This window comes from Nymphaea colorata, chromosome 3 (assembly GCF_008831285.2).
Source record: "Nymphaea colorata isolate Beijing-Zhang1983 chromosome 3, ASM883128v2, whole genome shotgun sequence".
NCBI lineage: Eukaryota > Viridiplantae > Streptophyta > Magnoliopsida > Nymphaeales > Nymphaeaceae > Nymphaea > Nymphaea colorata.
The window spans coordinates 16,695,002-16,767,090 of record NC_045140.1 but is presented as its reverse complement, the minus strand read 5'-3'; the positions used below and the strand labels follow the sequence as shown (position 1 = coordinate 16,767,090).

The window sequence follows — 72,089 nt, the reverse complement described above, 5'->3', positions numbered from 1 at the left end:
TGGATAACAACGTCGGACGCCGAGAGGTAGAAGCCGTCCGTCGGATGGTAGAACTGGTTATGCTGGACAGGATTTGTGTAGGAGGGGAGGCCAGAGAGGTAGTCGGTGAGCTGGGGAACTTTCTCCAGCCTGATGGACATCGGCGGGACGACGTCCAGGTTGCCTTCCACGGACACATCGGGGCCGTCTTCCGGTTCTCCGGCGGGATGGCGACCGGCCGTTTGGGGGGTTCCCTGGTTTTGGTCCTCCATGGGGCGGGAAGGGGAAGAAGGTCTTCCGTTTCACGGGGCAACGAGGAGTTTGCGGGAGAAGTAAAGCGAAAGGGCACTCTTGAAGACAAGAGGGCAGTTGGTCGTTGCCACGTGTGAGCGTTGGACACGTGGAGGGGCTTGACAGACAGCATGTTGCGTATAGGATAAGAGGACTTCAATGCATTCTCGGGTCGGTTCGGGTTTCGGACTCCGTGAGAGGGCGTTGTTCTGGCTCTTGAATGAGGGAAGAACAGCTTTACCGGTGAAGAGGAGTTACTTGGCATAGATTGCCACAAGAGAAACCTTTCGTGAAGAAATTCAACATCCGCTGGATTCCGATGAATAGCCTAAGAATACATATAAAGATGCAGCCTGAGAATAATTCAAACCTGTCTTGTAGCTTGATTTGATTCTTTCGTCAAAGTTGCCATGAAATAAAACTATTATTAGTATTTTGGCACATGAAATGTTTTCAAAATTTTTAATCAGGATGATTGTCAAGATCTTGTATACACACAACAAGAAGTAATAAAATACCCACGTTTAAGTGACTAGTACATCATCCAACGACAAACCAGATCCGGTATGACATTAAACAGCTTGGTTCTTATACCAAGTAAATGCAACCAAAACTATAACCTGATGCTTGATATGATAAATCTCAACCATCCTTGGAGTTGGCATCAGTTCGTAAGCAAATAAAACAAGTAGAGTAATATCATAATATTTTTGAACCAAAACAGGTGGCATAATATCATGATATATAAACTCTTGAAGATTTCTCAAAATTTAATATGGAAATCTACTACCTATCTCCCCCTTACACGCACGCAGAAAGAAACTGGTCTCTTATAAGGAATGTATCAAAGTGAATTTGTGCATAACTAGATCGCCTTGCCATGTGCCTCACTGCAGGCAGGGCTGCTGGGGCTCAAATCTGATTCTGAATAGGAGAGAATTTGTGGGTGTGGAATTTAACCAAGAAATTAGGAACACTTATATATGGAGGTGAACTTTCTTAACTCAAATATTTGCTCAAAATGAATATTACTGGATGTTGAATGGAGTTCTTCTCAGGACTACTTCTAATGTCATACGTGGGGAAGGAAGTTCCTTAATCTAATTAGGTATGAAGTTCTCCATACGGAAATGGTGGAGGGTGGAGAAGTAAGGGACAAGGATATGGCTTTCGATTTGTTTTTTGCTGCCTCCTGCGGATTCTCTTGAACAGTTGGAAGAGGAAATAAGAAGCAGCGAAAGAGGCCATCTACGTCTGAGTTTCGAGAGCTCCTTATCACTTGCAATTATGAAATATAAGATCAACAGTTTGAAGCAATTGGCGACCTCTAATGAAACTAGACATGGTGAAAGACTCAGAAAAAGTGTGCAGCCTCAATGGAAAGTTGATTTTGGGCTTCTTGAATCTGTCAAGATGACCAGCAAGAGTCTACTAGCTTGTTGAATCGGTTCATGTGGAAGGTTGTTTTTCTAATTCTCCGGTGAGGCTGTACTAGAACTTACAATGGTCGAAAGATCGTCATACCTATGAAAATAGTGTGTTTGAACATTTGAGTTTTGGTCAGGTAGGTAGCCAAACATGATCTCTCTTGCCCTTTCTAATAGTCTAAACCTAATTGTTCTTCATTTAGACTCTAACGTTGATGAAATTTAAGTTTAATTTCCTTTGTAACGAGACTCAACTAATTTTCTTTGAAACTTGGCCTTGTGGTAGGTATCACCTGATGGTCGTATTATGAAAGGTCGAATATTCGAGAACTTGTAGAGCTAGAGAGAATCTGCTTTGAAACCAAATTGTAGCTAGGCAAATGGCAATACCCGTATAATTTTCTTAGAAGGCATTGTTAAGAGATCATCAATTCTTAATGAAATGGATGTAGAGGTGGCTTGCTGAAAACCCCGAGTTTTTACTTGATCTAGAATGTGTGATGTATAGGCTATTCCCAAATGATCTATTCATCTGCTAATAAGCCATTTGTTCCATCTATCACTTTATTTTGAAAGACCTTCTGCCATAAGTGCCTCCATATTCTGATGAGTAGGATTTAACAATGGGTTTGAGTTAGTGATACTAAGACTTCCTTTCCTCGATCTTGATCCATTTAGAAATTCAGGAATTATGATACTAATTGAACCAGACCAAACTAGATTATGAGAGATATCACATATCAGGTACCATATAAATAGGAGTGACAAAACCTGTACGACTTCTTCTATTTCTCGATAAAAGGAAATATGACCAATAGTAGTTCAAATGTATATACAAAGTATTCCTTTTTTTTACACTTCTTATTACTCAATAGTGATCATAAATCTCATGATAAGTGCCCAAAGATTTATATTGAACTTCGATGGGAACCTATTTATTGAAGCAATGACACGTTGATCTAGATGACCAATTCTTACAGTTGAGGTTTTCTTCTCTATCGGTGAAGAAAGGGATCTTCCTTTAGTTTCCCGCATGAGATCTACTTTTACATTTCTCTATGGATGTGCACCCGACCTCAAGCCCTTATCGAGCTAAATATCCTTGTTGGTGGCATTCAGCATCATGCTGTAAATGAATCTTAAAAAGTGTTCACATCATTCAACAATGAATTGGAAAGTGATAACATAAATTCATGTATGGACAATGTCAAATGTACTGTTTGGAGGTGTAATGATATAATTTATTTTCGAATAAAGGGACATGGTTAATCAAATATATCAATCAGATGGAGCACGAAATATGGCGGGAGGGACTTTTTTAAAATTCCAGAAATATTGGTCGGTTAATTTGTATCTAAGGGTATGACAATGTTATTGAATATAGCTAAAAGATATTTATTTGTGATTGGTTCTGATAAAGGCCATCTTGGAGTAGGAGGAGGACCATTGTAACCTCTCATGGAGGAAGAAAAATTGTTACGCTAACCAAGTTTGAGATCACAGAAGAGCTTGAAAAGGCCCAGTTGGAGTTTGAATCAGGCAACCTCCAGTCTATTGTTCTAAACAGCTACCATTCTAAAGAAGTAATGACCCCACCTGCAGAGGAAGAGGTTCTTTAGACTGCTTGGGATTATTTTACAAGATGAAATGATGACTGCAAGTTATTATCAAGAAGTTGGTACAGTGCATAACTACATACCAACATTGATCCTCTTACAGTGGGGATCGATCGGAACCTATCTCAAATTGGATATAAAGTTTTAAAAATCTACGATCGAAGGTTTAACGATCTGCTGGGTGTTGGTGCTACTTTTGGGTGCGTCATTGCGGAGATGATTGAGAGACCAGTAATTAAATTGCGGAGAAGCAATTGCAGCAGCAACTCTTGAAATTCATGTGGCAGCGATTCACCCACAATCTAGAACAGCCGCCCCAATTGGTGGTGACTCATGGTTCCGTCTATGATGAGGAGACGGGGTTGGACTGCCTTTCAGCTTCAGCTTATTGAAGGGCGAGCGACCAGGAAAGGAGGGAAGGAGAAAGGAGAGTGTCGCCGAGGACAAGGTGGCCGCCGTGCTTGCAGGTTTTCAACCATACGCCAAAAGAAAAAGAAACAATTGAAAACAAGATGTCTGTTTGAATCTTTGATTTCTTCTCTTATCTTTACAAAAAATTTCTTTTTTCGATCAAACATGGGCGTACATAATGAGGTTCACTTTGTTTTCCCCTCTCTATTACTAACATTCTGTCAAGGAAGAGAGATGGAGAAAACGTATCCACTCACAATTCAAGCGTTAGCAGCCGCCCTCTGGGTAGACTGATTTTTTGAATATTTTGGGAAGCTTCCATGCAGGAGATTCAGGAAATCTGTAGTGCCCTAAGAGACAAGAAAGGAGTATTAATCCAGTGCAATTTTGGTTGTCTCTGCTAGTTTGATTAAAAGGAGTCAAACTTTTCTAACCTCTTGAAAAGGAAACACACATCCAAACAAAGCTTTTGGATTTACTGAGGACCCTTGAAGGTGGGAGGGTTAAAAAAAACTATTTTACGAAGCATTTATAAAAACCGATCAGCCAAATTCTCCCCTTGTCTCGGACCAGTAATATACATTTAAAGGATCTAAAGGGTGTATTGGGTGGGTGAGGAGATCTGATTTGATTTCTTGACCAGCAGTTTCAGGAATCCTTCTTCTTCGTTAGGTGTGCGCCTTCTTCAACTTTAGAATTCCATGCATTAGATTGATCGATCTATAGTTAACAGTCAGACTTCTCAAATAGAAAGAGGTTCATGACGACCGGAGGAAGCGGATTCGGCTTCCTTGCTCTCACCAACATGCCAATTTTGTTTCTTTTCTGTAGTGCGTTCAGGCAGACTTTTCAAATGTAAGATTATGGCAATCGGTGTTCAGAAATTCGTCCATTTGAAACTTAAAGTTGAATTTGTTAGTTCACAAGGGTTCTTGAAATACTTAATTTCAGATTTTAGCGGTAAACATGCTAACTAAATCAATGATGGATCAGACCGAGAACTATGTAAACGTTATGATATTTAATTAACTACTGTACTAGATTTAATTGCGTCCAATTGTTCATGCATATAGGTTGAAAAGTTATGTTTGCATTTTTGAAAACTTTAATTAGGCAGATGTAAAATTTTTGAAAAATTATTTGTTTGGCCCCTGTACAATTTTTTTGAAGTACTATTTAGAGTCCCAACAAAAAACTTCTGGCTCCACCCACATTTTTTAATTAGAAGGATATGACTTGCTTGAGTCAATGAAGGTGGTCTAAGGTCTGCACGACGACCACGACCATGCCTTGGTCGACTCCAAGAATGAGATGGGTAGGCATATGGTTGAACAGCATTCTAAACAGTAATAAAGCCAAAACGTCATATATTCGAGGCACAAGGTTCATCAGTTTTTTTGTGCTATTACTTCACCATCTTCTTCTTATACCTTTCGATACAAAACTTATGTTATTTCAGCAACAAATTGGTCAATAACTTCTACATTTTTGTCACGAAGTCGAGGTGTGTCATGTTTGAATGCTGATTAATTTCAAAACTTTAGAGACAAGAACCACCCACTACATGAATCAAATGGTAAAATTAAACTCAGTGGTTATGCAGGTGGCCACGTAAAGGATTCCTCATCCCCATCCAAACATGCTGTCAGAGACTAGAACATATATATATATATATATATATATAAATAAATAAAGAGAGAGAGAGAGAGAGAGACTTTTGTGTGAATGTGCTGTTGCAGAGTTGGACTAACACCCACCAAGTCAATGACGACTGGGTCTCGGTCTTCTAGGGGCCCTTAAATGCCCAGTGAAGAGGACCCCGAACGAAGACTGATATTGTATGTCTACTCCTAGTTACTACTCATATCATGTGAGTAGGGTCCTACATAACTAGAAATTGGGAAAATAAGGACAACAAAATCGATGTCACTGCATTCTTACTCGCGGGCAGAGGACGTCACTGGTGGTTTCCACCTCCCATTTACTCGCGTTTTTGAAAGAAATTGTCTCCCATACTACGCGTAAAAGTTCACACAGGCCCACATAAATTGTTTTATTATGTAACAGTTCGGGTTACCATCTATTAGTGCCCCTCAAATACATGCTTTTGTCCCCACTAATATTAGCTAACGGCGTAGACATCTTATTGAAAAGGTCCATTGGAACCCCACAAACGTTCATCCCGACAAATTATATCATTTTCAAAGTGAATTAAATGAAAAAAAACAAAAACCAAAAGGTCTGGCGCAACTCTTGCTTTCAAATTTGTAGAATTTTCCAACTTGGGCTCAACTTTATTGCTAAGTATTTATTATAAGATAAGTATGAAGCCCAGATAGTTCGAAGCCTTGATTATGCATCGTTTTCACATCCACAAACACATTCCAATCATTTTCCCACCGACGTTGAGAGTAACTAGATCTCTCGAATTCCACTTATCCTCCTTTCCAACCACAACGAGCTCCGCCTGATCTTTTTTAGATTTTTTTTTCCAGAAAATTGTATAAAATAATATTTATTATTATTATTACGGAGCCAGGAACCAGATGTCCGGCACATTGAATTTCAGATTTTTCAAGTTAAAATCCTGGGAGACTCGGAAGTCTCCGTTGTGGGACCCAGCAGCGTAAACTAAGGGGCAACGACCTGGCTGTTTCCTGCGACCTTTCCTTCTCCCCATACCGTCCCCTGCTTCCTCTCTCTTGTGCGTCTTACGTTATATATACCGAAGCTCTCCTACTTAGTTCTTCGCACAGAAGATCTACCCGCTCTAGTCACTTTGAAGCAGAGCAGAACTTCAAGAAACCCTTTTACTCAGTTCTCTCCGGCAACAAGGGAAGCCCACCTCCGTCAAATCTTTCGCAGTTCCATCATGAAGGTATAAGATTCTCTCGTTTTCTTCTTCCGAACTTGTTGCTTTTAGTATCGAAGACGAAGATCAAAGAGCAAAGGGGAGATCACGTCCCATGCTGCATTTTGAGATCGTCGAGGAACCTTCCAAGTTACTCCTCCGGGATCAGGTCGTTTCGTTGCTTGATAGGAAGACTGTTCCTAGAACAGAGGAGAATTCTGTTTCTCGACCTACTGCGTCCATCTCGTTTGATGGACTTCTTGTCCTCTAATCCAGGGTACTCAACAATTGACGAATCCAATTGGCCATTCATGTTTGCGTCTATAATCTCTTGTCAAACATTTAGTGGGTCTGTAACTTGATTGCATATCTCGGAACATTATTAGCAGCTAGCTAGAACTCTGATCTATCGAAGATCGCTAGAAGATGCTTTAACTTATCATCGCACATTTAACCCAAAAAAGAAAAAAAAAAAAAAAAAGATGTTCGTTTTTGTTTTCTGATCATTGTTCCCTTTTCTTTTCTGTTCTGCAGCAAAAGTTGGTGCTGAAGGTGGACATGTATGATGAGAAGAGCAGGTCTAAGGCCCTCAAGACTGCTGTTTCTGCTGAAGGTATGTATACGCACACTTTCTTTCAATTCTTCTGTTTCTTACTGTCGTTCGAGTCTCCGTGAACATCCTAAACTCGGTTGGCAAAAAGCGTACTGAGTCTACTTTTTCTTCCACAGAGTCGTTCTGACCCTCAAGTCAATGTTTGAGAAAAAGAACCGGTTTAATATGCTCTTGCTTACAGGTCCCTTGATTGAATTGGCTAATGTGATTGAGTGCAAGCAGATTTCTGATCTTCAGCCTCCAAAATCAATGATTGTCGTTTTTATGATGGAGTCCCCACATTTCATCTAAAAAAGCCTTAAGAAACTTTATCCGATCTTCAAAATTTATTCATATCATATGTGATATGTACATGTACATCAGTTAACAGAGAAAATTTATATGGATTGTAGGTGTGCTGTCGGTAGCTTTGGATGAGAAGGACAAAGGCAAGTTGGTAGTGATAGGCGAGGACATGAATGCATATGAACTGGTGACCTCCCTAAGGAAGAAGAACATCAGGGTGGAGATGGAGAGCTTAGAAGAAGCGAAGAGTGAGAAAAAAGAGGAGAAGAAGCCCGTGGAGCAGTGGCCGTATGTTTACCATCCCAATTTACCACAGCATATCGTGTACCCTCTTCCTGCAGTCAGCAACTACGGCTACAACTCCGACCCTTGCTCTATTATGTAGCAGGCATATACCAGTAACTAGGCTCGTTTTTGTTACAGTTTTGGGTGCCAAGTTTCCATGGCTCCCCTCCTGCAAGCCAGTGTTGTTAAAAGAGATGACAAATTGTTTGCAATGACCGGTTCTTTTTCGAACGCAGAGTCCAATTCAAGGGAGACATGTAGCACCGTCTTGAGGATTTCTGTATATTCATCTTTTGGTTTCCAGCTATCTGGTGTTCTATATAAAAAATATATATCTTAAGTTTGATCGATTTGATAGTTGTATATGGCTCGATATCTTTCTCCTGATTCTCTGAAGTATTCTAGAAAAGGATTATAACACCATTAATGCATGTAGCGTTATTAATATTAGCGTATCGGCCCTCTCTGTCTTACTGGCTACTCACCAAATAATGCTGGGGCTAATTAAGGTTCCTCAGAGTGTAGAACGGCTAAGATGCTGACTGAAATGGTCAAATTACCTAGAATCGACCGCTTCAGCTAAGTCAATTTTTTAACAAGAGATGATAACAACAGGTTCTTAACTTCTCAACAGGCCCATGAGTCAATTTCTGTCAAATTCATGTTCATTTATTGAACATTTACAAGCCATGCAAAAAGAATGATAAATGTATAGTTAATTTTATGAATACACCTAAATTTCTCTTGCTTAATGTTCTATCGTTAAAGAAAAAAGAAAATTCACCCTAGATATAAATAAAGTATCAATTGATTGGAGTGTAGTTAAAGATGATCTATTATTAAATAGGTACAATTCCGATTGGAATATCATGGGGCAGCAGGTCCCCACCTCTATTAAGAAAGCACATAGATATCTAGAAAGGATACGGATATAGCCAGCAGCAATGACTTTTGTTCTCTTCATATCCGTATCCTCTACATGATAAAGATATGGATATGTACAATTGATAAGGCAGGTATAGATAAAAAGGTTAACGCGAATTAATAAGCATGAAAATCTTTTGCATCGAAGGTACTTTAGTTATTTTATCTCATCAATTCAGCATAAGTTAATACTTTAAGAGAACGAGCCCGTCAAGTGGAACTCGTCTAATTAGGCAGGGGGTGTGCAGAATAAGTCGTAAGATAAACAAGTGAAGACCAAGCAAATACTTTAAGCTCGAGAATTTACGAGCTGAGCTCGAGTTATCTTGGGCAAGTTGCTTCGGAAGATTAACATAAAACTTATTTCTGCATATACATTTCACAGAATAACTTTCTTGTAGTAGTTTCTGTTCTTCCTCTGTTTGAAACAAACCCACGTCTAGCTCCTTATAAATTTGATGGCTTCAATTAGTTATTTATTGTATAAAAATCGTGAATGACTAATTCAGGGTCTGGGCATCCAAGAATAATTTATGTTTACTGGACCATGAAAACTGATTGTTTGATTAGCTGGAGTTAGATTTATTTTCTCGGTCCTTAACTTTTTATAAAGCATAAAGTTCAGTTATCTACGAGCTTCGCAACTCCAGTCCCCCTTAAAAATTTCAAATCCAAAAATATTGGCACCTCCCCATCATGGCTCCCTTCCCCACGAAAAATTAATTATTCAGACTTTTAACTTTCATCTCCTTCCTCTGCGCTACCACCAGAATCACTGACGTCACCATCAGTTGTAACATAAAAAGTTGCAGTTACAGAGCTCCTGAATCAACACTTCAGGCGGAATCAACCAAGAAAAAGAAATCAATGACATCATTGCAGACCTGATCAAATGGAAGGATTGCAATTAATGTGCCACCTTGGCAATGTCTCCGATCTTGCTTCCGCGACTTGCCTCCGATGAGCACCAAACAGAGTCCCTCAAGCCAGGGGCAAAAATAGAGAGAAGAAACAAGAAAGGAAAGTGGGAAGAGGCCAGGGGAATAGCAACAAGCAAAGATTAATTGATATCTCACAGCCTCGCCAGCAATTCAGTCGCCAAGCAAGAGAGGCAAGCGGAAGAGGTCTCAGAAGCCCAGAGAGTGGAAGACTATAGTAGATGCAGGTCAGGGAAGGCAGGAACAAGCTGAAGACAAGGCTTACCCTTCCCACCAATACAACAAGCTTACTGGTCCCAGGTGAAGAACTCTCGGACCGCTCCTTCTGGTCATGGCTGCCGAGAATGTGTTGGTTTTTGCATATGCTCGACCGGTGGAGGCGGGTATCCACTAAAGGTTGATGGATGCCGGCCAGAGTAATTAAGGTCGACGACCGGCTCACCCGATTTCTTGGATAAGCAAAGACGGAAATCCAGGGTTCTTTTTTCTTAAGGTGAATTAATTCAGCTATTCACCTGAAACATTGGTGAATCTAGAAAATAGTAATAGTAACAATAATTTCCATGTCGCGAAAATGACGGAAATTTATACAAAAAATTAATTAAAGAAGACATCAAAGAATCCCCACCAAAACAACACCACAATCTTCATGAACAGCAATATCCAGATTTTCTTTGCAACTTTCTCTTTATGATACTGGTTTCACTAGATAAACTTGAGAACAAAAAGGTGCAAGGTTCATGTGAATATCCTCCACAAGCAATAGTCTCATCAGCACCCAAACACCATGCAATACTTAATTCTTGAGTAAGATCCTTTGAGTGACACTGATTTTGCACAGTGAAAGGCATGACAGGTTCATTTCCATCCCTACAGAATACAGTAGCTACCATAGAACGCGTAGCAGTTGAAGGCAATGGCAGTGACAAGCACATAAAGAGATAGAAAGTAACTGAAACTTTGCTGCAAACTTGATAGACCAAGGTCGACTTGTATTGGCCCCGAGAAGGTAATGTCGACCGCGTTTTTACTGGAAGACCAATTGTATGATGCATATACGCAAGGCATACAGAACTGCATGATTGTCTACGTATGCTGGCATTTGTGACATAATGACACCTATTACATCTACAAACGTGAGATTTATTCCCTTGAAATTTTCTTTAAAAAATGGTTATTATAGTAACCATTAGAAACTGGAAATAAGAAACTTTTTATTCAAGTGAAATTATCAATTTGTAGAAACAAATTAAGAAACATTTTCAAATACTTCGTCCACGTTCACGTCTTGGTGACAATTCAAATAGCAGATTCATTCTAAGAAACAAAACTCAGCTATCAAACAAAAAATTGAAAAGCAAAATATTGCCCTTGTGTAAAACAGGACAGGGAAGAATAGAATGATCAAACATGGAAAAATCCAATGAACATAATCAAAACAAGAAAAAAAAAAAGTGCTGCATTGAACATGCTTAGCAAAAATATACAGTATGTTCGATTAATTCACGCTGTGGAGGAATGTCGGACTAGCTAGTCCACAAGGAATATTTGGTTAATTGACGCTGTGGAGGCAAAAGAAATTTTGATGGGCATATTTGATGGGGGAAACTGGGGCTACCAGTTAAATAAGAAACTAGTTACTCTGCCGTCAGAAGCATCAATATGCAGGTATCTACAATCACAAAAGTATACGATGGAAAACATAGAAAAACAAAGAGGAGCAACATCGAAAAACAATAAAGAATAAGAAGAAGGATGTCATAAAGAAGATGCACAGATTCAGCAAAGAACCCATATGACCCAATACTACCAGAACTCAGATGTGTACCAAAAAAAAGGCATGATCATCGACACCACCTGTAATGGTTGACAAATACTTGAGGGGAAAAAAAAAAAGAAAAAGCAAATCCCAAGCACAAAATTATGATCATCCAACATAGCTGGAACCAACGAATTTGAACATTGAAAACAAAGGGCAAGAAGAAAAAACCCTCAAATCCTACCCCAAAACTCACTGAGCAAAGGAATGCTAATCAAAAATCCCAAATCAAAAGAAGAACGGGAGAGAAAGAAAGAAAGGAACACTACCTTCTCTGCGACCGACAGCCACAGGGGAACAACTCGCCACCAACATAACAAAAGAGGCAGAAGCGTGAAGAAGAAACGAGAGAGCGAGAGAGGAAGTGATAAAGACGGGGAGAGAAAGAGAGTGAGCGAGAGGACAAAGAGAGACAGATGCAGCTATCGACGACTTCCGGCGGACAAGCTCTCGTCGGCCTCCGGAGGACCAAATTTCGTCAGCGAAAACAAAAACAGTGGAGCGGGTGGTTTGGACCGCGTGGACGGGAGGGGGAGGGGGAGGGGGAGGGCTCGAAATGTTTCGATTGCCTTTGCCAAAGGTGAAGGTTCTCTGGCATTGAGCGAATCTCATCAGAGGTCTTCTGTCTGGTAGCCCATGGAAAAACTCTACACAGCTTCGTCAAAGGAATCGCGCTAGTTTACTAAGCGCTATAGGCGTTACATTCATCTTCCCCCCCAGACCTGGGCAGCGTGTCCAAAACATTAAGCGGCAATCCCCGTCAAAGCACCAGAGATTATTGAGAAGTTACAACACTTTGACAAAAAAATATCAAACATTCAATGGTTGCGGAATCATCGTCATCGTGCACACACAGATTGGTACGAGTTTGATGGTTCCTGGGTATGAGTTTTCTAGGGGACGTCATCATATGGTCTTTGGGTTTCAAGGTTCCCATCATCAACCTAGTTATCAATGGGTGTGGGTTGATTGAGGAGGGTTCACTATGGGATAAAAAGTTCTGTGGTGGTTGCTTCAGTTGCTAGCTTCAAGTAGATTTTGAGAAATGGGTTCAATAGTTGGCTCTGGACTGAGATTAATTTCTGAGTTGGTCTCTAAAGGTGCGGATAATGCTAGTGGAGTTTGGTGTAATTGGATTTCGGTGAATTGTTTTTGAAAAGCAGCGATGGTGGTGGCGTTGATGCATGCTTTCACTATCAGTGGGAATTTGTGTTGGTGGGTGCTTGTAGGTAGAGTCTCAATTTCTCCAATTTTTCTCAACTTCGGGGATTGTGAACTGAACTAGACAGATCAAGATGAAAGATGCCAAGTTTCTCTTCATTGAAAAAAATACATGCCAACTGACGTAGACTCTTCTAGATTTTTTCTCGAATAACACATAAATCCCTTGTGTCTTACCCATATCCAATGAATATGCAGAATTTTGTCTTTAGCTCAAGCTTGTGGATATTGTAATAGGTTGAAACTGGATAGAGTACATAGACCCAAAATTTTCAATTGAGGGTAATCTGGTTTTTGTTAAAAAAGAAAATATTTCGAAAGGTGGCTTTTGCCCGTCGTATTTTCTTGGCAATCTGTTTCTGGTGAAAGCAGTTGTTCTAAATACATGTCCAAAAACCATATGGCATTTTTCTCATGCCCAACATGGCTAAGCCCGTTTCCACGATGTGCTCATGATTCCTCTCAACCATGCCATGCATTTTGTTCTGGTATTCGAGGACTCGAAAACCGGTGGAAAATGTCGTTGTTGGTCAGAAAAGACTCAAGCTGTTCACTTTTGAACTTGTCCTCCATTGTCGGTTTGGAAGATTTCAATTTGTGCATAAAGCTGATCTTCAGCAACATTTTGAAATTAACTAAAGACATTTCAAACACTTTCGACTGTCACTTGAGAGGAAACAACCAAATGAACTGAGAGTGATCACAAACTAGAAGTTAATAAATAAGGACAACCACAAATTCCACTTGAATCTGCTGTTTCAAACTTGCTTGATTCTGCTGTAAATGAGCGCTTCGAGCACATCTAAACCCTTCTCGTTCATGACCCTTGAATCCCACAAATGCCACTTGAGCATTCTCACTTGCAATGAGTGGTTCTTGGCTTTAAGATTTGAACTCTTTTCACCTGATTTAAAAAGTGATCATATAGACTGGTAAAAATGAGAATGTCAAACTGGTGGTGATTGAGGTGGCAAATCTCTCATAATCGTTGGGAAGACCATTGACAGTAATCTAATCTGGATAAGACCCAAATTTGCCGCAGGATTTCCTGCGGTGGGTAAGAGTTTTTGCGACTCATACACTTCATAAATTTTGGTTTTTGCTGTGTGTCTTGGATCCAGAAGTGGTCTGTGTGCGCAAAGTGCAGTCACAACTAACGAAGAAGGGCGAATTATTCAATTATATATAATAGGTATCTTGCCTCTACACATCTATTTCACCAGAAGTGTTCTTTGGAGGAGTAGTTGCAAGGGGTTTTCTCATAGAGCTGCCCAAGATCTTTATGCACTTACTTGGTCTATGCCTCCATCGAAGTCACAAACATATCTACAATTCAGGACCTGATCCATGGACCAACTAGAGTGAGACACAAAAAAAAATGGCGCATCATCTGGAGAATTTGGTTGTTTACGTTTTGGTGGGTCATTTAGAACTCCAGAAATGATACTATCTATAGAAATGAGGCGGTCTCAGTGGAACGCATGTCTTCCTCCATTTTGTATGACGTTTGGTTAATTTCACATAACCTATGGGAAAATACTGGTACATTCAACAAGCATTAAGAGCTGATTTATAGATGTAATCTTTTTCAAGTTCAACTTTTTGTTGGGCTTATGTTAATGTTATTTTCCTTTCTCTCATAGAGTTGCCCATGATCGGTTCTCTGATCTCCTCTAATATGCAGATAATGTGCTCATCTTGGACACCCCCAACTTTGTGCAAACGCCACATGATTACTTCTTCCTCGAGGCTTTCTCTGTTGCTTCTAAGTTGTGGACAAACCTTGTGCAAAGTGCACCAAAACCTTATGTGTTTTCACAGTGACCACATCACTAGTGATAAGGCTCGCTTTATTTCCTATGCCCGATATGAGTTGCTTAAAGCATTCGGTGCATGTGAGACCTACACCAAAACAAAAGGCTTGGAGTGGGGGTATTCTGGAAATTTTTAAAAAAGAAATGTTTTTTTAATCTTTTTTAACATTTTTTTGTTTTCTAATTTTTGTGTAGATAAAAAGTTCTGTTTTTGTTTTTCTATTAACCGGAGACATTTTGGTTTTGGTCCTAAAGCATAATGGCGCAGAAAAACTTATGCACCAGCCTGCGCATATAACCAGCTCTGCAAATGTTTGGGGTTGCCCCTACAACTTCAACATCTTCGGGTCTTTGCTTGGTGCTTGCCCGCTTGCAGAGAGAGAAGATCAACAAGAAGCTCCAAATGTTGTTTGTCCTTTATCTGGTTAGGAACAACACACAAAACAACACTCTGTTTCACACTCAAGAGAATGTTGGAAGCAACAAGAAAGAAGACAATAATTTACGTAGTTCGAAGCAATAATCTCCTATATCCAAATGTAAAGCGAAGCGATAAGGTTGAGCAAGTCGTTTTACCAAGTGCTTCGAGTAATAACTTATAAAAGTCATCGCCTCTCTCTCTCTCTCTAAGAATCAATTTTCGAGGATTAAAGAGTGACGGCGCTATGACATGGTGTGTCATTTTCTCGACCGAAACATGCACATCTTCGCCTTGTGGATAATCAATCGTCTTCTCTTCTTCTTCGCTCAAAATGTGGGACTTTCCTCTTGCCAGTTTGTACCCGAGAGTCGGTCACCTACTTGTTTTGTTTAGGTTGTGCCATGTTGTGAAGTTGTACATCTAAATCGTAAGGAATGATGCCACTGTTTGGTGTTTGCTGACCAGATGAGAGTGCTTGCTTGCAAACGAGTGGGTGTCCAGATCGTAAGGAATGATGCTCTTTTCACTTTCAGCATAGCTAGTTGACTCGTCGAATTGGCTAAGGAATCACTCGAGTTAGTTTAAATCGCTAGAAAACCTTGCCACGAGTCAAGGTTGGTCCGGCTCACCCTTGACTCAGCTTCACTTTGCCCGACTAACTCGGCCTTGACTCATCTTGACTCGCTTGAATAAGATTATTTTAAAATTCAGTCAAGTCAGTCGACGAATCAATCAACTCACTAACCTTCATCCGGTCCGAATCCAAATAACAGGTTTGCCAACTATGTTTTCAGTGACTGTTAATGAAAAAGTGCTTGCTTGCTAATGTGCGGGTGTCCTGTCGCCATCTTTGGAGGTTGACGATCGTAATCGGTTGTACCAAATTTCTGCCCCCATTAATGCTGGCACTCTCTTTTTACTATGTGCCATTTAATGTTGTACTTATATATATATATATATATATATATATAATAAAGATTTCTTGTCTGGATGTGATAAAGCGTTAAAAAAGGAAAAAGTCTGTCTCCGGATAGCCGGAAAACATGCGTCGCTATTTGGAATTTTATTGTTCGATTCATTTCTCTTGCCTTCACATTGTTTTTCCATCAACCTGGCTTAATGTATTTTTTTTTTAGAACATTGCTTTCGACTTCTGCTCTGCCTGATCTCCATACCCAACCCCATACAAATATAATTTCGTACGTACTCCAACAAAACTAAGGGCGTCTTTGAAGAATCTGATTGCCTGAGTAGAATATAGGTCAGATTTTTTTCACCGTGGTGAACAAAGTCCCACTCCTCAAAGCCATACAGGAGCATCATGATTCATTCATATAATATGTGTCAAACATATCTAGATGAACTAATCAATTATGTTAAATTGAGTGTAGGTGTTGGGTCGTTGACTTGGGATGAAAACAGGACGTGAACACCTTTGCCACAAGGTGCACAAGAAGTCAAGAGTTCTTTGTGCAGCTTGAATCATATATCAGTAAATTACATAGCAAGAAACCTAATTATATTAGCTTCTTGATAGTTAATCCAAATTAGCGTACCAATATAATGAAAGCAAACTTGATCATCTGAAGCCTTTTGCTGAATATTTGTAACTGTGTAACACAGCTATGCAATATACTAGTCAAATGAGAAGAAGGAAAAACAGAAGGTCCAATTGAGAAGAAGTCTAAAGCAAATATCGGTTTCAAGAAAATGAGTTTTTTTTTAAAAAAATGCAATAAATTAAATGTCTGTTTAAAACTAAAAAAACATGTTTTTTTAGAAAAAAATGTGTTCTTAATGCATTTTTTGCGTTTTTTTCACTTTTTTTTTTATTTTTTTCAGTTTTTTAATGTCTTTATTTTTTGTTTGTTACAAATCTACTTATAATGTTTGTGTTATTAGTTTCTCACTTATTTTATTTGTTTATTTTAAATTTTTTAAAATTTTTAAAAACTTACTGTATTTTTTTCTTTTTTAACGTTTTTTACCAGCTCGCCGTACTATACCCAAGAATACCCTTGCCCTTTTTAAAACTTCAAAACATTATTATATAACTATGGTCTAAACCCGTTTTTTGGTGGGCAATTGGCGACCAAGCCCAAATGATGAAACGCACATCAGTAGGCCTTGTTTCGTAAGGAGTGCTCCGTTTCATGCACTCCTCCATCCTCTTGGTCATTGTATTGACAATTTAGGCACTAAAAAGTGGAGAAATATCTTATAAAGGGTGAAAAAATGTGGGGTTCATACGGATGACGCCCCAGACGTAAAGCAAATATCGGTTTCAAACTGCTTTATTTTATTCATGGAGTTCACCGAATTCATTGTATGGCGGTGTAAGCTGACGACCATGGAAATCAAAAAGGAGAGTGGTGTACCAACCAGTACTGGTGCGATCAAACCCAGATTGTGATAGCAATCTGTGTTTAGTTTTTCAAAGACCCGGTTGCAAAAAGCAAGTCTCCATGCAACTGGGCTTCGTGAAAAACCAAATAAAATAGTCCCACAGTTTTTTATCTCTTTCTGGCGGACCCAAGTTGAATATTGATCGCCGTTAAGTACATACATTTTAGGCCAAATAGTATGCGAAGAGAAGGGGTGCGCTCCCTCAAAAATTACGTTGGTCATTTTACTTGCACTCTCGACTGTCTCAATATATAAATAAATGCCCATAAAAATAAGAAGTTGTGTTGATCATTTCAAGAAATTCAACACATTTGTAGGGCCTCTTTGTTCTGCTTTAAAAGGAAGTGGAAACTCCCACCCAACCCTCGTCTCCTTAGGGTATGGAGCTTGCTTTGAGATGTTGCCCTTTCCTGACCATTGCGTCGACCCCCTTATTAGCTTAAAACATTGTACCGTTGCAATGGGCCAATTGGGGTCTTTAAAATGGCCGCCATGCATGCAAAACCATTCAACATTGATTTTATTTGACCTGCACCTTCACCTGCTGCACCTGCTTCCTTTTCTGATAAAATAATAGCCAATATAAGATCTGAATTGGGCCTGAACACCCACCCACCGTGCCATGCAAGCAAAACTTGATGTATATAGAATTGGAGTCAGATCAGATATGCATGCAATCTTATCTATTAATATTCAACCCAATAAAATTGGCAGTGGGTGAGACACCTATCCCGAATCCTGACCCTTCGCATTCGTTATCGTCAAAAACCATTCCCTCATTCCAGGGGGGCGGTCTGGCCGATAATCTAATCTACATGAGTCTTAATTGCTTCTCCATATCTTTTAGATTCCGGTCAAGTTTAAATGGCTTTTTAATTATTTTCATAAAGCAACATTTCAGAATAATGCATCGGCTGCACACCAAATAATCAATGATTGTCAATACAAAACGTGACCGTATTTTTATTGCTCGTGACTCAAGCTAACCTTGGAAGAAAGACATCTTATTCGAATAAACCAGCCTCTCCTTCCCCTTTCCTTCTTCTAGTAATAATGCTAGTATCAAAGTGGGTGGCATATCAATTTCCTGAAAGATACAGTGTTTTGCCCAACAAGTATAGGTCCGTACGGCCATTTCCCATTTTCGTGTTTAATAGATTATGATAAGGTTTTAATAAAATAAGAAAGCAACTTACAGGCTTTCATGGCTTACCCCTGGCCCCGCTTTATTTTTTTTTTTTAAAAAATTTACATGTAAACTTTAAAAAATTTCACTTGTTTTATATAAAAAATTTGAAAACTAATATTTCCACTCTAATCAAAATTACAATCCTTAATTCGACGTGCATCACTAAAAATTTCTAGCGATTAGGTCGACCATCCATTTTCTCTGGTAACGTTTAAAGTTGAGCTAAGCACCCATTGTTGTTTTTGGAACCTATGGTTTCAGGAAACTATCCATATCAAAGTCCAAAACCAAAGATTTCTGGATACTAGCCTCAACAAAATATCTCAATATCTCGATCTCCTTTCTGGAAGAACTGCGTGGTCGCCAAGTTTCGTTCCATGGCGAGCATAAATTAATCCAGCGACCTACGTCATTTCATGAGCGAAAGAAATAAAAGGGCGGTGTTCCACGAGATTTAGTCTTAAATATATTAATTTCCAGAAATGCCGATCGGTCAAAACTTTATAGCTAAGCGTTTACGTCAATAAATTATGACCCGTTTCAACGCTGGCCGCGCAATACGTCCATCGTCCTAATCCAAAACCTGATGATCATCTGGCGTTCATCTAGAAATGACAATCTGTCTCACCAATGACGATAGGCATGGGTCAATGCAGATCTTCTTTTCGGCCCCACAATATAAACTAAGTGTGTGGGTTTCCGAAAATACTTAAAGCTTCCCTACTAAGTTTCCTACAAAACAAAGAAAAAGTTGTCCCCAACTTGTCTCAAATATAGTTTAATCTCAAACTTCACGTAGAGGCAACTCTTACTACAAACCCCAAGCAAAGTAAAGTGCACCTTTTCATGGATAAGAAAATTTAGCCAAAGGTTTGGGACTTGGTTTTCTTTGATTGGTAGGCATCCCTTTTCTTTTAAATAATAAATATAGTCAAGCTGAGTTGGGTATAGTCTTGGATCACAGTTCCGAAACTGATCTAAGATCTCCTTTGTGTAGGATTCACAATGTAAACAAACACCAGATTTTTCGGCTATACATGTCAAAAAATAGATTTGAGACCTCAGTTGAAGGGGAATAGGAGGTGCCCAACCTTAAATCCATGGATCTGAAATTCAAAATCATCTCAAATCACCTTGGATCTCATATATGGGGCTATCGAATGCACGCTAAAAGTCTTTAAGTCTAAACCCTTAATCAAGTAGATGGTGTGATTTCTTTTGTTGCCGTTTCAGAAAAGAAAAAAAAAAAAAAAAAACTGAATACGGAATTTGGTCAAATAATAATCCTCAGTAACACTTCATAAAAGCAACTTATTGGGAAGTCATCATCTCTTTCTCGGCATAGATATATAATAATAAACAATATTTGGGGCCTCGGTTTTCAGAATTGCGTTATTTATTTAAGGGCAAACGATCGATAAAATGCTTCCCTTCCCGAGGCAAATAAGAAAAGCCACAAGAAAACATACCCAAAAAATTAGAAGTATCATAATCAATTCAGCTTAAGCTTATCGCTCAAATGAGACAACAATTATATATCGCTGTTCATGTTGTTGAGATTTGGTGCATATGGTCAAAGTAAAGTCTGCCCGCCGTTGTTCATATATAAAATGCTTTCCTTCTTTTGCCTTTGCTGGCAACCAATGGAGCCCACGAGGTCGCAAGTGGGCAGCAGCTTCCTGGAATCTTCCTTCCCATTCCCAATCTCTCCATACTAGCTATCGTGTAATGCCTCTCCCCTCCTTCTATTGGTCTCCCTATATATATGGACGCCCTCCCACGTAGCAACTCACATCAAGACTTACTAGTCTCTCTTGCTTAAACACAAGTACAACTTCAAGTTCCCAAACTCATCCTTTGGCTTAGAGTGATACTTCTGCAGTTTCTTCATGAAGGTATGAATGATTGCTCGAGTTCTTAAATTTCTTTTTATTCTCCTTCCTTTTCTTCTTCTGAATTTTGTGCATCCAATGTTAAAAAGACAATCTCTCCATATCAAAAAAAATACTCGAATTTGTTCACACATACCCTGTCAGGTGTGTCTTGAAATCTCTGCGTACAAAACTGTTGTTTCTTTCTGATAGAGGCAAAAAGAACTGATTTGCTGATGAGTTGCTATATAGGAGGTGCTTGACTAGCACTTGCCCTCTTCTCTTTGAGATCACTATGCATCTACCCCCTCCATATTTTCCAGTAAACCTCTTCTCTCCTTCCCTACGTCTTCCCATGTAGCTTCAGCATGTGTCTTTTTCGGTGTCTTTTGCTTTTGTCCTCCCACCTTTCATCCTTTTACTGCACGGGATGCGACCCGAATGGATTTCTTACGTGTTATAGAGATCTGAATAGCCGTTTACGACCAAACGAAGCAGTGGCATGGAAGCCGCCAATAAGTTAATAACCATCTTTGCATGATCCTAGAATTGGAGCATATGCTGGTCGTTGATGTCCTATCAGGCATTTTTACCGATTCATGCATCTTCCTAAGTGGAAGCTTATGGCTACTATATTTGTTAATGGCCCTTGAAGTGTTTAGCTTGCACCATTTTAACAAAGAAATTTACAGTTTCTTTTTTTTCTTCACGTGTATGCAGCAAAGGCTTGTGCTCAGCTTTTCTGAAGCATATTACGATGATTACAATAGCAGATCTAAGGCCATGAAGATTGTTGGGGGTGCCAATGGTATGTACAATCTCCCTCCAGTTTCCTTTATTATAGTTCTCTTCGTAGATTCTAGGGTCCAACAACCCGATGCTGCTGCATCGAGTCTAAAGTCGATGTCCAAAGAATGGTTGCAGTCTAAATCCAGCTTTCGTTCTCAAAGCTCTTGCATCGACCTTCTCTCTCTCTCTCTCTTTACACTTCCTTTCATCACAAACCCAATATAATATATATATCTCCAAAAGATTTATGTAATTTGTTTTTTAGTTTTTTCCCTTCTTCTGAACCAACCTTAAGGTCTACGCCTCATCTTGCTGATCCAGTCACATAATATGCTTGATTTGTATGGCTCCTAATTAGTGGTGTTGGTTGCACTGAAGGTGTGACGTTGGTGAAATTAGATGAGAAGGACGAGAGCAAGCTGGTGGTGATAGGTGAGGAGATGGATGCCTATGGGCTGCTCAACATTTTGAAGAAGAAGAATTTCAAAGCCCACATGGAGAGTTTAGAGGAAATAAGACACGAGACAAAAGAGAATCATGAGAAATATAAGAAAAAGGAGCATCATAAGAAAGAGGAGGAAAGGAAACATGAGAAGGATAAGAAGGAGAAGAAGAAGAAGGGGAAGGATAAGAAGAAGCACGGGCACTCGGACTCCGACTCAGACTCAGACTCTGGCTCAAGCTCCAGCTCGGACTCAGAGAAGAAGAAGCGAGGACATAATCATAATCGGTCGAGCTCCAGCTCCAGCTCTGGCTCGGACTCAGATAAGAAGAAGCGAGGACATCATCATAATCGGTCGAGCTCGAGCTCAAGCTCCAGCTCGGACTCGGACTCAGATAAGAAGAAGGGAGAACATCATCGTAATCGGACGACGACGACGTACATTTACCGGCCGGAATATCCGCCGCAAATTTACCCTGCTCCTGCATCCTATGACAACGCCTACAACTACAAGTATCCCGGCGCCAGCCGCTACTCAGAGGGCTACAACCAAGACAATTGCTCCATTATGTAAAATATAAGCTTGTTATTATGCAAGGCACTAGGCTTGCACGTTTCACAGTTATGGGTAATGTTTTTGCTTTTGATAAATGAAACAGTATGTAACTTTTTTCTTTTTGTGTATAATTTTGGATTTTCGCAAGCTGGTCTTAATGTCAATTTCCTTCAGTAGAAGGTCTTATACTAGCCAGGTGTAGAGAGCTTTTACTGGCATAACTTGTATTTTGTTCGTGTTTGTAAACAATTAATACACGTATAGCAAGCACCATTTTATGTTACAAATGCTGAGAAACAAACATCATAGAAGAGTAATGTTGGTCAAGCGAGAAAAGTACATACGCGTAGGTCACTTTTTTGGTCCTTTCTTTTCATCTTGCAACAAATTCACAGATATCATCTCCCTTGCTCCTCTCTTAACCAGATCTAATGCGTATAAAAGCAGTGAAAGAGAGAAATGCATTCAACGAGTACAATTTTGGGATTGGTCTGACCAGTACTTCATTCATCAATATCATTTGCAGTCTGCCTTCTGAATATGATCTTCAAGTTTGAATCAATGTTGTAAATATTGGTTTTCATCTCGTATCAAAAGCTTAAACGGTATGCATTATCGTCAGTATGCATTGGCTCGTCTCAACCTGCATGAAGGGTGAACAGCCTGATCTGTGCGGGGCTGAATGGGACTAATATTATGGGCTAATATTTGAAGGACGGGGCCTTAATTGGCACCTGTCTCGTTGCAAAGTGGTGGTTATTCGATGCTTATCAGCCGGCATGAACGGATAGGCATCAACACAGATAACACTGCCCAAAACATTGAGAAACATTTATACTTTAAGTTTTTGTATACTTTAAGTTATTCTTTTGTGTGTGTATATATATATATACAGAGAGAGAGAGAGAGAGAGAGAGAGAGAGAGAGAGAGAGAAAGCCAATCTAATGACAGACAAAAAGCGTGTGCGCTCTCTAAAATACTTGGCTAACTGGAAAAGGACAGACTATTATTTTCTAGATATGAAAGGAACGTATTGGAATGAGATGTTCTTAGGCATACCTGCTTTTTTGCACTTGAGATATTCGTATTTCCACATGCATAAAGAAAAATTCATATTTGAATCTAAATCCAGATTCACAGTCCGAATCTGGTCAGAATCCAACTCACATATGAACCCAAATTCGGCTTTAAAAAAATTCCAAGCCACGTTATGATGTAGTAATAGCTGACTTTCAAAATATCTTGACAGTGGATATACGTGGGATATTTATTTAAAAATAAGTTCAATCTGATGAGATATTAAATTTTCTTATATTTAATATTTTTGAAAAAGTCCGACCAGATATTGCACCCTAATCAAACTTGTTGACATCGGTACATCCCATGGCTGATTGCCATAGAACGCTGAGAAAACCAAGTGCATCGTGACGAGGCGATCTCAGTGTCTCCTGTGAACGTCTGTCTGTGGTGAGAAGAGAAAGTACATGGGCGGGCCTGTTCCTATCGTGTCCACTTAATTAGTTCCGAGCATATTATATATTATATGGACCTAATTTGACCGTCTGGTGTAAGAACTGTCCCTAAAATTGATGTTACGCTATAGATGAGCTAAAAGTCCTTTTCGCCGCCTCGCTGATATTTTGGAAAACTATGTGAGTTCCTCGTGTAAATTTCAAATTTCTATCTCTGGCAGCAGCCGGTGCCACCCGGGAACCACCGACAGGTGAGTACGAGCAAGGCTTTACTTGGCAGTTGGCACTGGACATTAAAGTAGTCGTATTTCAATCTGGTGTGATGAGAAGGCAGAATTAAATTATGCTGCCTTCGTTTTTAATCATTGATTAAAGAAATTACAAATTCCAAGTGGAGTATAATTCTTGATCATTCATGTGATCTTTTGGTTGGCCTTACACAAGTTGGTGGACGATTGCATATTTAAGACTAATGGACCAAATGTGGCCCAGTTTTCTTGATGTTGCACAAAGGATGTTTAGTAAAAGTCATGGTTCATCAAACTAAGGATTTCTTTGGCTAGATTTGAGAATTCCTCCTAAAAGAGTCTGATCTAAGATAAGAGGGGGAAGGATCCCAAATCTCAAAGACCACACATCGGAGGGCAAGCTGAACCTGTTCAAACGGCCGGAAGTTTAATTCTCGGCCCTAAGAAAGCACCCTTCCCCCTCCTATTTTGATAACCCCAAAAAGAGGATTTCTCTCAAATAACGGAGGAAAAAGTGGGTGGTGAACTGATACAGGCAAAGCGATTAATTTAATTCTTCGCGACATAAACCCAGTTGAACGGGTTTGCCAATTGCCTATATTTCAAATAAAATATAAACATCTTAATATATTTATAAAACTATTCAGATATAAAACACGCTTTGAATCAAGTTGTTTTTATGAAAATGTTGATTTTTTTTAATCATCAAAATGTTTCAGTTTGTTTATTATAAAACACTATTAAAACTTAAAAAATGATCAATTTAATATGTATTTTGTATCAATGCATCATTAATATCATATTGGTAAGGTTAAATTTAAAAAAGAAACACTTTAAATATCATATTTATTTAAATGGTATGTCTTTTGTTCCTGACTTACTGATCTGGTTTTTACCTCTATATATATATATATATATATATATATATATATATATATATATAATGCCCCGCCCACAAAAGGCCTATGCTTATAAAGGGAAAGGTTCGACAGTTTCCATGCAATTTAATCAACAAGTTGTTCATAGGAAGGATAATTTTTTGTCACCGGCGTAGATATGCGAGAGCAAAGTTGAACCGCGTGAATGTTGTTGAGTTCCTTTGGTAAAATGAAATCGGCCAGCAAAAAGATATACGCGGTTTCGAAAGCCGTCATTCATGAAGCGAAGCGGATACGACATTTGTAACGAGAAAGGCTCAGTGTGCAAATGATGCGCGGTTTTCAAATTCCTTTTCATTTCAAAAATCGCCGCACGTCTGAAGTTTCATCCGAAGCAGAGTTTGGTTTTGAGATTTGTAATTTGGGGCGATCGAATGTAGCCCCAGTGGATTGCCTGGATCTAATTAGAACCAAAATCATGTTTAATCATATTTTATCATTTTATTTTTCAAATCAAAAAAGAAAATTGTAGAAAGTTTGAGCAAAACTGGAACAAGAACAGGTAAGTCATAGAAATTGAAATGGGCAAGAATTTGAACTTCAAAAGATTAAGGAAATAAAAGATTAACTTCGAAAGTTGCTTGGCAGCCCTGTAATCCATGAATTTTCAATAGATAAAATCGGCGGATTCAGGGGGAGTCTTCTGGATTGCTCACTAGGTCAGGCTATTCAACCAAAAATTGGGCGACTTTAGAAACCTCTGAACCACCAGCTATTGCTCGATTCCATTGGAATCGGCAGATTCAGGCCATTTTTGGCAAGAAGTTGAGATGCATTTCTTGACAAGGACATAAGGTTCAATTTAAGTGAGACGGTTGATATGTGAACAAATACTAAATGAAGAAAAAATCTGTCTTTTTTGCTTTTGTCTCAATCAAGAGCCGGTTTGAGATTATTTTTATCTGTCTAACACATAAGTTCCTATCAGTCTCTCTCTCTCTGGCTCTCTCGTTTACATGCGTGTGTCTGCTAGCAACCTCAATAATCAATATCTTGTTTCCCAACATATTTGTTTCCTTTCAAATATTTGTTATTGATTTAGGCCATTCGATTCTCTTAGGATCAGACGACCCTTTATATTTTAGAACAAGCAAGGCATGTACACGGTTCTTGTTCTTCTAATGACCAGAGACCCCCCATTTTACATACATTGAAGAAGTTCCAGATAAAAAAAGCAGAAATTTAAACAATTTTTTAAAGTGAAAATTCTGCCAAAAACAGAAAACAGCAGCAACAATTCCTAGACCACTTTGAAAATGATCCTAAAAATAAAAAATTATAGGTTCTCAAAAAAAAATTATTGGCAAAACAAAAGCAAAAATAAACAATCAAATTCAAAAATCAAACACAAACAGTCATTTTTACTTTATCCCCACCTGTCAAATCGCTTCTTCCATGTGCTTTTAGTTCAAGAATTCAAACAAAAAGAAAAGCAATAAAAACAACTAAGAATAGAAAAACACCAAGAAAATAAATAAGTGAACCTATATTTTATTACTAAATTGAACCCTGTTTTCACTAACTACAAGATATATAATCTCACTCCCAAAAAGAAAACAATAAAGTAAGAATGCAAACCTTTCCACCAGTGCCCTACGAGGTAATGAAAAATATTGAAAAATCTAGAAGGAAAATGTCAAAGAAGTTCCATAAAAGCTGGCATCTGATGTCACACAGGCATGCAACATATCAAGAGGAAAAGAGAAACGACACACCCTACCAGATAATGCTCCAGGAAGACCATGCCTCTCAAGGCCCTGAGTTAACTTTCAACAACCTGGGACGCTAGTAATTAATATATCTGGACTTTCCTTTTTTTTTATTTTTTCTGTTCCCATACTTTTTATGTTGATTAACATAAAAACTAACTTTCCAAATTGAATGGCCAGATTCCTATGTTGTTATGTGGGTAAACCATAACAACAACCAAGTACAGCTTGGATGGTGCCTGGGCAACTGTAATACTTTTATAACGTTTAAGCTTAAAAAAGGACAGTCATTTTACCCAAAATCTATTCAGGTAAGTGAGCAAACGTGTGCACATGCTAATAGCATAAAAACAATGAATAAAAGAACATGGAATGGATTGGCTGCCATATCTGCCAGGCTGCAATGCATCTTCAAGTTATTAGATTTGTAGACAAATTATGTAATGAGAAGAGGACAAAAAGAATAATATTGCTTGGAGAAACAGAGGTAAAACAACACCAAGATACCCTAAATGCAAGGAAATCAATAAGCAAAAGTAGTAAGAGATACCACCAACAGGAATAAACATGCCACCTAAATATTCAGATTCCTTCCATCTGCAACAGAAAAAATACATAGGAAGAAATGATAAAATGCTCCCAATTCCATTTCTTTACAACCTCTTGGTTGAGCTTCTTTGGCTAGCAATTTTCCTCAGTATGAAAACACAATGCATATATAAAATGTAAGACATATCCATATGTCACATAAGATACATGATTAATGGCTCATGTTGGCTTCCTATGAATCCTCAACTTAAAAAATGTGATGGTGCTGGTATCTTGAAGGCCTTTAGGAGGCATAAAACCTTTTTCAGGGTTTCCTTGAAATGTTTATATATTCTAGATTTACCTAGATCTAATGGTGCTCTAATATTTATTTTTTTATTGTCAATTGAGGGAAGCCCAGCAATTAACGTTGCCTCAATATCAAACAAGTGGAAATGCAAACTAGCTGAACAATATGTGGACATGATAACAAATAATAGTCACCACCTGAAGGACCAGCACCCATATGCTGAAAAGAAGAGAATTTCGGAGACAAAAAAAGATGAACATGGCAAGTAAGGAGAAGAAGCATGAATGCACTTAAAAAAAATAATTAAGATGAGAAAACTTTCCAAAGAGAAGAAAAAGACAATTGAATATGACAAGAGAACAATACTCACCTAAAGAGGGAAATCAGTAAAAATACCATGGTGAAACAAGGAGAGAGAGAGAGAGAGAGAGAGAGAGACCCAAACTTGAGAAGTTTTTTGAAAGCTAACCCTCTGTAAACCATGTAGACCCTTCACAAACAAAAAATGGAGAAATCATCCAAGAAAATTCCTTTTCTCAACAAACCCCATACAACAGAAAAGCCAAAGCCAAGCATGGCCTAAATTTAATTCCAAACTCAACTAGTTTCAATCTGCCATAAGAGAAGTGAAGAAGAGGAAGGGAAGTCACCAAAACAAAAGAAGGTTCTTTCCTGCACCAAGGTGTCATGCCAAACTACTTGGCCATCTCTTTTCCATTCCCCTTAAACCTCCAAAGAAAGCATTTTTGCTTGAAGTAGAAAACACATGGTTGCTTCTCATCAAGGACCCCTTCAAGCATCAGGGTGTTGTCATTGATTTAAATGAAGGTTATGCTTTAAAATCCTACTTTGGTGGGACAATAATAATACTTGGGGGATGAATTTTGTTTGAAAACTTTACACTTTTTCATGAGTAAAAGGTGAGCAATAATCTCTAAGAATTCCAACTTGAGCTTTGTGAGTACAAGTGTTTGTGTGCAGGAGATATATTCTCTTTTTCCCACAATATTTCATGAGTATTAAGATGTACCTCATGGCAATGCTATCAAGCTTCCTGAATGGAACTCTTTACATCTCTAGGATATGAACATAAAGGAGTAATTCTCAGCCTCATAGAAAAGCACAAAACAGGAGTAAACATTGACTTGGAATCTCGCATGTGCAAAAGATTTTTGCAATTGATACTTGAGATTATGGCCCCCATAACTTTATAATTCCTGATCCTTTTTTTCCATTTTCTTCTTTTTTTAGCACTTAGGCACTTAGGTTTGCTTGGAGGAAAAACCATGCCATCACCTTCAGCTTAGTGACAGTAGCAATTCCCTCCCTCTTGATGCCTTTGTTTTTTTTTTTAAGCACTTTTGAGGTTTGCTTGGAAAAAGCTCATTCCATCACCTTCAGCTTAGTGACAGTAGAGAAATTCCCTCGCGAGAAAGCCCATTCCATCACCTTCAGCTCAGTGATAGTACAGAAATCCTCCCTCTTGGTGTCCCATATGTTTTTTTTTTCTTTTTTTTTTATAAGCACTTTTGAGGTTTGCTTAGAGGAAACTCATACCATTACCTTCAGCTCAGTGACAGTAGAGAAATTCCCCCCAGCTCAGTGATAGTACAAAAATCCCCCCTCTCACTCTTGGTGCTCCATTTTCTTTCTTCTTTTTCATTTTAGCACTTTGGAGGTTGGTCTGAAGGAAACTCATTCCATCACCTTCAGCTCAATGACAGTAGAGAAATCCCCTAGCCCCCCTCCTCTAGGTGCTTTTGTTTTTTTGATATCTTGTCAATCTTATCAATCTTATAGAATATGAGGGTTTCTTCTCATAGTATTTCATTGTTGAACCCTTGCAAATATGTGATTGCCAAAGTCAATGTAATATCCTTTCCCAAGCTTTCTCAACTTCATCGAACTTCTCCTCATTGCTCATATCGAAGGTCTTCCAAAATTCCTTTCAGCCAACTGATAGCAAGAACATGAAATTTCTCCTCTTCCTCAAGGAAATATCAAAGGTAAATAAAGATATATCTTGATGTAGACATGGCATTGACATGGCACAGTGATGAAGCCAGAGTAGAATTCTTAGAGATTTCTAACAAAAGAAAAGCTCTTGGTATACTGCTCAAGAGATTATCTCTGCTCATGAAATTAAAACTTTATAAAATCAAGATTTCGATGGCAACCAAAAAAGAAATTTAAGAAACCTTATTGGAAAGTGGGTTCCAAAATATTGAAACCGACCAATTTTGAGAAAATTCACTCATTAGTCGGACTTCAATTTATATAATATATACAAACTTTCTCAAGGCAAGCTACATCGACGCAGAAACTCTCTGCCTCAAGGCGGAGGGTTTTTCTGAAAAATCATCCACCCGAAGAGAAAGTTTCAAAAAAAACTCTCTCAACGCCTCTGCCTTCGATGCAGAGGAAACCCTTTGCCAAGAGGCAGAGGGTTTTCTCTGAACTCTGAAACCTCCGTTTGAGAGTGTTTCAGAGGAAACTCTCTGCCTCGAGGCAGAGGGTTTCCGCTGGTTTCAGAAACCCTCAGCCTCGAAGCAGAGGGTGGAGGAATAGGGCTTCTAGCGTTGTGGGAGAGAGAGAGATACCTTTTACTATGGTTTAGTGAATGGTTGTCGGAGACCCGCTCCTGGGATGCTCCGGTGCATCACTGGTTCCAAGACACCTGCACCTCCCGCAGAATTGAGAGATGAAAGAGACCTCCAAAGATCAAGAGAGAAGAGCGAAACCTATGTTGATAATGAGAAAAGAAAGCGAGGACAGTATTTCATTAAACAAATGACCTTTGCGATAACCTTCTTTTTATTTCAAATTTTAACTCTTACCATTTAATGAGAAAGGCTACAAATGGAAAGTAAAGACTTCCATATATATAAAACATTACATTGAGTTCGTGGACTTTAACAACCCTTTCAATATGTTCTTTCACTGAATTTAATAGTCAAAATTAATGAATATGGATATACGTGAATCCAGTTTGTTTATTTTACATAAAGGAAAATATTTATCTTTTCTTGCACTCCGCTTTAAAGATTGATCGGAAAACTCGGATCAAATACTTAGTCGGATCTGAGCCCCGATCACCAATTTTGGTAAGAGCCTGACCGGTGTACACAATTACTATTTATTTATCCACCGGCTGCCTTTTCTTAATATCTTTAAATGATGTTTTAGCCAGTTGTGTGGTTTAAAGAGCTGGCTGCTTCCTTCCAAACGATGTGATTGCACCATTAAGTTCTTCTTTAAGATAATAACTAAAATGCATATAAAATGCTAGGAATGAGACGTGACGGCAATTTATATTTCTAATAGTCATTGTCCCCTAATTTATTTCTATTTTTACTACTTTGATGCTCATACAACCATTCGATGCCCAAACTTTTTCGACCTTGCTCTGCACGATATGAAAGTTGATTATTTTGCTCCCAAATTTAAAAAACATTGTTGGTCTTTAAAACATTAAATTTGAATTAAATAAAAAAATATAAATGGGAACTCTACGTCTAGAAATGTGGGCTTGTCTTACCAAGATATAAAGACTTGGAAATCATATCCGTGTGTGCAACTAGCTAGTTTTATCAAATGACACTGGTAATATATCAGGAAGATTTTACATTTTATTTATTTAAGTATCCAGCCCGACTACACAACCTTTTTATAAGGCATTATACTTCCCCCCATCATGTATGCGTCTGCTTGTTTCTCACTCCTAGACTTTTCAAAAGCCCGAAAAGTTGTCAAAATCAGTGGCTTTAGCTAATTAATAATCTTGGGAGCGTGCCAGCCCTAAGGTTAGTGGCCTGAGTCTCAATTGAGTGGACTAAGTAGGTGTCTAAGTCCATAACCTTTGAGCTCTACGGCTGCTGCTCTAGGACTTGGACCTAATAAACTTAGTCATGCATACAAGGGTACCCTTCTTAGTTCTTACTTTGGAGACCCAGTTGGATCATGTAGAATATTTGTGTTCATCATCAAACTAAGGCTGTGATGAAGTTTTACAACTCCTTTTCTCATTAGTTCTTGTTGGTGGAGGGAAGACGGGTGGCGCTAGAAATTTTGGACTAAAATATAGTTTCAAATTTTTTACAAGAGTTAAAATATAATTTTCCAAAATTTCTATGTAGGTTAAATGAAGATTTGTTAAAATTACATGTAGATCCCTGGGCTCTGCGCCCAGTTGAATATACCGTTTGAGCTTCTGTGATTATATCGTAAATTGGCATTTTACTTTGCACAAGTCACAATATTATTCCACTGCTCTTCTGGAAAACGTAAGCTCCCCAGAAAACAGTGTGTAATTGGAACCCACCCACATCAAAAATCAACTATACACTGATTAATACAAACTAGCCTTGAAGCCAAAAAACTAGTACCTGGTTTAGGATCGGAAAATCCACCCGCGTGGCGTGATCTCACCGAGAGAAGGAGCCAACGTCCATCAAAGGAGAAGAGGAACACGTACAAGACCCAGTGGAAGCACTCCTTCTAGCACTGCCAAAATGTCGTGACCTGGGATTCAAGAAACTTCTAGGGAAGATGACTGCGAAAGACCTCAACGAAGGGGAGATCACCTTGGAAAGGGAGGCAACAAGAAGGGGAAATGAACGTCTTTTTCCTCCTCGAAAGGGAAAAAGGCACTGCACATAGAAGGTATTGTGATAAATATACATACTTTATGAATTTGTCTTCAAGCTTACGCATACAATGGTGTAAAGATGCATGATGTGATCCATATTGGTAGCATTCAAGGTTACATACGTAATGTAAAAATAGATAATTTAATTTTTAAACATTAAGAATTCACCTAAAAATTTTAAAAACAAAAAACACATGGAAATAAGAAAAAGTTCAAACTACGAAAATTTTTCTCTCCATGGACATGAAATGCATAGACATAAAAATAACAAGTAAATGCTGCCTACGCTACCTACAAAATGCATTTTCCATAAGAAAAAACAGAAATGACAACTTAAATAATTCTCAACACTTTGAGACTCATTGAAACGAGCAAGTTTTCTTTGTATGTGACACACTCCTTGGAACCTTAGAACCTCTAGAAAATCTTTGACAACAATAGACTCTCGTACACCATGGATGTTCTGTGTTCATTTAGATGAAGTCAAGCTTAACATTCAACCTTCAGAAGTTTTAATAACATCAAGTGAAATTGCACCTTTATGTGGCTGGCGGACGATCATAGACCTCAACAAGACTATTATAAGGGTAACTGACAAACAGCTTTATAAGAAGGACATCTGAATTGTTCTTGTTTTCCTACATGATCAAATATTCACATCCAAATCCACAATCTAAATTCATATCCCTATAAAGCCTGAAATCCATCCAGTGCAGGAGGTCCACTTTCCCATTTGCCTTTGCCCACTAAACAATGGTAACTTTATGTGTGAACAATGATAGATAAACAAAACAAGAAAGTAATAAATGGGGCTAATCCATAACCCTCCAAAGTCACAACTAATCAACAACTTGAGCATTGAGCATTGAACAGAGCGTTGTGTTAAGTACATATAGTCTAATGCCCACGATGTTGAACTATATGCATCAATATGAATGAACTTAAAAGCGCAAAGCTGCTTCAGTTTGAGGGTCACAAATTTGTCCATAATGCACATAAAATACATCTGAATATAACTGAAAACAATAGAAAAATCTAAGAGCTTTGTGAGAAGTACAAATACATGCATCCATTCCTGAGAATGGAGGCAGTCACACTAACAATCATTTTGAAAGAACCTGAAAATCGACAGCAGAGCTAGCATTGTAGGGCATGCAAAATCATACTGGGTTCAAAGAGGGATCTACTAACCGCACCCTTGCGTGTAGGTCTGCCCAATCTGATGTTGTATTGCAGATTCTAGATGGCTAGAGTATCAACAAAACCAATTCTCTTCTCATGGTTTATGTTCATGCTGCAATCAATGGTTGTCTGAAAATATATCCAAAGCTTCACTAACACAATATGCTTATATAGATGCTTTACCAACCTGATTATAAAAGGCATAGTTAGGGATGTGGCAGCTATTCCAGGTTGAGATCTGATAGAGACCCTGATTATATTCTCGACATAGCCCAGCCCACTACACTTGACATAGACAAGATAGGCTCAATAGTATTAGCCAATGATTTCACTTGTAACATATTAATTATAGAAAATTATTAACATTGATGAGTGTATAGGACATTAAGCACTTATACTGCTGCTAGAAACAATGAAAAATGACAGGTGACACTAAGGTTCCAGGGTCCTTTCAAATACTTACCGCACAATACGCCAAATAATAAAACTATTGAAAAAATATTAAATCAAATGATTTACCATGCACCCAATGAACTACCCTTATTTTTTTAATACGCCAAATAATAAAAATATTGAAAAAATATTAAATCAAATGATTTACCATGCACCCAATGAACTATCCTTATTTTTTTCCTTCCTTGATATACAGAAACATAGAATTTTAGAACAAGGAATTTTCTTTTTCTTGCTTCCTTTGCAAACAGGAAGAGTGCATCTCAAAAGCCATATGATGTTTTGGAAGTTCTGTGTCCAACTGTGAACATGCATGTGAGTGAGCAAGCAATCAAGACAAGGGAGGGAGAGAGAGAGAGAGAGAGAGAGTAAGGGTAGGTATGGGGCGTTATGTTGGGATACCTTAAGTAATGAATATTGTGGTGTCCATCTTCCAAAACATCATATGGCTTTTGAGATGTAGCTGCATTGTCTAAATACACCAAGCTGGAACCATTTACCTCATATAAAATTTATGTAGTCAGTTTCAAATCCAAAATGAGAAATGAAGCCTCCACCATGTAGAGGCCTCTTGGAAATAAAAGACAACCAAAAGACAATTCAATAAAGGGACCACCCAAGCTAGAGGAATAAAAAAAATTCAAGCCCTAGATTGATGACATAAAAATGCATGGATACGAACATGGGTGGAGCGAGAAATTAGTAAGGTGGGGAAAGAGGGAGGGGGCACAAACCAAAGGGCTGAATGCCTCAACTGATCCTTTTATTACGGAGCTATACTACATAAAAGATTTTAACAGCAGCTAGAATGAAACAAAGGATAAAGATCAAGCTAGAATGAAACAAAGGATAAAGATCAAGCTAGAATGAAACAAAGGATAAAGATCAAACAGATGAAATTTATACAACTCACAAAAGGTGGACATATACCACTATGCAACTTCGATAGAACTTTTGAAAAATATCACCTAGAGTCAGCTTAATCACTTGTCCTAAATGGTCTACCTCTCCAAAGACAAAAGGAAATGATGGATAATTCATCATGCTCAGCATGGTTGAACTAGGTTTGAGGGGTTTCATCTATTTCACAAAAGGACTAACAATTTGGTAACGAAATGGTCAAACATTTTCAAGACTAAAGGGGATTGGTTAGTTATTGCTATGCCTAGGAATCCTGGAAACATACAAGAGACGTCAAGTTTTTACATTGAATTTTGAAATAGTTCAAAAATAATCAATTCAACTCATAAACTTGAGTGCTCGTGTTGTAAAAATAACATAACCTTCATGTACCGTTAGTACCATACAAGCATTAGGTTTTATTTCGCATCAATGTTGTCGAATCTTTAAAATGAATGTCCTTCAATTTCCAGAATATGAACAGAAAGGAACCATCCTCGACATCCTAGATAATCAAAACAAGGAGCAGATATTGACCCCAAAATCGTACATCCACGAAAGATTGTCGCATTCAATTCTTGCGAGTTCAGCCTTCATGTCTTTCATCTCTTGGCAGGCACCTTTTGATTTTTTCTTGTTTTTTATTCATTTTTTTTCTTTTGCATTCAGCTTTTTGCCTTTCAATTTTTTTTCTTGTGCTTTTCTTTTTTTTTTTTTTTGGCCGACCTTCACCTTTGAGGGAATACCTCACCACCCCAAAGGCTACTACAAAGCTCCACCACTTTCGTAGTTATGTGTAGTTTTGTCACGTGTCCAACCCGCTTCACCTTACGGGTTTTCAACGAGCCAAAAGTTCGTAAATCATTATCTTTGCGAAATAGACATAAATCACCTTTATGCCTACCCGGTACTCTCGATTACTAACTCAGAGGAACGACTACACAAGCTCCGAGCCCATCTCTCAACTCTCATTTTACTACCTGCCAAGATCTTATAAAGCATTTTGGCTTCTCCCTCAATATATTTTCCTGCTAAATCCTTGCAAATGCTTAATCGCCAGAGTCAATAGCATTTCCTAGTCTTGACTTCCTCAACTTCATAGGATTTTTCTTCACTGCTCATATCCAGGATTTTTTCGATTTTCCTCTTCCATTGATGGACAACAAGAATTTGAAATTTCCACCTTCCACTTGAAAAGGTACTAAGAATAAAGCAAGGCACATCATTGTGTGAGAAAACACTTTAAAAATGTTTTTAAGCAAAACTGAAAAAGTTTCTCTTTTTGACATCAAATGGTATATCACCAGGAGAAAGGAACTGTACTCCCTAAAGAGATGGGTGAATGTAAAACTTGGCTGGTTAAAAGAACGAACTTCACCAAATCTCCCATAAAAGTAGGGTCTTCTATACAAAAGTAAAACTTGGCTGGTTAAAAGAACGAACTTCACCAAATCTCCCATAAAAGTAGGGTCTTCTATACAAAAGATTGGTTCAAGGGTGAGGAGTTCCCAGAAAAGTTGGGTATTCAACTGATTGAAAGTTTCACAAATGGTTTGGGTTAGGTTCTTCTATCAAAAAACACTAAAAATTCAAAAAGAAGGATAAAACTTTAGTACGTAAAAAAAGAGGCATCGTCAGCTAAAGTCTCATTTTTATGATACAAAAATCCAATGCCGTAAACAACCCCAAGCATCATAACGTTGTTGTTGACGACCAGTTATGAACTTAAATCAAATTTAGACATTGACCCACTAATCAGCTTACATGTGAATAACCAAAGCTAATGCTTCTACAATCAACTCATTTTTTAGCATTGAAAAAGGGAAGAAGGAAACATCTCCAAGTCAAACTAATTATGTAGCTTTAAGTCCTGAACACTAGAAAACCAATTACACATGCAAATACATGAACAAAAACAAGGGTACTTACACAGATGTTTTTTGTTAATTTTACTATACTCTTTAGTATGCTTTCTTCAATGAGAGAAGAAACTACAACTATACCAGCAATTGATGCTGGCATGACATCAAGATCCAAATCAAGGCCAAACATGAGCAAATATAAAAGCATGAAACGTATGGCAGAAGCATAGAGATGCTAGGGCTTTTTAAACAATATCCAAGTTTAATAGGAGCAGCACAGAAACATGGAACAAGTGATGACAGAACATATTCATAGAAATTTTGAGTTGGACATACCTGGACTCGAGAAACATTTGTGGAGTTAGAAGTGCCTCCAAAAGAGTCCACATTGTCATCAGGACGGGGTCCACAAAATTGTGTGACATTGAACTGGTTGGCACTTGAACACAAAGGATTCCTTGTAGCCTGAGCAATTCAAACAAATGCAATCCAATAAAGACATATTGTATGCTAAATGTGAAATCTATCTAAATGAAGAACAAGAAAACTGATCCCATAAATTGAAAAGTAAACACCCTGTAATCAAAAGGTTCTTGCTTAGTGGCCCTACCAAAATGCGGACTTCTATGGAGAAGTCATAAGAATCATGCAGGAAGAAACATGGACATCATTTATTCAAATTTTCCATGCATAGACAATCCACAAAAAGCTCAATTTTTTCATACCAGCTCCTTACCCACTAATAAAATAATGATTCATAACACCCATGCATAACAAAACATTTGTCAAGAGATGTAGACATGAAATCAATGGAAAAAAGAGAGTTGCGTGAGATTGCTAGATAAGCTAAGCTTCTCCCAGTACGTTGAATCTCCTTTCCATGGTTCTCAAGAAGTAAACAAGTAAATCTATATGTTGGTTTGTTTGTGCTTCTTAGGTGTGTACTTTAGTTGGACAATCGAATCTTGTACTAGGTAAACAGCCAAAATTATGAAGCTCCCCTAACTGTAGTAATTTTTACAAGTATATCATTCTAAAGGGCTAGAAAATCAGATTTGTGTATCTTAAAATGGCTTAAGATTACTGTAATTTTGATCTTCAGTAGAAAAGCAATAAAAAAAAGGGCAGGAGAGAACACTACTCAAAGCTATACCACAGACCAACAAACTGAAAATTTCAAGTTCATGAGACCAACTAGATAAGCAGTATTTGTCAATTTTCCTTCTTTCTTTGACATTTTTTTCTACATGTAATTCCGCAGATAAAAATTAATCTAAACACAAAAAAACAAAGATCACTTTCTAGTTATGTCAGTTACTAATATTGAAGAAGACTAATCTACATTGACTCATGATATCTATCATGTCAAGAATAATGTTGGTATCTATCCATGCATGCAATCCTCATACTTAGTTTTCTTGCTGCTACCTTTATCTATTAGGTGATATATCAAAGCAAAGCATGGAAAAATCCATTTGGTAGGCACCTATAAATAGACACACATATCTGCACATACTAAAGCGATGATATGTTGAATAGACAACTCACCTTAAACTCACATTGGTGGGAGGTTCAGAATACTGGAAATATCCGATAGAAGGTTATTCTGCAAATCTCTGCAATAAACAAATACACTAAATTACATGTAAAACAAGAAACAACTATAGTAACAGGTCTATGGCCAGTGTTACTGCAGATAAATTTAATTTAACCTACCGACTTGAAGATAGCATAAAGAATCTTATGGAGCAATAAGAGACGTGACATTATGCCAACAAAAAGCTCAAAAAAAAACACAGACCATAAAATCAAAGAAATGAAAAACAACAAAAAATTTTGAAAACATAAACTATGAGCCGATCCTTGGAACCATAAGTTCTATTCTACCAAATTGTGCCTGGAACCATTCGACTGATTACTTTCTAGGGATCTGTAAAAGCATATCTCTAGAAAGCTTCAAAAAATACAAGCATTTCAGAGTAAAAACACACAACCAACCCATTGATGATACTGCAATGAAACTGACAATATAAAAGCAACACCTATGGCTAGAAATCTTGCCTTTCAAGTTCAATGTGAGACGAGGGAGCGCAGAAAAATTTTGAGGAACAGTACCAACGAGGTAAGAAAAAAGCTAAAACCAAGGCCTGCAAGCTGCGAATCCTTGAAGCGAAACCTGAAAAAGCCCCAAAATGAGGAAGAGAACCAATATATATATATATATATATATATATCAGCCTACTGAGAGAGAGAGCAGCCCTGGAATCGGTGTCAGGACAGATTGAGTTGGTCATGAGAAGGAGAATGCACGTTGTTGCAGTTGCGGCTAACTAAACCAAGAAGAACACGAGAGAGAAAGAGAGATAGAGCACCTTGCTGGACGGTCGCTTCTGGAGGAACGGTGGAAAGGAGCCGGAGAACGGCGAAACGGAGGTTGATGGCACAGTAGAACGACAGAAAGGGCGTCTGTCTGTTAACATTTCGAAACCACTTCGAACAAAGAAAGTCATGAAATGGAATGCCCTGGCCACGTGGGAAAGCGTTTCGCCACGTATCCGTGACTTCCTAAATGGGAGACGAAGCGACCATCCCTCCCTTAATTGCAGTTGAAAAAAGAAAATTGTGGTTAACCTTTTTTTTTTTAACTGGCACAATATACATTTAATACAATACATCATCCAGTAAGTTTGCTGCCTTGGGTCCTTTGGGTTGGTGGCACGAGTCTCTCAATATTTCTTTTTTTTTTTCTTACATGCCAAAATTTTGTTTTTCTGAAACGGTGCTTGCGATCGATGCCCAAAAAAAGTTGATTATTTTGCTCCCAAATTTAAAAAACATTGTTGGTCTTTAAAACATTAAATTTGAATTAAATAAAAAATATAAATGGGATCTCTACGTCGGGCTTGTCTTACCAAGATAAGATATGAAGACTTGGAAATCATATCCGTATGTGCACATAGAAGGTATTGTGATAAATATACATACTTTATGAATTTGTCTTCAAGCTTACGCTTCATTCCACCTCACTTGACAAGCTCAACGCTTCCCTTCGCCTCATCCCATTTAACAACATTGATGGGCTTCATCACCAGATTACTAGCTAGCAAGCAATAATAAGAAAGCAAAAAAATTCTTACAATGGATACAGAGGCACTTAACTGTTGGATCCACACACAAGTCTGAACTTCAATATCACATAAAAGAGTGAACCAGCTGTCAAATTCTGATATTGCCCATAAACTGATCTTTTGAATCTTTTCCTCTTTTTCTGTCTCCTCTCCCTCTGTTCGCCTCTCTAGTACAACAAACAAATTCCCAGCGACAATCAGTTTCAACAAAAATGGCCCACTTTACATGAAAATTTCCAACTTGTTCAGAAATGGAAGCATTGAAGCATTATGAACCACTTCGATGCAAGAATAAAAGTAGAACTCAACAACCACAGGCTGCGGCAGAACATTCATCACTAGCTACCCATAAATTTTTGGAATGATGATACACAGTAGGTAAGCTGATGAAGAAAAACAAGTAACTTTGTCTTGGTTTCAGTCCTAACATCCGAAGCCTCAAGTAATAGAATTCCAGCAAGTTGACTCACTACCAAGAAAACAAGGCAAGCAATGGTAGCCTAGCTCTAGCACCTTTTCAAAGTTCCCAAATCTCTTCTTGATAGCAACACTCAGACCTCAGTGTGGAGGCCCGCCACACGCAACACATGCAAAATACCACAAAAAGTTTCAAAACAAAAGCAACACTTAAATAAACAAGTAAAATAAATAAAATCAGCATCTGTTAGTGACTAAAAACTCCTAAAGACAGAATGAAGACAAAGGTAAAAATAATCTTAAATCAAGTACTACTTCAAAACAAAGGCAACACTTAAATAAACACAAGTAACATAAATAAAATTAGCATCCGGTAGTGACTAATAACTCTCAAGGACAGAATGAAGACAAAGGTAAAAACAATCTAAATCAAGTAAAAGTAATTTGGATCAATTTTGATCCCAAAAGTACTCAGGCATGTCCAAGTACTCGTTGTGTGATGTCGGTATAGCGACACACGTATACTAACCTTATTGAAGATACCTTCTCAGTTTGTGACAATGTGTGAAAGAGGACACAATCACAGGTGTGCAAAACAAGACCACACAAGTGAGCATTATCACAACTATAAAAGTGAAAGAATTTTCATATAAATTCTGATCTTTCAGGTACGTGCTCACCATAATGGTGAAAGAGGACACAATCATATATGTGCAAAACAAGACACATTCTCCTCAATAAATGTAAAATTGGCAATCTACTATCCTTCATGCTTTAACTATGGAGGGCAATACTAGCAGCAACCAACAAGAGATATTGATCATACCATAACTCCTACGGTTCACATACATTCCAGCACATATGTTGACCAGCACTCCTTAGAAAATGGCGTTGCCGGCACATCAGTTATTCATACTAAATAAACAAAAGCTGCAACTTACAAATACGGTCAAGAAAATGTGAAGGCAGGATGTGAAAGACAGAAAAGAAATGCCTATTGATGAACCAGAAAAAGGTTTCAAATAGGCCACATTAAGTGGGACAGTGAGACAACCAGTCCCTTATTTATAATACAAGCCATTTAAAAGAGAGGCATGATGTGCAGCTGTAAATAGAGCCGTTTGACTAGCCTATGTATATACATACACACACACACACACACACAATTAATTAACTGTTGTATAATTTTTCAAAAAACATTGTAAGTACACCTTGGCCCTTGTGTCATTTTTTCAAAAGGAAGGAAACCTGGTCACCTCTTTCAAAAGGAAGACCTAGGTGTCTCCCCTTTTTTAGGATGACCAGGGTTTTCATTCAAAAGGAAAACCCTGGTCCTCCTTTAGAAAAAGGATTGTCATTTGCATGATTCAGATTGAAAAAGGAGGAGAGAAAAAAGGAGGGATAACAGAAACAAAGATAGAAGATGGAGAAAAGAAAGAGAGATAGTTGAAATGCGTATTGGACACTTCATGTTTTAAAAAGGAAGGGCCAAAGGACTGTCAATGTGTGTAGGCGTCATGCGTGTAGGTGTCGGGCCGTCCAACACTGACACTTCATGTTTTCATAAGTGTCCATGCAACAAAGCTTGCATTCTTTTGCCTTCTCTGCATGGATCCCTCTAATTCGCACTCACTTGGTAAAATTTTGTGCAAGAATTTTGTAAAATTAAAAAACGGTGTTATGTTCAGCAAAATATCAAATTATGCACATACTTCACCAAAACATATAAAGCAATGCTAAATTTTAATAACCAAACAAAACATTTGCAGAATTTTAAATCAATTTCAATGTGTTTGCAATTGTAAAAAAAGTAGCTAAGCTTTATCAACTTATAAAGCTTGTAAGAGTTGTAAATTTCAGAAAATTTTAACGCTTCCTTCCAAGTAATTAACAAATTTTTAGAAAATTTATACAAAACTTATAAGAATTTCTGAAATTATATTTCACTGGCAAAATGTATTTGACATTAAATATTTGAAAATATACAAACTTTGGGAAGAATGAAAAAGATCACAAAGCTAGTAAAACTTTCAAAACAATTTATAAGTGTCTAAAAATTTCAAATTAGTAAGTACGAGAAATATTTAACATTTTTGTAGAAAAGGTAAAGAGTCATTATCTTTAGAAAACAATATAGTTTTTTCAAAAGATGTGAAAAAGTGCAGCAATTTTGTAAAATTAGAAAAAAATGTCATTAAGTATCACAAAATTTTATGTAGCACTTTTACCCAAAAAAAACCAAAAAGAAAAGTGCCAGATTTTAAACTTTTTAATCATTCAAAAATTTTAAAAGTTTCAAAACAATGTTTGAAAATTTTTAAAAAGATTTAAAGGTGTTTGCAACTGTAAAAAGAAAGCTAAGCATAATATAAGGTTTTAAAACTTGTAAGAGTAGTAAATTTTGTAAATTACTCGTGCCACTTTCAAAGTAATTAGAATTATGGATTACTTTCAAAGTAATTAAAAATTCCCCAAAAACTCAGACTATGCTTATAAACTATTTAGGACTTTTCAGAATTGAAATCAGATGTTAAATTTGGGAAAGTGTAAAGACTTTTGAAAGGTTTATAAGCATTTATAAACTTAAGAATTAATTAATGTATGAAAATTTTGACATTTTGTAGGAAACGTGAAGAGTTCAAATTTTTTAGAGTAATAGTCTTTGCAAAACGCGTGAAAAAGTGAAAGAATTGTGTAAAAATAGAAAAGATTTTATGAATAGCGAAATTTCAAACTAAGCATATACCTCACCAAAATCTATAAAAAGGGCAGAGTTTTAGAAACCGGAATAAAACATTCGTAATATTTCCAAACAGTTCGAAACCATTATCAATTGCAAAAAAAAAGGCAAAAGTCTCACCATGTTGTAGAACTTCTAAGAGTTATGAAAATTTTGAATGTTTGTGCAACCAAATTTCAAAATTGTGTTTCGTTAGCAGCGAAAGCATTTGTTGTCACATATTTGAAAAGTTAAAAAATTTCAGAAAGTTTGTAAAAGATAACAAAGCTGGTAAAACTTTCAAACAGTTCATAAATGTTTAAAATTTTTTTAAATTAGTAAATACGTGAAATCTAACATTTTTTTGTAGAAAACCTAAAGAGCCGCAGTCTTTAGAAACATATGAAAAAGTGCAGCAATTTTGTTAAACCAGAAAAGCTTTTATTAACTTTTGCAAAATTTCAAATAGCACATGAATTTCACAAAAGCCTACAAAAACGTGTTTTATTATAAAAGTCGAAACAACATCAAAATGTTCCAATCCTTCAAAACTTTATGAGTTTGAAACAATGTTTGCAACTTTGCAAAATTACAAAATGGTTTAAAAGAAAAACTAGGTCTAATATGAAGTCTTAAAACTTCTAAGATAGTAAATTATGTAAATCAGAGTGCTACTTTTCAAGTAATTAGGAATTTACAATTCACCAATTCATCAAAATTTACAGAAAGTGCTAACTTTCTAAAACATTTTCAAAATTTCAAACAGTTTGAAACCATTTGCAATTGTAAAAAGAAAAGCCAAAAAATCATCAAATCGTAAAACTGATTAGAGGCGTATGCCTTGGAAATTTTGAATGTTTCTTACAAAGTAATTAGAGATTTTCAGAATATTTGTTCAATAAGTCTTTTCAACCCATCAATTAGTTCCAAAATCCGCTTCTCCATAGATGCAAAAACATGTCTCAATCTTTGTTACCACACCATTGATTCATCCTTTACAGACATATATGTTCCACAAGTTTCCTTCGTCAAAAAGCTCATGTCTAAACAGTCAAGGGAGCATAAATGATATTTCCCAAGGCCAATTCTAATCTTCCTCCCTGACGGCTGATCATGTACAATACAATCTGCAGGAGAAAATGTGTATATAATTTTATATGTAATTTGACCAATGAAAACTAGATTTACGACAAGAGAGGGAACATGGTAAACATAATCAATACGTCACCTACCACCAAGACAAGAGTTGGAAGTAATCTAACCATATTTAGTTATGTACATAGAAGAACAATTTGCCATTTTAAAAAATCCAATACAAGAATAGCAATTAGTTAAGATAGTCTTATTTGCAGTCCATGTAACACGGGTACTGCTCCAATGTACCAGCACCCTACTGGTATGACACCGATACGGGTGCGGCGTTGACCATGTCGAGTATGATCAACATACCCGAGGTCGAATCCGACCATTTTCGGACTCGATCAAAGTAGACCGAGTCCAAAATAGTCCATCGCATGTTTTTAAAAAACCATTTTTTCCCTCTCTCGCACGATGTCTTCACCCTCTCGCCTGCACCCGTCCTCGCCGCTCTCGTCCCTTGCCCATTCGCCCCTCTTGTCCTCTCGCCCTTCTCGTCCATCATCAAATCATGTGTGTGTGTGTGGTTGTACCCCCACACCCAAGTTTTTGGAAAATGGTTTGTATCCATACCCGCACTGGCACCCGTACATGTACCTATGTGACATAGTTTGCAGTCATACGACAAGAGGCACCAGGAGAATGGAAGCTACCAAAGTACTATGACCAAAAAGCTTTTGAATGCTTTAAAGGATGTTACCACAAAATTGATTATCGGTCTCCAGTTGAGGAGATTTCTTTTACTTGCACTCATGTTAGATGTCTTCCATCTCATTTTCATCCCCACAAGAGCTAGCAACATACATTCCTTTTTTTTTTCTTTAGCACTAAGCAATTGAATTTCATGTGCCACAGTTCTTTAATTACAATAGTTGCACCGAATATCGTTCATCCCTTCTCATTTCAAATGATTTCCCACTAGGGGTGGGTATCGGGCCGGGCCGGGCCGGCCCGATAATATTGCCGGGCCGGGCCGGGTACCGGGCGTGGCCACCAAAAATTAGGCCCCGCCCAGCCCACCGACCGACCTCCTCCAGCCGTCGACCTCCTTCCTCGCTCGTCGTTCTCCTTCCTGCAGAGACCGTGCAGCGTTTCCCCCTCCCAAAGCCCAGCAAGGGCGTCGTGTGAAGAACAAAGATGGAGCGCAGGCTGAGCGGAGGCAATGGAATGGGGGGAAGATGGGCTGCCCAGTTGAGGTTTTGGTGATTCGAGAAAGAGAGAGACGATCGAGGTGCAGGTGGGTTGGGGGCTTCGAAAATGGGGACAGTGATAATGTGGGTTCCAATTAAAGCCAGAGGAGGGTGGTGATGTTTCAAATGGCAGCGATTGAAGGAATGACCTAAAATCGATGTTGATAGGAAGGGGAGTCGATCATCCGAATGAAATTGGTGGCGATGAAGACATCTGACGACTTGTGCTGCTAGTAAGAGCTCGAGCAGGTGGCGATGCTGTTGAAGTAGAACAGAGATCAGCAAGTAGGTGGCATTGACGAGCTTTGATGATCCGCGAATGGCCAAACCAGAGGGTGAAGCATGTTGGAGCTGGGTTGCTGTGCGGGTCGCCGGGAAGGGGGAGGGAGACGGGAAGGGGAACTGGGAAGGGGAAGGAGAGACGGGAAGGGGGAGGGAGACGGGAAGGGGAACTGGCCAACTGGGAAGGGGAAGGGGGAGGGAGACGGGAAGGGGGAAGGAGAGACGGGAAGGGGGAAGCAGGAAAGGGGGAGGGAGACGGGCCGCCGCCGGGCCGGCCTATCCAGCCCGGGTCGGGATTTTCCGGGCCCGACGCCCAGCCTTATTTCCCACTACCTCATCTTCTACCAAATGATTTAGACAGCCCAAGCACAGAGTCTTCTACACAATTTCCTCCCAATGACTTATTTTTAGCCCATAAGTTTGGAAACAATTTGAACTAAAGAATACAAGCTTTTGGCAACGAATTCAGATCTGAAGGCCATCAAAAATTCTATGACATATTCTTGTTCCCTTGCTTCTATTTCCATCTTTTTACACTCAGGATACTCGTAAGTCCTTACATCTTGTGCATCTCAAAGGAGTGGATAGATTAATTTCCTTAACTTAAACCTCTCAAATCTTGAGCTAGTTGGTATCGTCTTGTCCAATTTGACTGAGCATACATTAATCTTAGATACTCTAAAATGCCTTCAGCACTTTTAAATTTAACTATACTTAGCTATATTTGGTTCCATAGCTCGAAGCAACCAACTTCACCTTAGAGTTATTTTTATCCCATTCTCCGAAGGAAGTTACAAAAACTACATCATCTTGCCCAGGTTCCCCCTTAGTCCTGTCAACATATTGTCAATATCCAAGAAGCCCCTTTAAGACAGCCTTCATGTCAGTTCTAGACCATAATTGTATGTCTCAACAAGCAACACACAACATTCTTAACTTAGCTTAATAATATAAAGTTAAGACTTACAAGAACTGACATAAATAGAGTGCATTAACAAACCAAGCAGCTTCAACAATAACAAGCCACAAACCATAAGCATACAGCTTTCCAATGGTAGACTATTCTGCAGCATTTCCAATGTAAGATAGTACAATCTCCACAATGTCATAGTCTGTGACTTATGTCTGTCATATAACTACCATACCAGCAGTTCAAAAGGTTATCTCAGCATCAAAGATTGCTAGTGGAAATAATCATTCACCAGTAAAGCCAATCATGCTTTACAAGAGTGCAAAAGTATCAGCCTACTGTACAACAAGAAGCGCCTTAAGCAGAACGCTGTTGTTGTGACTATTGTGTCTCAACAACACAACTATGATTGATACATAAATGACCTTCACCATCCCATGATAACATGCAGCAACACTTAGAAAGCAAGATTAAGTCATTAAACCCTTAAACAAACTTCAACAACAACATATTTCTTTCAAAACAAACCTGAACAAAGACGTCCAACCAAACAACACAGCCACTGAAAGAGTACAAACAGTCTTATTTAGGAAAAACACTGTGATCGACCCCCTCCTACGTCAACAAAAGGTTCAATAGTGTTTCAACCATAAAAGAAGAGCTATGCCTAATATAAAGTTCAAAATCCACAAGAGTAGTAAATTTTACAAACTTTGAATGCTATAATTAGAAACTTTCCATAGACTTAGTCGAACCAGATGTTAAATTTTGTAAAAATTTTGTGAAGTCCATAAAAGGTCAAAAACCAAGTAAAACATTTAACAAGTTTATAAGTGTACATAAACGTTACAATTAGTTTTTGACATTTTGCAGAAAACGTGAAGAGTCATAAATTTTCGAGAAGTAATAGTGTTCACGAAACATGTGCAAAAGAGCAAGAATTTTGTAAAACTAGAAAAAAATTGATAAAGTTTACCAAAACTCCAAATTACGCACATATTTCACCAAAATGCATAAAAAAGGGTTAACTTTTAGAAATCCAAAAAAAAAGTCCAAAACCATTAGCAACTGTAAAAAGAAAGGCAAAAGTTTCATCACGTCCAAAAACTTGCAAGAGTTGACAATTAAGAAAAACACCAATACTTACAAATTTTATCAGTTCAAAACAATACTTACAAATTTAAAAGATTTGTAAAATTTGCAAAAAGCTATATAAAACTTCTAAACAATTTATAAGAGATCAATACTGCTTTTGCAAATTTAAAGAGACATAAACTTAACAAAACAATAGTCTTTCCAACATATGAAAAAGTGCAACCATTTTGCAAAACCAGAACAGCTTTTGATTAAGTTTTGCAAAATTTCAAATAGCACATGAATTTGACAAAAACCCATAAAAATGTCATCTTTTCAAAACCAAAACAATGTAAAGCTTTCTCAAACATTCAAAAATTTATGGGATCAAAGCAACATTTGCAAAAGATTAAAAGAGTTCAAAAGTGCTTCAACCGTAAAAGAAAAGATATGCCAAATATAAAGTTTTAAAACCCATAAAAGTAGTAAATTTACAAAGTTTGAATGATACTTTTAAAGTAATTAGAAACTATACATAGATTTAGTGTAGCAAGATGTTAAATTTTGGAAAAGTTCAAAAATTTTGTGGAGTTCATTAAACGTCAAAAACAAGCAAAACCATTAAAAAGTTTATAAGTACATCAACGAGAATTAAAAGTGTTTGCAAAACATGTGCAAAATATCAAGAATTTTGTAAAACTAGAAAAAAATTGATAAGCAGCTAGAACTGAGGTCTCCTCTCTAAGGTCTAGATCAGAGCTCTCATCTAATCCGGTCTAGGATGTTGGATTGCGGATTTTGAACTAGCAGCTAGAAAGGAGGTCTCATTTTATCCGGTCTAGGACGTCGAATGAATATTTTTTTGAAAATGGATGTGAATTTTAAAAAATTAAACCCAAGTCTAGACCATGTTTAAAATCATTTTGAAAAATTATACAATCCAATGGTATTTAGAAACTTGAAAGTATGAAGGTGCATTTACAAGTTTGAGAATTTAGCACAGATTTAAGAAAAGTACGAAATCAAATCCAAAACAATTGAAGATCTCAAAATAAATTGAGAAAATTCACAAAAAAATGAATCATAAGAATTTGAATTCAATTTACAAAATTTTGGAAAACTTAGAGAGTGGTTTCAAAAATGTATATAGACAAAGTAAAACACGGGAAATGATTTCAAATACTCATAAGGGATTTGAATCTGTTCAATAATGTTTGATTTAGGATTTGGATGCAAGAAATAGATCAGAGGTCTAATATCATCTGGTATGGGATTCATACCTACGGTTTGGATCAGAGGTCAGCTCTCATCTGGTCTAGGATGTTGTATGTGGGAATTAGACCAAAGCACTAGAGTAGATGTCCAAACTTATAACGTCTCAGAAGTTGGATTGGTAATTCGAAATTGGATTTCAAATTTTAAAAATCTGAACCAGAGAGTTCAGACCATGTTTAAAATCGTTTTACAAATTCGGACAACCTAGTGTAATTTAGAAACTCTAGAATAGAAAAGTGCAATTAAAAACTTGAGAATTTAACATGCATTTAGAAAATCTCACACATCAAATACAAGAAATTTAAAGATACAACAAGAAATTGAGATGATTCTAAGAAAATGAAAAGAATTTGAAGCCAAATTGCACAACTCTGGAAGACTTGACAATGATTTCAAAGACTTATATACACAAACTAATATTCTTCAAGTGAGTTCAAAAATTCCTAAAGGATGTGAAAAGAATTTGCAACAAATCAGAAAATCACTCATTTTTTATGTGATCAAGTATATGATGTTGGATTTGGGATTTTGATCTTGGAAATAGATCATAGGTATGATCTAGTCCCCTACGCGAAAATTGAAGTTGGTGATTCTACCCTAAGATTTCAATTATAAGTCTCATCTTATCCGACTTGGGATGTTGGATTTGGGATTTTGACCTAAGGTATGGATCAGAGGTCTCATCCAATCCGGTCTAGGATGTTGGATTCAGCGTTTTCAACAAGCATCTAGAACGAAGGTCTCGTCTCTAAGGTCCATATCAGAGGTCTCATCTAATCCGGTCTAGGATGTTGGATTGCGGGATTTGAACTAGCAGTAAGAACAGAGGTCTCGTTTTATCCGGTCTAGGACGTCGAATGAATATTTTTTTGAAAATGGATGTGAATTTTAAAACATTAAACCCAAGTCTAGACCATGTTTAAAATCATTTTGAAAAATTATACAATCCAATGTATTTAGAAACTTGAAAGTATAAAGGTGCATTAACAAGTTTGAGAATTTAGCACAGATTTTAGACAAGTACGAAATCAAATCCAAAAAATCTGAAGAACTCAAAAGAAATTGAGAAAATTCACAGAAAATGAATCATAAGAATTTGAATTCAAGTTACAAAATTTTGGAAAAGTTAGAGAGTGGTTTCAAAGATGTATGTAGACAAAGTAAAACACGGGAAATGATTCCAAATACTCAAAAGGGATTTGAATCCGTTCAATGATGTTTGATTGATTTAGGATTTGGACGCAAGAAATAGATCAGAGGTCTGACCTGATCCGGTATGGGGTGTTGAAATAGGGATTCATAACTATGTTTTGGATCAGAGGTCTGCTCTGATCTGGTCTAGGATGTTGTATGCAGGAAACAAACCAAAGCTCTAGAGTAGAGGTTCAATCTTATACGGTCTCTTGGATTGGTAATTCGAAATTGGATTTCGAATTTTAAAATCTGAACCAGAGAGTTCAGACCATGTTTAAAATTGTTTTACAAATTTGAACAATCAAGTGTAATTTAAAAAACTCGAGAGTAAAAAGTGCAATTAAAAACTTGAGAATTTAACAAGCATTTAGGAAATGTCACACATCAAATACAAGAAATTTAAAGACACAACGAGAAATTGAGAAGATTCTACGAAAATGAAAAGAATTTGAAGCCAACTTGCACAATTTTGGAAGACTTGACAATGATTTCAAAGACTTATATAGACAAACTAATATTCTTCAAATGATTTCGGGATTTTGATCTAAGAAATAGATCATAGGTCTGATCTAGTCCCCTACGCGATCAAAGGTCTCATCTAATCGGGTCTAGGATGTTGGATTGCGGATTTTGAACAAGCAAGTAGAACTGAGGTGTCATTTTATCCGGTCTAGGATGTCGAATGCATACATCTTTTTTAATGCAGATGTGATTTTTAAAATATAGAGAAGTCTAGACCATGTTTAAAATCATTTTGAAAATTTATAAAATCCAATGGACTTTAGAAACTTGAAAGTTTAAAGTTGCATTTACAACCTTGAGAATTTGACAAAGATTTAAGAAAAGTATGAAATCAAATCAAAAAATATTTGAAGACACTAGAAATTGAGAAAATTCAAAGAAAATCAATCATAAGAATGTGAAGTCAATTTACAAAAATTTGGAAAACTTAGAGAGTGATATCAAAAATGTATATAGATGAAGCAAAATACTGGAAATGATTTCAAAATACATAAGGGATTTGAATTTGTTCTGTGATGTGTGATTTAGGATTGGGATCTATAAAATAGATCAGAGGTCATTCCTGATCGGGTATGGGTGTTGAATTAGGGATTTAGACCTAAGGTTTGGATCAGAGGTATGGGTGTTGAATTGGTTTGGATCAGAACTCTGACATGGTCTAGGATGTTGTATGTGGGCTTTACATGAAAGCTCTAGATTAGAGGACTAATCAGTCTCAGAAATTGGATTGGTAAATTGAATGTGGACTTTGAATTTTAATATTAAAATTTGAACCTCTAGTTTAGACCATGTTAAAAATTGTTTTCAAAATTCATACATTTGAGAAATTAACATGCATTTTTAGGAAATGTAGCAAATCGAATACAAATCTGAGAAGATTCAAAGAAAATCAAAAGAATTTGAAGTCAAATTGCACAATTTTGGAAAACATGGACAAGCATCTACAATGGTGGTCTCTCTTATTTAGTGTCCTCTAGGATGTCAAATGCATATTTTGATTGTGGATGTGAATTTTAAAATATCAAGACCATGTTTAAAATAGTTTTAAAAATTCATACAATCCAATGGAATTTAGAAACTCGAATGTTGACAGGTGCATTTAAAAACTTGAAAATTCAACAAAGATTTACGAAAAATACGAAATCAAATCTCACAAGAAATTGAGAAAATTCAAAAAAAAATCAAATCATAGGAATTTGAAGTCAATTTACAAAATTTTGGAAAACTTAGAAAATTGTTTCAAAGATTTATATAGACATAGTAACATTCTTGAAATGATTTCAAAGATTGATAAGGGTTTTGAAAAGAATTTACAATAAATTAGAAAACCTCTCATTTTATTGTGTATCTTCACTGTGTTTGGATCGAAGAAATAGACGAGAGCTCTAATCTGATTCCGTTCACAAAATTGGATTTGGGATTTCGTCCTAAGATTTGGATCAGTTGTCTAATCTGATCCGGTCTGCGATGTTGGATTTCAGATTTGGATTTATGATCTAGAACAGAGGTCAAATCTAACCCAATCTACAATGTTGAAACAAGTTTTACTAATTTTCTGCATAACTTCTCCACCCAAATGTATGCTTTATACAAGACTTATGAAACATGAAATATACATGTCCAGCAGACAATGACACCTACATCTATGTCCGGAGTCACAAAGGAAGCATTATATTACTCTGTGATTGTAAGTTGAAGTCAAATGCATCTGATATTCTAAACGAGAAAACAATACAAGGATGGATTCAAACAACAAACAGAAATACAGCATATAATCGTATAGAAAGGAAACTACATGCAGCAGATAAAACTTATCACTTTAGGATTAAAAGAAAACAGTGACCTGGTTGGCACTAGTAACATACAAATATAATGCAGTGAGACCACCAACAAACCAAACAAAAATGAACCAGTAAATCATAAGTATCAGGCATGTTGGAGAACGCCCGACAGCTTGAGTGCCCACCTTCCCCATCCATGAAAAAGCATTGTCATTGAAGAAGGAAACGTGAACCCAGTAAACAAATCATTATCAGAAGAGACCCAATTGCAATACCTGACAAAAAACTCCCAACCTCCCCGAATGGCTGGTTGGAATTTGAACAGCTGCATAATGCGATGAATGCACAACAATAGTCACAGTAATGACCCAGCAACAAACCCAAAGACGATAAATGCGACCTAGCAGCAAACAGAAGCGGTAGTGGCGACTCAGTAGCAACATCAACTAAACGGCATGCCCAACCGACAGCGGTGAACCAAAAGGTAGACGTCAAGAGTGACACAAGCGGCAGACCCAACAGCAACTTAAGGGATGACACAAGGCGGTCAGACCGACAACAACGACCTAAGCGGCGACCCACAACAGAACCAGCAGGGACCCAAGCGCCGTACCAGAAAGCGGCGATCCAAGTGGTGACCAAAGCATCCGACCCAATGCGAACCCAAATGTCAGAAACCAGCAACAACTTCAACGGGAGAAACCCAACCAAATGTGAGAAACCAGCAACAACTTCAACGGAAGAAACCCAAACAAAACTCCTAGCACAGAGCCGAAATGAAAGACCCCAGCCTGCAATGATAAACCTGACCGACTATAGAGGAATCCCAATAGGAAACCACACATGAACACAACTGAAGGGCGGAGAGGACTGCCAACACCCATCACACACCGGCGATGGCTGCCGGCCAAAGGAGGAAGTTAAGGGACGCCCTTAAAGAGAGAGAGAGACATGGATGTATCAACAACCTAAGAATTAGAGCAAACTAGAGCAAACAAGAGCAGGGAGGAAGCGTATCTTGCCCGGGAGTGAGAATCGAGATAGCGGACAGGCCTTTGCCGCCCACACCGATGAAATGACTCCACTCCATCTTCTCATCGCTTGCAACAGAAGCATCAGCCTGCCTCAAAGGTGACATTTCTTTCCGGGTAATCGACGACGCAGAGGGGTTTTCCCTTTTAGGTGCCATGAAGGAAGAAACCGCCATAAATCAAGAAGAAAGTGGGAAGGAGAGGATGAAGCGTGGTGTCTCGGAGAAATTTGGATCCGCTTACTGCTGCTTCTTCTCATCGCATGGGCATGGGCAGATCTCGCACTCATGGAGATCTAAAATCTCCACTCTCACTAGTAATCCGGCCTTCCTTTCTGTACGGAGATCCCACAATGGAGCATTTGTTCTTCTTGTCATCACCACGTCACGGCCCTTCGCTTATGGTCGAACCAAAAGATGGGAGAGAGTAAGACGAGGGAAAAATTTGTCACGGCCCTTCGCTTATGGTCGAACCAAAAGATGGGAGAGACTGAGACGAGGGAAAAATTTTAAAAAGCGATGAGAGGGAACAGACGGATCCGAGAGAGAGAAAAAAAAAGACCGGGGGAAAAGTGGGAAAAGTTTAAAAAAGAAGGGACCGCGTGCGAACCGCGTCAAGGGTTGCCGTGTCCAAACCGCATGACCCACGAAGTGCTCGAATTACTGGTACCGGGCCGGGGCTGTAATGGCTACCTATCAGTAAAAACGTGGTTTCAGAGTTTCAGACTTTCACCAGATTTGCAAATTTTGGAACTTGAGCAAACCAGACACGGCCACGTTTTCTAATTCTTGATCCTGAGTGTTAATTCCATACTTGTCCCTACACGAATACTATCATTCCAGACCCGCGAAATTGAAGTCAAATCTGACAGGAATAAGATTCAACTTCTACGCCTAATTGGATTGCAAATTTATCGGCTCCCAGGTTCAAGTGTGGCTTTGAATACATGAAACACATCAAATCCAACATTATAATCTAAATCTCTCTTGCCGTACTATCAAGGCATCAAACATAATTTTTGACTCGCAATTGACAGACATAATTGGTTACCCATAGCCTATTTTGTTAACGAAGTCAGAACCTTATTGCAAACAACAATATTCAAGAATTGTGATCAGTCCATGAGACCAATGGTAAACTGTCAAGTCATGTATTCTTCCAACTCCATCACAAGGCAACTATGGTACAAGAAATGCAACATAAAGGTTCACCAAACTCTATCCATCATCTAGAAAAATTAAATGGATAAATGCATACGTAATTTACCTTCCCCTGACCTATAATTCAAAAAATTGCAAAGCAAGAGATTTCTTAATAAACTAATAAATGCTAAGCAGACAATTCAATATACAAAAAACAAAACACTATTATAAACATAGATCATGAATTGAAAAAGTTGAAAACAAATACGACTGAACAGACCGGATTCTAGTTCATGATAGTTGATCGAACTGTGGTTTGACAGCAATCAACTAAACGTGGTTGATAATGAAGACACGCATACAATGGTGTAAAGATGCATGATGTGATCCATATTGGTAGGATTCAAGGTTACATAAGTAATGTAAAAATAGATAATTTAATTTTTAAACATTAAGAATTCACCTAAAAATTTTAAAAACAAAAAACACATGGAAAAAAGAAAAAGTTAAAACTACGAAAATTTTTCTCTCCATGGACATGAAATGCATAGACATAAAAATAACAAGTAAATGCTGCCTACGCTACCTACAAAATGCATTTTCCATAAGAAAAAACAGAAATGACAACTTAAATAATTCTCAACACTTTGAGACTCATTGAAACGAGCAAGTTTTCTTTGTATGTGACACACTCCTTGAAACTTTTGAATAACTTAGAACCTCTAGAAAATCTTTGACAACAATAAACTCTGGTACACCATTCATTTAGATGAAGTCAAGCTTAACAGAAGTTTTAATAACATCAAGTGAAATTGCACCTTTATGTGGCTGGCGGTCAATCATAGACCTCAACAAGAGGTAACTGGCAAATAGCTTTATAAGAAGGGCATCTGAATTGTTCTTGTTTTCCTACATGATCAAATATTCACATCCAAATCCACAATCTAAATTCATATCCCTATAAAGCCTGAAATCCATCGAGTGCATGAGGTCCACTTTCCCATTTGCCTTTGCCCACTAAACAATGGTAACTTTATGTGTGAACAATGATAGATAAACAAAACAAGAAAGTAATAAATGGGGCTAATCCATAACCCTCCAAAGTCACAACTAATCAACAACTTGAGCATTGAACAGAGCATTGTGTTAAGTACATGAAAAAAAGAAAATGAGTAGCAATAGTCTACTGCCCACGATGTTGAACTATATGCATCGATATGAATGCACTTAAAAGCGCAAAGCTGCTTCAGTTTGAGGGTCACAAATTTGTCCATAATGCACATAAAATACATCTGAATATAACTGAAAACAATAGAAAAATCTAAGAGCTTTGTGAGAAGTACAAATACATGAATCCATTCCTGAGAATGCAGGCAGTCACTAACAATCATTTTGAAAGAACCAGCAGAGCTAGCATTGTAGGGCATGCAAAATCATACTGGGTTCAAAGAGGGATCTACTAACCGCACCCTTGCGTGTACGTCTGCCAATCTGATGTTGTATTGCAGATTCTAGATGGCTAGAGTATCAACAAAACGAATTCTCTTCTCATGGTTTATGTTCATGCTGCAATCAATGGTTGTCTGTCAATATATGCAAAACTTCACTAAATAATGACACAATATGCTTATATAGATGCTTTGCCAGCCTGATTATAAAAGACATAGTTAGGGATGTGGCAGCTATTCCAGGTTGAGATCTGATAGAGACCCTGATTACATTCTGGACATAGCCCACTACACTTGACATAGACAAGATAGGCTCAATATTATTAGCCAATGATTTCACTTGTAACATATTAATTATAGAAAATCATTAACATTGATGAGTGTATAGGACATTAGGCACTTATATGGGTCAGACTGCTGCTGCTAGAAACAATGAAAAATGACAGGCGACACTAAGGTTCCAGGGTCTTTTCAAATACTTACCGCACAATACGCCAAATAATAAAACTATTGAAAAAAGATTAAATCAAATGATTTACCATGCACCCAATGAACTACCCTTATTTTTTTAATACGCCAAATAATAAAACTATTGAAAAAAGATTAAATCAAATGATTTACCATGCACCCAATGAACTACCCTTATTTTTTTCCTTCCTTGATATACAAAAACATATAATTTTAGAACAAGGAATTTTCTTTTTCTTGCTTCCTTTGCAAACAGGAAGAGTGCATCATTGTGGGTGTCCAACTGTGAACATGCATGTGAGTGAGCAAGCAATCAAGACAAGGGAGGGAGAGAGAGAGAGAGAGAGTAAGGGTAGGTATGGGGCGTTATGTTGGGATACCTTAAATAATGAATATTGTGGTGACCATTTGAGCTGTAGCCCTCACATAATCACGAAGAACTTCCAAAACAGCATATGGCTTTTGAGATGTAGCTGCATTGTCTAAATACACCAAGCTGGAACCATTTACCTCATATAAAATTTATGTAGTCAGTCTCAAATCCAAAATGAGAAATCAAGCCTCCACCATGTAGAGGCCTCTTGGAAATAAAAGACAACCAAAAGACAATTCAATAAAGGGACAACCCAAGCTAGAGGAATAAAAAAAATTCAAGCCCTAAATTGATGACATAAAAATGCATGGATACGAACATGGGTGGAGCGAGAAATTAGTAAGGTGGGGAAAGAGGGAGGGGGCACAAACCAAAGGGCTGAATGCCTCAACTGATCCTTTTATTACAAAGCTATACTACATAAAAGATTTTAACAGCAGCTAGAATGAAACAAAGGATAAAGATCAAACAGATGAAATTTATACAACTCACAAAAACAAGATTAGGTGGACATATACTATACCACTATGCAACTTCGATAGAACTTTTGAAAAATATCATCTAGAGTCAGCTTAATCACTTGTCCCAAATGGTCTACCTCTCCAAAGACAAAAGGAAATGATGGATAATTCATCATGCTCAGCATGGTTGAACTAGGTTTGAGGGGTTTCATCTATTTCACAGAAGGACTAACAATTTGGTAACAAAATGGTCAAACATTTTCAAGACTAAAGGGGATTGGTTAGTTATTGCTATGCCTAGGAATCCTGGAAGCATACAAGATACGTCAAGTTTTTACATTGAATTTTGAAATAGTTCAAAAATAATCAATTCAACTCATAAACTTGAGTGCTCGTGTTGTGAAAATAATATAGCCTTCATGTACCGTTAGTACCATACAAGCATTTGGTTTTATTTCGCATCAATGTTGTCGAATCTTTAAAAGGAATGTCCTTCAAATTCCAGAATATGAACAAAAAGGAACCATCCTCGACATCCTAGATAATCAAAACAAGGAGCAGATATTAACCCCAAAATCGTACATCCACGAAAGATTGTCGCATTCAATTCTTGCGAGTTCAGCCTTCATGTCTTTCATCTCTTGGCAAGCACCTTTTGCTTTTTTCTTCATTTTTTTTCTTTTGCATTCAACTTTTTGCCTTTCAATTTTTTTTCTTATGCATTTCTTTTTTTTTTTTTTTTGGGCCGACCTTCACCTTTGAGGGAATACCTCACCACCCCAAAGGCTACTACGAAGCTCCACCACTTTGGTAGTTATGTGTAGCTTTGTCACGTGTCCAACCCGCTTCACCTTACGGGTTTTCAACGAACCAAAAGTTCGTAAATCATTATCTTCGCGAAATAGACATAAATCACCTTTATGTCTACCCGGTACTCTCGATTACTAACTCAGAGGAACGACTACACAAGCTCCGAGCCCATCTCTCAACTCTCATTTTACTACCTGCCAAGATCTTATAGAGCATTTTGGCTTCTCCCTCAATATATTTTCCTGCTAAATCCTTGCAAATGCTTAATCGCCAGAGTCAATAGCATTTCCTAGTCTTGACTTTCTCAACTTCATAGGATTTTTCTTCACTGCTCATATCCGGATTTGTTCGATTTTCCTCTTCCATTGATGGACAACAAAAATTTGAAATTTCCACCTTCCACTTGGAAAGGTACTAAGAATAAAGCAAGGCACATCATTGTGTGAGAAAACACTTTGAAAATGTTTTTAAGCAAAACTGAAAAGTTTCTCTTTTACAAAAGTTCTTGACATCAAATGGTATATCACCAGGAGAAAGGAACTGTACTCCCTAAAGAGATGGGTGAATGTAAAACTTGGCTGGTTAAAAGAACGAACTTCACCAAATCTCCCATAAAAGTAGGGTCTTCTATACAAAAGATTGGTTTAAGGGTGAGGAGTTCCCAGAAAAGTTGGGTATTCAACTGATTGAAAGTTTCACAAATGGTTTGGGTTAGGTTCTTCTATCAAAAAACACTAAAAATTCAAAAAGAAGGATAAAACTTTAGTACGTAAAAAAAGAGGCATCGTCAGCTAAGGTCTCAACTTTATGATACAAAAATCCAATGCCGTAAACAACCCCAAGCATCATAACGTTGTTGTTGACGACCACTTCTGAACTTAAATCAAATTAGACATTGACCCACCAATCAGCTTACATGTGAATAACCAAAGCTAATGCTTCTACAATCAACTCATGTTTTAGCATTGAAAAAGGGAAGAAGGAAACATCTCCAAGTCAAACTAATTATGTAGCTTTAAGTCCTCAACACTAGAAAACCAATTACACATGCAAATACATGAACAAAAACAAGGGTACTTACATAGATGTTTTTTGTTAATTTTACTATACTCTTTAGTATGCTTTCTTCAATGAGAGAAGAAACTACAACTATACCAGCAATTGATGCCAGCATGACATCAAGATCCAAATCAAGGCCAAACATGAGCAAATATAAAAGCACAAAACGTATGGCAGAAGCATAGAGATGCTAGGGCTTTTTAAACGATATCCAAGTTTAATAAGAGCAGTACAGAAACATGGAACAAGTGATGGCATAACATATTCATAGAAATTTTGAATTGGACATGCCTGAACTCGAGAAACATCTGTGGAGTTAGAAGTGCCTCCAAAAGAGTCCACATTGTCATCAGGACGGGGTCCACAAGACATTGAACTGGTTGGCACTTGAACACAAAGGATTCCTTGTAGCCTGAGCAATTCAAACAAATGCAATCCAATAAGACATATTGTATGTTAAATGTGAAATTTATCTAAATGAAGAACAAGAAAACTGATCCCGTAAATTGAAAAGTAAACACACTGTAATCAAAAGGTTCTTGCTTAGTGGCCCTACCAAAATGCGGACTTCTATGGAGAAGTCATAAGAATCATGCAGGAAGAAACATGGACATCATTTATTCAAATTTTCCATGCATAGACAATCCACAAAAAGCTCAATTTTTTCATACGAGCTCCTTACCCACTAAGAAAATAATGATTCATAACACCCATGCATAGACAAGCAACAAAACATTTGTCAAGAGATGTAGACATGAAATCAATGGAAAAAATAGAGTTGCATGAGATTGCTAGATAAGCTAAGCTTCTCCCAGTACGTTGAATCTCCTTTCCATGGTCCTCAAGAAGTGAACAAGTAAATCTATATGTTGGTTTGTTTGTGCTTCTTAGGTGTGTACTTTAGTTGGACAATCGAATCTTGTACTAGGTAAACAGCCAAAATTATGAAGCTCCCCTAACTGCAGTAATTTCTACAAGTATATCATTCTAAAGGGCTAGAAAATCAGATTTGTGTATCTTAAAATGGCTTAAGATTACTGTAATTTTGATCTTCAGTAGAAAAGCAATAAAAAAAAGGACAGGAGAGAACACTACTCAAAGCTATACCACAAAGCTATACCACAGACCAACAAACTGAAAATTTCAAGTTCATGAGACCAACTAGATAAGCAGTATTTGTCAATTTTCCTTCTTTCTTTGACATTTTTTTCTAAATGTAATTCAGCAGATAAAATTTAATCTAAACACTAAAAAGCAAAGATCACTTTCTAGTTATGTCAGTTACTAATATTGAAGAAGACTAATCTACATTGACTCATGATATCTATCATGTCAAGAATAATGTTGGTATCTATCCATGCATGCAATCCTCATACTTAGTTTTCTTGCTGCTACCTTTATCTATTAGGTGATATATCAAAGCAAAGCATGGAAAAATCCATTTGGTAGGCACCTATAAATAGACACACATATCTGCACATACTAAAGCGATGATATGTTGAATAGACAACTCACCTTAAACTCACATTGGTGGGAGGTTCAGAATACTGGAAATATTCGATAGAAGGTTATTCTGCAAATCTCTGCAATAAACAAATACACTAAATTACATGTAAAACAAGAAATAACTAACAGGTCTATGGCCAGTGTTACTGCAGATAAATTTAATTAAACCTACCGACTTGAAGATAGAATAAAGAATCTTATGGAGCAATAAGAGACGTGACATTATGCCAACAAAAAGCTCAAAAAAAAACACAGAACATAAAATCAAAGAAATGAAAAACAACAAAAAATTTTGAAAACATAAACTATGAGCCGATCCTTGGAACCATAAGTTCTATTCTACCAAATTGTGCCTGGAACCATTCGACTGATTACTTTCTAGGGATTTGTAAAAGCATATCTCTAGAAAGCTTCAAAAAATACAAGCATTTCAGAGTAAAAACACACAACCAACCCATTGATGATACTGCAATGAAACTGACAATATAAAAGCAACACCTATGGCTAGAAATCTTGCCTTTCAAGTTCAATGTGAGACGAGGGAGCGCAGAAAAATTTTGAGGAACAGTACCAACGAGGTAAGAAAAAAGCTAAAACCAAGGCCTGCAAGCTGCGAATCCTTGAAGCGAAACCTGAAAAAGCCCCAAAATGAGGAAGAGAACCAATATATATATATATATTATCAGCCTACTGAGAGAGAGAGCAGCCCTGGAATCGGTGTCAGGACAGATTGAGTTGGTCATGAGAAGGAGAATGCACGTTGTTGCAGTTGCGGCTAACTAAACCAAGAAGAACACGAGAGAGAAAGAGAGATAGAGCACCTTGCTGGACGGTCGCTTCTGGAGGAACGGTGGAAAGGAGCCGGAGAACGGCGAAACGGAGGTTGATGGCACAGTAGAACGACAGAAAGGGCGTCTGTCTGTTAACATTTCGAAACCACTTCGAACAAAGAAAGTCATGAAATGGAATGCCCTGGCCACGTGGGAAAGCGTTTCGCCACGTATCCGTGACTTCCTAAATGGGAGACGAAGCGACCATCCCTCCCTTAATTGCAGTTGAAAAAAGAAAATTGTGGTTAACCTTTTTTTTTTTAACTGGCACAATATACATTTAATACAATACATCATCCAGTAAGTTTGCTGCCTTGGGTCCTTTGGGTTGGTGGCACGAGTCTCTCAATATTTCTTTTTTTTTTTCTTACATGCCAAAATTTTGTTTTTCTGAAACGGTGCTTGCGATCGATGCCCAAAAAAAGTTGATTATTTTGCTCCCAAATTTAAAAAACATTGTTGGTCTTTAAAACATTAAATTTGAATTAAATAAAAAATATAAATGGGATCTCTACGTCGGGCTTGTCTTACCAAGATAAGATATGAAGACTTGGAAATCATATCCGTATGTGCACATAGAAGGTATTGTGATAAATATACATACTTTATGAATTTGTCTTCAAGCTTACGCTTCATTCCACCTCACTTGACAAGCTCAACGCTTCCCTTCGCCTCATCCCATTTAACAACATTGATGGGCTTCATCACCAGATTACTAGCTAGCAAGCAATAATAAGAAAGCAAAAAAATTCTTACAATGGATACAGAGGCACTTAACTGTTGGATCCACACACAAGTCTGAACTTCAATATCACATAAAAGAGTGAACCAGCTGTCAAATTCTGATATTGCCCATAAACTGATCTTTTGAATCTTTTCCTCTTTTTCTGTCTCCTCTCCCTCTGTTCGCCTCTCTAGTACAACAAACAAATTCCCAGCGACAATCAGTTTCAACAAAAATGGCCCACTTTACATGAAAATTTCCAACTTGTTCAGAAATGGAAGCATTGAAGCATTATGAACCACTTCGATGCAAGAATAAAAGTAGAACTCAACAACCACAGGCTGCGGCAGAACATTCATCACTAGCTACCCATAAATTTTTGGAATGATGATACACAGTAGGTAAGCTGATGAAGAAAAACAAGTAACTTTGTGTTGGTTTCAGTCCTAACATCCGAAGCCTCAAGTAATAGAATTCCAGCAAGTTGACTCACTACCAAGAAAACAAGGCAAGCAATGGCAGCCTAGCTCTAGCAACTTTTCAAAGTTCCCAAATCTCTTCTTGATAGCAACACTCAGACCTCAGTGTGGAGGCCCGCCACACGCATTGTCATGAAACCGGCACAATCCAACCTCAGTGTGGAGGCCCAATTGATTCTCTCCATACCTTTGATATATATATATATATATAGGAACTCAACCTAGGTGATAAGAAAAAAGTTACCATGTTCTATACTTTCATTTATTTAGTTGGATGCCTCCATTTATTTATTCAAAGGGCATGAACAAATTATCTTTCCATATATGTTAATGGTCTAATTATCACTGTTTCATCTTGATATTTAATCAACCAGATTCTTTGTCAGCTAAGTCGCATGGGTACAAATATTTTAGAAAATACGGATGCAAGGGTACCATAGGGTGTACATATACATATGCAAAATATCACAAAAAGTTTCAAAACAAAAGCAACACTTAAATAAACAAGTAAAATAAATAAAATCAGCATCTGTTAGTGACTAAAAACTCCTAAAGACAGAATGAAGACAAAGGTAAAAATAATCTTAAATCAAGTACTACTTCAAAACAAAGGCAACACTTAAATAAACACAAGACAAAGGTAAAAACAATCTAAATCAAGTAAAAGTAATTTGGATCAATTTTGATCCCAAAAGTACTCAGGCATGTCCAAGTACTCGTTGTGTGATGTCGGTATAGCGACACACGTATACTAACCTTATTGAAGAAACCTTCTCAGTTTGTGACAATGTGTGAAAGAGGACACAATCACAGGTGTGCAAAACAAGACCACACAAGTGAGCATTATCACAACTATAAAAGTGAAAGAATTTTCATATAAATTCTGATCTTTCAGGTACGTGCTCACCATAATGGTGAAAGAGGACACAATCATATATGTGCAAAACAAGACACATTCTCCTCAATAAATGTAAAATTGGCAATCTACTATCCTTCATGCTTTAACTATGGAGGGCAATACTAGCAGCAACCAACAAGAGATATTGATCATACCATAACTCCTAAGGTTCACATACATTCCAGCACATATGTTGACCAGCACTCCTTAGAAAATGGCATTTTCTCTTTCTCCCTCCCAACCAACAGGCATATTTCCTTCTTGATTCCATTTTTCCCTTCATTTCCAGTCATCCTCTTGCAACTACATTATACTTCTCTCATCCAGCCTACTTCTTCCTCTTTTTGCTTTGTTTTTTTAATCATTTTTTCTTTGCTTTATATTTTTTGTTCTTGGGAGCGCCTTTTCCCAGCAGTTTGCATCGAGGAATCCCCACCCTTATTTGATTAAGGTGTTGAAGATTTTTGTTATGTTTTCTTAATAGGGTAAAGGCTTGGTATATAGACTTCTATTTGGCATCAATTACCTATTAATTAGTTTATCACATATGGTGTGTTTATGTATAGACTCTTATGTGGTATCAAATACTTTGGCTTATAGCCCTATCATGCCTTTAATTCAAATTAAATGAACAAAAAGGGAAAGACGTACAGTAAGATGAAAATTATTAGTCAAAAGCAGCAAAAAAACAATAGTCACAAGACAAGCACATACATGTCCATTAAGTCCTAGGAAACCACACAAGTGAGTATTATCACAACTATAAAAGTCAAAGAATTTTCATATAAATTCTGATGATCTTTCACATGCATGCTCAGCATAGTGCTGAAAGAGGACACAATCATAGGTGTGCAAAACAAGACCACACAAGTGAGCATTAGTGAAAGAAATTTCATAAAGAAATTTCATATAAATTCTGATCTTTCCGATACATGCACAACATAATGGTGAAAGAGGACACAATCATATATGTGCAAAACAAGACCCATTCTCCTCAATAAATGTAAAATTGACATTCTACTATCCTTCATGTTTTAACTATGGAGGGCAATACCAGCAGCAAGCAATAAGAGATACCATAACTCCTAAGGTTCACATGCATTCCAGCACATATGTTGACTAGCACTCCGTAGAAAATGGGTGCTGCCGGCACATCAGTTATTCATACTGAATAAGAAAAAGCTGCAACTTACAACCATAACCTCCATTCTCATGAGCACAGATAACTGAAAACCAATCGCATTACTGATCAAAAGGTTTCTAAAAATGGTTACAATAACAAAACAACCATAGAAGGAGAAAAAATACAAACAAAGATCACATATAAATCTGAATAATTTTTATAACCAACCAATAAAACGAAATCAAGAAAATGTTATATTTACCACAAATGGCTGACTCCATCCCAAAATACCATATATACATTACTGATCACAGAGAATTTCATTTGCTATAATCTTCCCAAAACCATTTCTCAGGATCAATGTACTCAGCGGCATCTAAAATAGAGGTGAATTGTACCCGAACATTATTTTCTCTTTTGATTTATGGTTAACGAAATCAGTTGTGGTAATAGTTTAGCATCTAAAATGATAGGTCCATGTAAAACGACAGGTAAAGTTTCCCAAAGACAATAAGTGATGAATATGAATTACAACAATACATCACAAACACATCAGATCCTGGAAATGGCAGACAATTCCCTCAAATAAACTTATGCATATAACCTACAAAGAATTTTAAATATGTCCCACCTATTATAACTTATTTTAAAATCCAAAACATGAGACTGAAAACACATACAATAAGTAAGCACATCTGCAATATATTGTAATGGGTATCCACACAAAAAAAAAAAGAGAGAGAGAGAAAAAAGAAACACACACACACACACACCATAGATAAGACGACATGCAAACTTATTTCTCTATGTGTGAGTATTGTTGTCACTAGGCCAAGTGGAAAGGAATTACATTAAGACCAAAGAGATGTGGTGTGCTTCACAAGATAGCAAGTTCTATAAACAAATACCATTTAGTCTATACAAATTAGAGCCTTGCTTCACATCCATCACTACCTTAAACTAAAATATGCCAAAACAAGCAACACAGGATATCAATATGTATAAATTATGCATCTGCCCATCTGAGAAGTTTTTTTTTTTTTTTGTAAATCTTAATGGTATAAAATTAAGAAAAATCAAGACAAAACAACACTACGATCAAGAAAATGTGAAGGCAGGATGTGAAAGACAAAAGAAATGCGTATTGATGAACCAAAAAAAGGTTTCAAAGAAGCCCACATTGAGTGGGACGGTGGGACAACCTGTCCCTTATTTATAGTACAAGTTATGTAAAAGAAAGGCATGATGGGCAGCTGTAAATAGAGAGCCGTTTGAGCCTATGCGTGTGTCTATATATATATATATATATATATATATATATATATATACACACGCACAACACACAATTAATTAACTGTTGTATAATTTTTTAAAAAACATTGTAAGTACACCTTAGCCCTTGTGTCATTTTTCAGAAGGAAGGAATCCTGGTCACCTCTTTCAAAAGGAAGACCTGGATGTCGTCCCTTTTTTAGGATGACCAGGGTTTTCATTCAAAAGGGTGAAAACCCTGGTCGCCCTTTGGAAAAAGGATTGTCCTTTGCATGACTCGATTGAAAAAGGAGGAGAGATAGGAGGGAAAAAGGGAGGGATAACAGAAACAAAGAGAGAAGATGGAGAAAAGAAAAAAAGATAGTGGGCATGCATATTGGACACTTCATGTTTCAAAAATGAAAGGCCAAAGGACTGTCAATGTGCGTAGGCGTCATGTATGTAGGTGTCGGGCCATCCAACACTGACACTTCATGTTTTCAGAAGTGTCCATGCAACAGAGCTTGCATTCTTTTGCCTTCTCTGCATGGATTCCTCTAATTCGCACTCACTTGGTAAATTTTTGTGTAAAAAATTTTGTAAAATCAAAAAACGATGTTATGTTCTGCAAAATTTCAAATTATCCACATATTTCACCAAAACATGTAAAGAAATGCAATTTCAACAGAATTTTTTTAAAATGCCACCATTCAGAATCAACTGGTGCTTTTCGAAAGAAATACCCCAAGTCGGGGTTATGGATGTTGAAGATACTCGATGAGATAACGCGCCAGGTTTAATCTTCTATCCCAAATGGTTCGTCCTATTCTGAGACAGAGGAAACGATGGAATTCACACTCAATATGAGCATACTATGTTTGAAGAGTTTCATCTATTCTATGAATGGACTAGTATTTTGGTAATGAAATGGGCAAACATCTTTCAAGACCAAAGGGGGATTGGTTAGTTCCTCCTATGCTTAAAAAGCCTAAAAACATAACAAGGGATGTCAAGTTTTTACATTGAAATAGTTCAAAAACGATCAACTTAACTCATACGTTTGTGTGCTCGTGTTTTACAAATAATATGACCTTAATTTACCCATAGTACCATACAAGCATCATGCTTCATTTCGCATCAATGTTGTCAAATCATAAAAGAGGATGTCTTTCAATTTCCAAAATATCAACATAAAGGAATCATCCTCGACATCCTAGATAATCAAAAAAAGGAGCTGGTATTGACCCCAGAACCAAACAGCCGCGAAAGATAGTCGCATTCAATTCCTGAGAGTTTAGCCTTCGTGTCTTTCATCTCTTGGCAAGCATTTTTTGCTTTTTTTTTCCTTTTTTCCTTTTTTCTTTCTTTGGCATTCGGCTTTTTGCCTTTTTTTTCATTTGATTTTTTTTTCTTTTCAGGCCGACCTTCACCTTTGAGGGAACACCTCACCACCTCAAAAGCTACTACGAAGCTCCACCGCTTTGGTGGTTATGCATAGCTTTGTCACGTGTCCAACCCGCTTCACCTTACGAGTTTTCGACGATCCAAAGGTTCATAAGTCATTTATCTTCGCGAAATAGACATAAATCAACTTTATGCCTACCCGGTACTCTCGATTACTGACTTAGAGGAACGACTACACAAGCCCCGAGCCCATCCCTCAACTCTCATTTTTTTACCTGTCAAGATCTTATAGAGCATTGTGGCTTCTCTCTCAGGATATTTTCATGCTAAATCCTTGCAAATGCTTGAAAACCAAAGTCAATACATTTCCTAGTCTTGACTTTCTTAGCTTCATAGGATTTTTCTTCACTGTTCATATCTAAGATTTTTTCAGCTTCCCTCTTCCATTGATTGCCAAAAAAAAAATTGAAATTTTCTCCCGCTACATGGTGAGATACCAAAGTAAAGAAAAGACATATCATTGAGTGAGAAAACATTTTTAAAATGTTCGTAAACAAAAAATTAAAAATTTTATCCAAAGTCCTTGACATCAAATGGTATGTCATTAGGAGGCAAAAACAATAAAACCTAAAGAGATGTGTGAATGCAAAACAAGATGGTTTGGCTGGGTAGAAGAATGAACTTCACCAACTCCGTCATAGAAATAGGATATTTTAAATGCACGATTGGTTTAAGGGTGACGAGTTCTCATAAGTGTTGGGTCAGCAACTAATTGAAAGTTTTGCAAAAGGTTTGGGTTAAGCACTTTTCTTTTCCCGAACAAAGCCCAAGACAAACAGTCCTATGTGTTGGCTTTTGTAAAATCAAATGGTAAATGTTAACGACAACTATGGATTGGACTTTGTTAGACTCTGAATGTAAGACTGTCCACCAAAATTTAACTAGTACTGTGTCCGATCACATGAGAACTTTGTGAAATTCTGATTTTGCAAAAGGATAACAACACAGGGGACAAGTTCATCTTGAACTTTCTCATAAAAATATAGCCTTGTGGCAAGCAAACTTCCACAAATTCTCTATTGTAAGGTATTCTTTGAAGAGGTTGGATGATGGATCATTTATTAATAAAGGAAAATTGCTACTTCCATAGCTCATTTTCCTACATAGCTAAAGACCATTTCCAGGACTAAGTTGGATTGGCTTTAAATGGATTAAAGATGATTTAATCACAAGCTGAGGTCTAAGACAAATGAACAATCCAAGATTCTTCACTCGTGATATATTTAAATTAAATGCACGATTGGTTTAAGGGTGACGAGTTCTCATAAGTGTTGGGTCAGCAACTAATTGAAAGTTTTGCAAAAGGTTTGGGTTAAGCACTTTTCTTTTCCCGAACAAAGCCCAAGACAAACAGTCCTATGTGTTGGCTTTTGTAAAATCAAAGGGTAGAAGAATGAACTCACCAACTCCGTCATAGAAATAGGATATTTTAAATGCACGATTGGTTTAAGGGTGACGAGTTCTCATAAGTGTTGGGTCAGCAACTAATTGAAAGTTTTGCAAAAGGTTTGGGTTAAGCACTTTTCTTTTCCCGAACAAAGCCCAAGACAAACAGTCCTATGTGTTGGCTTTTGTAAAATCAAATGGTAAATGTTAACGACAACTATGAGATTGGACTTTGTTAGACTCTGAATGTAAGACTGTCCACCAAAATTTAACTAGTACTGTGTCCCGATCACATGAGAACTTTGTGAATTCTGATTTTGCAAAAGGATAACAACACAGGGGTAATCACAAGTGAGGTTAAGAATACAAGATCAAATAAACAAGAGGCTCGCAAGGATTTTTCACTCGTGCATATACTTACAAAGGTCCTAAATATACGACTCAAATTGTGGTTTTCATATCTAAAATACAGCTAAAGGGCATACTAAACCAGAGGCCACACCTCTAGATAGCACAAACAAAACTTGATAAGAGATAATCCTCTTAGCATTAATACACAAAAACAATACGCAGACATCAAAACAAAAACACCATACATGTCCTAAGGAGCCTTCATCTCCCTAAGTGGAAATTCTTTAACCTGTAAACAGGTTCAGAATTTTACTCTATTTGATAGATATACAAAGGCCTAAAAGTTAAAGAAAAATCAGAAATAGGAACTAGAAAGATCGAAAAAACACTAAAAAAAGGTACAATTGATAATATCTTTTCTACAGAGCATTAATAATCTGAGAACGGAGCAGAAAATTCTGGTTTTCAGAATTATAGTTCCCAAGAAACAGAAACGAGGAACAGTATAGAAATCTGTCAAAACCACTAAAAGCTCAAAAAGTCCTAAATTTTGTGGGATGACATCAGAGATAGTAGAGAAATATCATACCAAAAATCAGACCACATTCAGACTTTAATTCATAAAACGAAAGTAAAAAAATGTTCCACCTAAAACAGGGGCAGACTTTTCCAGTTCTGATAGGTTCACGTACCCAGGTTAATAAAAAACATTATATTGTAAAGAGTTGATACCAAAACTAAGTGCTTTATACCTACAGAAAAAGAGGATATCAGAAAACCAAAATTCAAATTTTTTTGAACAATTTGGGTATTTATTTCGGGTTTTTCAATTTAGCATAGTTTCTATACAAAAATAGAACATGTTCACAAAAACTTTTTTTTTTCACAAGAAAGAAAATCAAAACATAAAATATTTATACTCTATTAAGTTTGCAACCAAGATGAACATGCAACGCTCAAGCACACAGGGCAGAATAACACAAATAACAAGAAAAACAAATGTAAAGTACTTAGTGGAAAAATCAAAACATGTTCGTCTAAAACTTACCTGTGTATTCGCTCCCCACCAGTGCAAATTCAAGAAAAAGTTAGACAAGTGAGCCTAGAACAACATGCAAGTGAATCCCATGCATACTAACTATGTTAAAAACCTATATTTCTAACTAAAGGAAGCGATTAAATTAAAATCATAAGTCATGTGCAGACGACCCCACACAGCATTATTAAACTAAATAGACAAACAAAGGGTTGTCTTTCATTTTACCAACGGATTGAAACTTTTAGTGCTGCCAAGATGAAGATCCAGAGAAACCAGGCTTGAGAGGGTTCCTCTGGTTTCAGAAACCCTCTGCCTCGAAGCAGAGGTTTAGCTTAAGAGAGAGAGGGAGAGAGAGATAGATAGAAACCCTTACCATGGTGGTGGTCGTCGCGATGCTCCGGTGCGCCGTTGCTTGCCGAGCCACCCTAAACAGCTGTACCTCTCGCAGAATCGAGAGATGAGAGAGGCTCGAAAGATCGAGAGGTGAGAGAGAAATGACGTCGAAATGAGAAAGAAAGAGATGAAAGTATTTATCAAAGGAGATACCGCTGCGATGCTTTTTTGGTTTCCAAATTTAACTCATCAATTAAATGGAAAAACCATAAAAAGAAAGTAAAAGACTCCCATATGTATAATAACATCAGTTTAGCATGGCAATTCCTATATTTTTCATTTGGGTTTCATAGATCTGATGTCGTTTCCAATTTTCCCACTATGATAACTCCAGATTTTGGTAGTACTCTATCTTTATTAAATCTACATGCCAAGTGTCTTGCCTTACTCTTTTTTACTGTTTTACTGCTTTTGAAGACATAAGAAATGTTAACTTTTAGAAACTGAAAACAAACCATCCAAAACCATTAGCAACTGTAAAAAAAAAAAAAGGCAACAGTCCCATCATGTCCAAGAACATGTAAGATTTGAAAAATTCGAAAAACTTGAATGCTTACAAATTTTATGAGTCCAAAACAATATTTACAAATTTAAAAGATTTGTAAAGTTTGTAAAAAACTACATAAAACTTTTAAACAATTTATAAGAGATCGATACTGCTTTTGCAAATTTAAAGAGTCATCAACTTAAAAAACAAGTCTTTCTAACATACGAAAAAGTGCATCCATTTTGTAAAACCGAAACAGCTTTTGTTTAACTATTGCAAAATTTCAAATAGTAGATAAATTTCACAAAAACTCGTAAAAATATCATCTTTCAAAAACCAAAACTATGTAAAGTAAAGCTTTTTCAAACATTCCTAAATTTTATAAGTTCAAAACAACATTTGCAAAATGTTAAAAAGGTTCAAAAGTGTTTCAACTATAAAAGAAAAGTTATGCCTAATATAAAGTTTAAAACCCATAAGAGTAGTAACTTTTACGAAGTTCGAATGCTACTTTTCAAACGTAAATTCGGAAAACTTTCCAAAATTATTAATACTATGATTACACAAAATTTCAAACTCTGCACACATTTCACCCAAATACATAAAAAGGGTTAACTTTTAGAAACCGAAAAAATACATTCCAAAACCATTGGCAATTGTAAAAAAAAAAAAAAAGGAAAGGGCAAAAGTTTCATCACGTCCAAGAAGTTCTAAGATTTGAAAATTTTGAAAACTTGAATGCTTACAAATTTTATGAGTTGGAAACAATACTTACAAATTTAAAAGAATTTTAAAGTTTGTAAAAAGCTATATAAAACTTTTAAAAATTTATAAGAGATCGATACTGCTTTTGCAAATTTAAACAGTCACCAACTTAAGAAAACAACAGTTTTTCTAACATGCGAAAAAAATGCAGCCATTTTGTAAAGCCCACATCTTTTACCAGCTCATACTGAGAACACATCAAATTTCCTCATGCCGTATATCTATTCCAGCTTATAAAATAACAAGAATTTTATCAACCCCAAAGTTCGGTTTCAAATTTACAATACTACGACAGGCCAACTGGACAACATCTTTTTTCTAATAGGGACGTTAATAAATCCAATTTAGATCCAATTTCTGACGAACCACATAAAAAGTTGGATATTGTTATCTGATTAAGATTTAAGATATATTTGAATGTAAGCATCTGGTCATTCAGATTTAAGTAAATATTTAGTGGATTTGGATTCTCTTGCAAAACCAAAATAGGGTAGGTGTATTTTATTTAGTATGGGAAGTCCTACATTTTTCATTTGAATTACATGGATCTGATATATATGTCGTGGTTTTTAC

At 37.1% G+C, this 72,089-nt stretch overlaps 4 protein-coding genes and 2 long non-coding RNA genes across 13 annotated transcripts in view; 2 read left to right on the top strand and 4 right to left on the bottom strand.

Moving 5' to 3' along the window:
* The window catches only part of LOC116250120 (ATP-dependent 6-phosphofructokinase 2), a 3,099-nt gene extending 2,799 nt beyond the window's left edge, over positions 1–300 (bottom strand). Inside the window, exon 1 of the mRNA XM_031623538.2 lies at positions 1–300. This exon is cut by the window's left edge and continues 382 nt beyond it. Within this exon, the coding sequence (XP_031479398.1) occupies positions 1–251 (251 nt within the window). The 5' untranslated portion in view covers positions 252–300.
* A 6,144-nt stretch (positions 301–6,444) lies between these two features.
* LOC116250830 (heavy metal-associated isoprenylated plant protein 47-like) lies at positions 6,445–8,108 on the top strand. The gene is made up of 3 exons (XM_031624778.2): positions 6,445–6,602; positions 7,110–7,188; positions 7,581–8,108. The coding sequence occupies exons 1-3, from the start codon at positions 6,597–6,599 to the stop codon at positions 7,856–7,858; spliced, it is 363 nt and encodes a 120-aa protein (XP_031480638.1). The 5' UTR covers positions 6,445–6,596; the 3' UTR covers positions 7,859–8,108.
* Positions 8,109–20,287: 12,179 nt separating this feature from the next.
* On the top strand, positions 20,288–22,414 carry LOC116251067 (suppressor protein SRP40-like). The gene is made up of 3 exons (XM_031625135.1): positions 20,288–20,385; positions 21,082–21,169; positions 21,529–22,414. Exons 1-3 carry the CDS (start codon positions 20,380–20,382, stop codon positions 22,164–22,166), a joined length of 732 nt encoding a protein of 243 aa, XP_031480995.1. The 5' UTR covers positions 20,288–20,379; the 3' UTR covers positions 22,167–22,414.
* A 4,469-nt stretch (positions 22,415–26,883) lies between these two features.
* LOC116249577 (uncharacterized) lies at positions 26,884–60,403 on the bottom strand. 8 transcript variants are annotated; one of them, XR_007572745.1, is made up of 9 exons: positions 60,336–60,403; positions 36,736–36,864; positions 34,040–34,123; positions 33,372–33,464; positions 33,194–33,296; positions 31,938–32,003; positions 31,740–31,857; positions 29,955–30,095; positions 26,884–27,113 (listed from the first exon to the last, which is right to left on the bottom strand). It is a non-coding gene; the product is annotated as an uncharacterized LOC116249577 (long non-coding RNA). The 8 variants fall into 8 exon arrangements; XR_007572749.1 differs by lacking the exon at positions 60,336–60,403 and adding an exon at positions 37,948–38,014 and having other exon boundaries at positions 33,372–33,469; XR_007572744.1 differs by lacking the exon at positions 60,336–60,403 and adding an exon at positions 37,948–38,014.
* Positions 39,324–53,443, bottom strand: LOC126409871 (uncharacterized). Its single transcript, XM_050076564.1, has 3 exons — positions 53,051–53,443; positions 52,304–52,353; positions 39,324–39,694 (listed from the first exon to the last, which is right to left on the bottom strand). The coding sequence occupies exons 1-3, from the start codon at positions 53,233–53,235 to the stop codon at positions 39,423–39,425; spliced, it is 507 nt and encodes a 168-aa protein (XP_049932521.1). The 5' UTR covers positions 53,236–53,443; the 3' UTR covers positions 39,324–39,422.
* Positions 60,404–60,849: 446 nt separating the features above from the next.
* LOC116250290 (uncharacterized) lies at positions 60,850–64,450 on the bottom strand. Its single transcript, XR_004171414.2, has 3 exons — positions 64,335–64,450; positions 61,148–62,070; positions 60,850–60,958 (listed from the first exon to the last, which is right to left on the bottom strand). It is a non-coding gene; the product is annotated as an uncharacterized LOC116250290 (long non-coding RNA).
* Positions 64,451–72,089: the final 7,639 nt, after the last annotated feature.

Coding starts and splice junctions, on each gene's coding strand:
- LOC116250830 (XM_031624778.2), top strand. Junction 7,189..7,580: donor GACTGCTGTTTCTGCTGAAG/GTATGTATACGC, acceptor TATGGATTGTAG/GTGTGCTGTCGGTAGCTTTG.
- LOC116251067 (XM_031625135.1), top strand. Junction 21,170..21,528: donor GATTGTTGGGGGTGCCAATG/GTATGTACAATC, acceptor GTTGCACTGAAG/GTGTGACGTTGGTGAAATTA.
- LOC126409871 (XM_050076564.1), bottom strand. CDS start 53,235: ATGGCGGTTTCTTCCTTCATGGCACCTAAAAGGGAAAACCCCTCTGCG. Junction 52,354..53,050: donor ATCTCGATTCTCACTCCCGG/GCAAGATACGCT, acceptor CGCATTATGCAG/CTGTTCAAATTCCAACCAGC. Junction 39,695..52,303: donor GGTTGGGAGTTTTTTGTCAG/GTATTGCAATTG, acceptor TTGTTGTACTAG/AGAGGCGAACAGAGGGAGAG.